The sequence below is a fragment of the Pinus tabuliformis genome, chromosome X (assembly GCF_031772625.1).
Source record: "Pinus tabuliformis cultivar Carrire ecotype Pingquan chromosome X, CPIR1, whole genome shotgun sequence".
In the NCBI taxonomy this organism is placed as follows: domain Eukaryota; kingdom Viridiplantae; phylum Streptophyta; class Pinopsida; order Pinales; family Pinaceae; genus Pinus; species Pinus tabuliformis.
In genome coordinates, this window is record NC_142308.1 from 274,611,442 (window position 1) to 274,683,530 (window position 72,089).

General features: G+C 38.5%; 1 pseudogene; it reads right to left on the reverse strand.

Moving 5' to 3' along the window:
• Positions 1–14,842: 14,842 nt before the first annotated feature.
• LOC149139458 (3-ketoacyl-CoA synthase 4 pseudogene) lies at positions 14,843–16,127 on the reverse strand (annotated as a pseudogene).
• Positions 16,128–72,089: the final 55,962 nt, after the last annotated feature.

Sequence of the window (72,089 nt, forward strand, 5' to 3'; positions counted from 1 at the left end):
AGTTGGGTGTTAGAAAAGAAAAAGACTTAGCTGAACTCCAAGCAGAATATCTAAAGTGGGGCTCAAAGATCCTTGCACCTCACATTAAAATTTTTTTCAACAACATCATACAACAAGGGTTCCCCACATATTGGACAACTAGTCTGGCAATACCTCTTTTCAAGAGCAGTGATGTAAATAATCCCTCCAATTATAGGATCATCATGATAATCCCTTTGTTCGCAAAGTTATTTGGAAGCATGCTAGAAAATAAAATTAGCAAGTGGGCAGAAGAAAGAGATAAGCGTGCTAAAGGGCAAGCAAGTTTTAGACCTAAAAATTCCATAGTTGATCATTGTATAACTTTAAGGCACATCATTGAAAAGTTTTGGGAGAAAAAGGAAGAAGTCTTTTGTTGATTTGTTGATTTCAGGAAAGTGTTTGACATGGTTCCTAGGAATAATCTTTGGCATAGAATAGAGGAACTTGGGGTTCCTAAACATTTGAGAGTAGTTGTGCATAGCTTGTATGAAGAGGTGAAAGTCAAAATTAGAACTTCAACAAGAATTTCTGAAAGTTTTAGAAGTTATATCGGGGTCAAGCCATTATCTCCTATCCTTTTTTGTTTATATATTGACAAGCTTGAGGAGTGGTTAAATTCACAAGGGGGTGATGGTATCTATTTGGGAATGTTTGTTATAAGGCTTCTTTTGTATGCAGATGACCTTATTTTGATTGCTAAATCGGCTCTTGGTTTGCAAGAGCACTTACTATCCATTGAGCATTTTTGTAGAAGTGTGGGGATGCAAGTTAGTATCAACAAAATGAAAGTAGTGGTTTTCTCTAAAAAAAGAAAACATAACCAACATAAGTTCTACTTTGAAGGCAACATTCTGGAAGAAGTTTCGGATTACAAATACCTCGAAATTGACTTCAACAAAAATCTAAGCTAGGATGGATTTAGAAAGAAAAGAACTTTGGGGGGTTGGAAGGCATTTTATGATTTTCAAAATAAGTGTAGAGAGGCAGAGTTATGGGACTGAAAAACCGCTCAAACTCTTTTTGGTATTCTAGTGATTCCGGTGATTCTCTATGGTTGTGAACTATGGGCCAGCAGTACATCTGACATGTGGTGGAAACAAGTTGAGAAAATTTAGAAGCGTTTGATTACAAATAAATTCAAGATTAAAAGTGCAGTTTCGTATGCTACCTTGTTAAGTGAAACATGGGTTGCTCCTATTGAAGCAATTTCTATGGTGCAAGTCATAAGGTATTTAAAAAATTTGAGCAAATGGAAGAGGGTAGATGGCCTAAGGTTTTCTTTAATGACAAATTGTGCAACTGAACAAAAAAAAAAAAAAAAAAAAAAAAAAAAAAAAAAAAAAAAAAAAAAAAAACGAACAAACAAACAAACTTGGAAACAAGTTGAGAAAATTTAGAAGCGTTTGATTACAAATAAATTCAACATTAAAAGTGCAGTTCCTTATGCTACCTTGTTAAGTGAAACATGGGTTGCTCCTATTGAAGCAATTTCTATGGTGCAAGTCATAAGGTATTTAAAAAATTTGAGCAAATGAAGGAGGGTAGATGGCCTATGGTTGTCTTTAATGACAAATTGTGCAACTGATAAAAAAAAAAAAAAAAACCTTAGATGCAACAAAATAACAAATGGTTTAGTAAATGGGGTATTTGCTTGAACATGTGTCCCATAAACAACAAAGAGATAAAATATTTTGTTATGGATAAGTTCCACAAGCGTACTTGGGATAAGGAGCTAAGAAGAAAGAAAAAGTAATATATTGAAGTGTTTAATCCCACTCAGTCATCAACCAAAAGCATACATAGAGGCCAATATCTCTGGGAGAGCCAAAATTCTTATCGCTCAGTTAAGGACTAATTCTCATCAACTCCGTTGTGGAACAAGGTGCTGGAAAAGGCCAAAAGAAGTGTGGGAGGAAAGAGTATGCATTTTTTGTTCTTCCGGAAAAGTGGAAACAGAAAATCATTTCATTTTAGAATGTGAGGCCTTCAAAGACAACACGGAAAGTTATGCATCTATGTTGGCAACTAACTCTTGGGATAATATATTTAGCGAGGGGTTTGTCTAGAAGATGGGAGCATATATCATGAGGCTTCACAGAAAAAGGGTCAAATACATCAAGAAAATGAAGAAGCAATTTATCCCATAGGCTATCTTTAACCTCGTGGACATTAAAAGAATTTTCTTTCTTTCTTTCTATATTACAACCCAATGTGGTAAAAATATTTCTTCTCTATGTAATGTGGTAAAAATATTTATTCAATCACTCTTAGTGACAAATAAAATATTTATGACATCCACATGGCGTAGTATAATTCCATATCAACTTTAAGAAGAAATAAAGTAATTAGAAGTAAAAAAATGTGAGAGAAATATGTTTAAACGATATATTTTCAAAAATATTTCAACACGGGATTTAAATAAACTATTTGAAGATCTATGTTAACTAATTTATGTCAATATCAACTTCATATATTGATTCGGATTTAAATAGGAACGCATCAGATTACAAATATAACCATAAATACAGAGATGCAATGGAAATAACACTTCATTTCATTAATAGAAAATACTGAAATATGCTTACAAACAGAATGGAAATAAGACTAGCTTGGGAGATGGTAGCTTATCTATGAGAAGAGATGTGCCGGCTACATGCCTCTAAATTGTGTTACAATGAGGCTTGAGGGCCTATTTATTATTGAGAAGCAATGGAAAACCCAAAACATCCAAAATCCTAACCCCAGGAGATGAAATGCCAAACTATGGGCCCCGTTGGGGTAAATTGGTACATCAACTTCCTAGGGTCGTAATTTTGGCATACGATCTCCATTTGACGTGTATGATACATCGTTAGAAATATCTATCCGAGGAATACAACTACTGAAAACAAATGCTATTTGAGAACTCATATTTCCCAAATGTGATTTTCCCAAAACACATCGTTTAGGGCTTCAAAACGACTCCGGAAGTTCAGGACCCGAAAAATTGCCAAAAATAGTAAATTGTGCTACAATTAAGGAACTGAAAAACTGAAAGAAACAATGGTGGGGGTTGATGGCCGAAAGGGAGGATGGACACCAATATCCACCTGTATCATTCCTCCCCCCTTAGGAAGCAATGGTACCCATTGCGTTGAGTTCCTCCATGAGATGAGGAAACTTCTGCTGAACTTGGTCCCTGGTGAACCACTTTCCCTGGTGAAGGAGTTGGCCTAATTTGACAACTCGATATAGTTTGATTATTTGTTGTCGGGTTTTATTTATCTGCGTGTCCACAATTCGATCAATTGTGTTTTGTTCCATGCAGTCTGGTTTTAACTCTGTAGGTGTGAGTTGTTCTGCAATGTCTGATGTGTCCAGCGATGGTGGGAAGTATGGTCGAAGGCAGTCCACATTGAACACTAGGTGCAGGCAAAGGAATGGAGGAATTCTGAGCTCAAATTCATTGTCTCCCATAGCCTTGGTAATGGTGTAAGGACCATATTGGAGTGGTCTCAGTTTCCAATAGGCTCTGGTAAGGTGTTTCTTCTGCAAATGCAACTAGACTTTGTCACCCACCTGAAAATTTTGTGGCACCCGATGTTGATCATGTGGCTGATTGTACTTGGAATTTGATTTCTCCAAAATGTCATGGACCTGCTAGTGGATGTGTTCAATGGAGTTGTTTGCCTGATCGACTTTAGACTGGACGTGAGCCGCATCTGCGTGAGTAGCTGCAAATGGTATGGACACATCAATGGGACATAGTAGTTGGAATCCCAAGCCCACCTGAAAAGGGTTATGGCGAGTCAAGCTGTGGAGAGCTCAGTTATAGATGTGTTGGACATAAGAAAGGATCTCATCCCATGTGTGTGGATGCTTTGAGTTGTACATGCGTAGAATGTGTACAGTCATCATGTTGACGATGTCTGTTTGGCCATCAGTTTGGGGATGGAAAGTTGTGGACTTAGTGAGCTTGGTGTCTAGCATCGACCAAAGACTGGAACAAAATGTACTAAGGAACCTGCTGTCTTGATATGAGATGATAAGCTGTGGGATCCCAAAGTGTACCCACACTTGTTCAAAGAAGAGTTTAGCAGTGGCTTTTGTTGTGATATTCTTCTTACAGGGTGCCATAATGGCCATCTTCGAGAATATGTCAACGACCACAAGAACGTAGTTGTTTCCATGCTTAGTAGAAGGAAGGCCCGACATGTAATCCATGGAGATGGATTCCCAAGGTTGACTAGGGGTAGGCAGTGGAGTATAGAGGCCTTGCTTCTTGATGGTTGGTTTGAAAATGGTGCAGACAATGGAGGATCTGATGTACTTCCTGACATCCTGTCGAAGATTCAGCCAATAGAAATACTTTTTCAGTACTGCCATCATTTTCTCGACCCCGAAATACCTAGAGGCTCGACTGTAGTGCGCTTCCCAAATTATCTTGGCATGCTCACTTGAAAGAACACAAAGGTGTCCCAAGTGGCATACAGGGCATCTTGGAGGTGAAAATATGGAACTTGTTGACCCTCCAAGAGCGTCTGGTATGTGTGGCCAAATTATGGGTCACTTTTGTAGAGAAGTGGCCAATTAGAAGTCTCATTCCCACAAGAGTTGAGCACGGTGGTTAACGCCATGATCGGTGTGTTGAAAATAGCAACAAGAAATGATAACAATAGAATCCAAAATATTCCAATTTTAATTTGTCCTTAAATTAAAATTCAAATTTATTCTCACCATCTACTTGAAAATTAATTAATTAATTCATTATGGATTAATTAGTTGGAGAAATTCAAGTTAGAAGTCTTTATGAAGTCATGCAACAGTTATCCCTTAAATTAAGGAGATTATCCCTTAATTAAGGAGATAAGGATGAGTTATGATTGAGTTGTAATTAGTTAACTCAGTTAACTGAGTTATTTCCAGTTAAATTAGTTCCAAACTGTTTGAGCAACTAATTGTGAGTTCAGTTAGTTAATGCGTGCATGCATCCAACTAGTGTACTCCAGATAACTGAAGATTCTCTCATCAGTAACTCATGCATGTCTATTTTTAGAAAGACCCAGTTGAGATTAAAGACAGGGACATGTTACTATCAGTTGCATGTGTTTTCCTATAAAGGAAACTCATCCATGCAGTCAAGGTAAGGTTCCTTGAGGATTGCGCAGTTTTATAGGGTGTGAGATTAGTGTGAGTGATCAATGTTACACTTGGTAACAACTGGATCACCTAGGGAAAACTACGCAAGGAAATAGGAGGCTTGGAAGGCTGAAGAGAAGGTTTGTGAGAAGCCTTGATTGCTTGTGAGCATCCAGGAGGATTGAATGAGAGATGGCTAGCTGTGAGAGATAAAGCTTTGTGTAATCTTGAAGCATTTCCACCTTGTGTGATAATACAGATAGTGGGGTTTTTAGCTAAGGCTTTCCCCTGAGTATTTTTTGTGTTTCATGTGCATTGATTCTTCTTCTAGTTATATGTGTTCTGCTTGATCTTGCTCAAATCTATTAAGATTCACAAGTTTGATTGTATAAGTAGATTAAAGTATTTTGCTTTAGTTATATTGCATTATCAGGTTAATCTACGGTCATAATTTCTACATGGTATCAGAGCTAGTTGATCTATAGAGAAATTTCTACATGGTATCAGAGCTGTGAACAATATACTGAGAAGAGAATTCGAAGTTTGAAGTTCAGGGTTTTAGGTGCAAATTGAATTCATCTCATACTTCAAGGTTGGTTAATGGCATTCTATGGCTTGAGACTCGAGTATGCCTTGGAAGGAAACTCGAATTACATAGCATGGAAAGATCGAATGGAGGCTGTATTAGAAGACAACGGCTTGAAGGATTTCATTGATTAAGAAATCCAAAAGCTAGCTTCAACTAATGCACAAGAGTTGGATGAGTGGAAAAAGTGTGTGGCAAGGGTGAGACGGATCATCCTTGAGGGAGTTCAAGACCATATTCTCTCAAGTCTCCATGGGAAGGATACTCCATATTCAATGTGGAAGACACTGAAGGACCTCTACCAGAATAGTAGCGACCAGAGGAAATTAGCGCTCAAGGATAAGCTTTGAAGAATCAAGATGGAGAATGACGATACTATTTCCACATATCTAAACAAGCTCACCACTTGCAAAGATGAGCTTGGAAGTGTGGGAATAACTACTGCTGATGATGATATGGTGAGCCTCTCTCTCCTTGGCCTTCCAAAGAGCTGGAATAACTACCAAGACTCTCTGAATGGAAGGGATAAATTGCTGGATTGGGAACGATTGTGGTCGGATCTCATGCAGAAGGAGATCAGGAGGAGCAAACAAGATGGTTCTTCACCCAAGGACGATGAAGAAAATCTGGCCTTAGCAAGTAAGGAAAGGAAAGGGAAGGGGAAGGAGTCCCATTTCGAATCGAATTCTTCTCATGGAGGGATGAAGGGTGATGAGTCTAAAGTGAGATGCTTTAATTGTCAAGAGATGGGTTATTATGTGACTAATTTCCCATCGAAGAAGTCCAAGAAGGGATCCTCGGAAGGATCGGAAGGTGAGGCATTAGCCTCTCAGTTTGAGATGGAATTTACCCTCATCGCATGCATGGTGTCATCAATGATGGGTTGTGGTTAGTTTCTTGACAGTGGAGCCTCATTCCACATGACCAATGATAAAATTTTATTTAGTACCTTGGAGGAGAAAGACCTCAAGATGCGCATAGAGATGGGTGATGATGAAAGGTATAATGTTTCAGGAGTGGGCACAGTTGTTTTTCAGAGGGAGCATGGAGCTCTTATTACCTTGACAGATGTGGAGTATGTGCCTGGACTAAAGAAGAATTTGGTATCGATCGCTATGTTGGAGGACAAAGGCTACAATGTTGTCTTTAGTAAGGGAAAGGTTTTCCTTAGACAAATCACCATGGGATAGGTGAAACAGATCGGTTCACAAGTTAAGAACCTGTATGCACTTGAGGTTCAAGATGCATTCAAAGCCTTGAGGAAAAAGGCAAATGTTAGAGACTTGGTGGTTGAGAGGGAGAGTAAATTACCTCTCAACATGTAGTCCTAGAAGAAGTTTCAGACAATTGTGGAGGAGCCAAAATTGGAGATGCTGAGAGGAGACTGAGTGGAGGCATCCACTCATGCAGAGACCTCTAGTAGGGTGAAATTTCGAACCAAGTCAGCAGAGGGAGCACATGCAGCCATACCTCCAGGTGTGAGGTGGGGCGATGTGAAGTGATAGTCTCAAGAAGGCTAAATTGGGCAGGGTCCATTGAGAGGTTTTATCTCATGGATCATACCTTGCTACGGGAGCCCAAAGTACATAGTAGCAGGAGGAATCAGTGGGATTGATGCAGTCAGAGATCAAAATGACAGGCTAGAGCAGTCAGATACTGAAGAGCGTAGAGAAGGATTGACAATAGTGCAGAAAGGCTGAGTCAGTGGAAGCGCAAAGTTTTCAGTCAACAGAGGCAATAGTAGTCAGAGACTTTGATGATAGATGCATCATATTGATTCATGTTGGATGTTTTTTGTTTTGTTTATGGAGTTGCAGGAGCAACAACACTAGAGAGAAGTGTTGCATGCAGAACATTCCAAAGGTTTAGGATCGGGACCGAGTTGAATTCCTTTCTTGTTGAGAGGGAGCATTGAAAATAGCAACAAGAAATGATAAAAATAGAATCCATAATATTACAATTTTAATTTGTCCTTGAATTAAAATTCGAATTTAGTCTTACTAGCTGTTTGAAAAATAATTAATTAATTCATTATGGATTAATTAGTTGGAGAAATTCAAGTTAGAATTCTTTTTGAAGTCATGCAATAGTTATTCCTTAAACTAAAGAGATTATCCCTTAATTAAGGAGATAAGGATGAGTTATAATTGAGTTGTAATCAGTTAGCATAGTTAACTGAGTTATGTCTAGTTAAATTAGTTCCAAAACTGTTTGAGGAACTAATTGTGAGTTTAGTCAGTTAATGCATGCATGCATCCAACTAGTGTACTCCAGATAACTGAAGATTCTCTCATCAGTAACTCATGCATGTCTATTTTGAGAAAGACCCAATTGAGATTAAAGACAGGGATAGGTTACTATCAGTTGCATGTGTTTTCCTATAAGGGAAACTCATCCATGCAATCAAGGTAAGGTTCCTTGAGGATTGCTTAGTTTTACAGGGTGTGAGGTCAATGTTTCACTTGGTAACAACTAGATCACCTAGGGAAAACTGTGCAAGGAAATAAGAGGCTTGGAGGGCTGAGGAGAAGGTTTGTGAGAAGCCTTGATTGCCTGTGAGCATCCAGGAGGATTGAATGAGAGCTGGCTAGCTGTGATAGCTAAAGCTTTGTGTAATCTTGATGTATTTCCACCTTGTATGATAATACATATAGTGGGGTTTTTAGCTGAGGCTTTCCCTTGAGTATTTTCTGTGTTTCATGTGCATTGTTTCTTCTTCTGGTTATATGTGTTCTGCTTGATCTTGCTCAAATCTATTAAGCTTCCGCAAGTTTGATTGTAGAAGTAGATTAAAGTATTTTGCTTTAGTTATATTTCATTATCAGGTTAATCTACAGTCATAATTTCTACATGGTATTAGCTAGCTGATCTATAGAGAAATTTCTACACGGTGGTTGGCTAAAGAAGTCTGAAACATTATTGGTGCTACCATTATTGTACTTGATATTCAAATGGAATTATTGTAGGTATGTGTACCACTTCTGATGATGATAATTCTGCAACTTCCCTTGCGTTTGTAAGAACTACAGGGGTCGGTGGTCTGTGTGGATGACCGTTTCCTTCCCCAAAATGTAATTCTTCCATTGTCGCCAGACCTACACAATGGAATACATCTCTTTGTCACAAGTGGGATACTTTCAGACTGTGTATGAAAGTGTCTCACTATGATATGCCACTGGATGCCCTTGTTGAGTAAGGACTACCCCAATAGCATAGTCAGAGGCATCTGTTTCGATCTCAAATGGTTGTTGCAAGTCTAGTAATGTGAGCACTGGTGCAGAGCAGAGGCGATGTTTCAACTCTGCAAATGCCTTCTGTTTAGATTCAGACCAAAAGAAATTTTCTTTCGATCCTCCCTTGGTGACTTGAATTAAGGGTCAAGTGAAATGAGAGAACCCCAACATGAACTTACGGTAGAAATTGGCAAGACCCAGAAAGTTGCGGAGCTCTGTCAGAGTGGTTGGGGCTAGCCAATCCCGAATGACTTGGATCTTGGATGGATCCACATGCACCCCCCATTCATCAATAATGTATCCCATATACTGAACCTCGGTCATGCCAAAAGTGCATTTCTCCAAATTGTCAGATAGCTTGTGCTGTCGTAGTGTTTGGAGAACCAATCGGATGTGGTGGAGGTGCTCTTCCCAACTTTGGCTGAATATTAGGTAGTCATCCAAGTATACCACTACAAATGAGTTGGTAAATGGCCACAATATTTCATCCGTCATCCTCATGAAGGTTAGAGGAGCATTCGCCAGCTCGAAAGGCACAACCAACCATTTGAAAAGGCCCTCCTTGGCTTTGAAGGAAGTCTTCCACACATTGGAGGGTTCAATTGGTACTTGATGATATTTGAACTTCAAGTCGATCTTGCTGAAATATTTTCCCCCCTTGAGTTGGTCTTGAAAGTCATTAATCCATGGGATCAGGTACCTTTTTCGGATAGTGATCTTATTCAGCGCCCTATAGTCAATATAGAGTCTCCAAGTCCCATCCTTCTTCTATACCAACATGATTGGGCTCCCACAGGGCGATGAACTCGGTCGGATGTGACCTTTCTACCGTAGCTCCTAAATCTGCCTCTTGATTTCATCCTTCTCCATAACAGAGCGTTGATAGATTGGTCCATTGGGAAACGACGCACCCAGGGTCAGATCAATGGAGCGCTTGACCTGATAGTGTAGAGGCACCCCTACGGGGGAGGTGAAGATGTCCTCCTACTTCTCCACGGCCTTGTCCATTTGTTGTTATCATGTGGAGGGGCATTTTCTGGAGGTTGTGGCCACCATATTCTTCTTTCCCTGAGGGAGTATCATCAGGAAAACAAATTTCCCAATTTTGGAAATGAGATTACTGCATTGTTTTGCTGTAACCAAAAAGATGGCGATAGGTAGTGCTACCTCTGGTATCATGTATAACTTATTTCCCAATGTAACAATAACAGCGTGAGGCCTTGACTCATACACATCATGTCGCTTCCACAAGTATGGTTGGCCTAATAATACATCACAAACATCAAGGGGACAAACATCACATAATACCTCATCTGTGAAGGGCTTGATGCTGTATGGAAGGTGACACCGCTGGTTCACGCAAAGATCCCATCCTTGGTGAAACCACCCGATGGTGTACGGTTGAGGGTGTGCTGTGGTCAGTAAGACCAACCGCTTCACAACCTCTACTAAAATGATCACGTTATTTTGGCTCCCGTTGTCGACAATGAACTATAGCGGGGAACCCTTTACCCACATCTGGGAGTGGAAGAGGCACTCCTTCTCCTCTGGATCTTTGGGTTCCTCCTTATGGATCTTCGTGGTGGAAAGGATGGCGTTGGGCTCCACATCGATAATATACTTCCCTTTGTGATTCTCCTTGTCAGGTTCTGACTCAGAGTCGAAACATGCATCTAATTATGAAGCCTTTAGCTCGGCCACCAGTGAATTCTTGGCCCGACACTCACTTGTGTTGTGAGTGGAGCTCTTATGGAATTCACACCACTTTCTCGTATCCTTCTTCGGCTTTGCAGTGTTGTTCTTTGCTTGCGACTTTGGTGGGTTGTCCTGGGCCACCCCGCCTTGGCTTTGTCTTTTGTTATGAAGTTTTGGATCACCTTTCCCTTGCTTCAGATTTAAAGTATTGCTTCTTCTATTTAAGCTTCTACTTGATCTTGACGATGGATCGGTATGCCATGCTGAGCGAGGGGATGTTTAGGAACTCCATCTCATGCTTGATGTACCTGTGTATGCACCTACGGTACTTGAGAACCAAATTTTTCTCAGAACCCTTGATACCCAAATTCGTGCGAAGGGTATGAAAAAAATTGGTAAACTCTAACACATCTTGGTCCCTTCCATGCCGCAGCGTGTATTTATCCTCATAGCTCCCAACTGGGTAGTACTGCTCCTTAATAGCATCTTGGAACGAATTCCAAGTGGGTGCGGCTGAAAACAGTGAGGTTGTACTTTCATCCTTCTGCTCACAGTAGGTTTCCCACCAGTCCTTAACATGGGGGGTGAATTTGAGAAGAGCAAAAGTAATCTTTTCTCGGCTGCAAAAATCATGAACAAAAAAATATCCTTCGAGCTAATTTAACCATTTATTTATGACGTCTGCATCTATTTGGCCCTCAAATATGGGAATGTCAAAGTTTACTTGTACCTTAAAAGGAATGGAGCCTCCAGAGTGGCTGCTAGATGTGGATGCGCCGCCGGTGGCAATCGTTTAAGGATCTCAGAAAATTTATCCATCATCGTGTTCCTTTGTTTCTCGAGGGCATCCTCGAGCAATATTTTGATAGGATCTACTACTCCCTTGTATTTCTTTTCTTCCCCCATGGGCAGCCGTCAGGGTTTGCGAGGTTGATCTTACAAAGGTTCAACCAGAGAAATCCCTAACTCCTTATATCTTGACCTCGTTGGGGAAATGCAAAGAAAAACAGAGAAAGAGCAGATCGCTCTAATGCCACTGATCCAGATTTAAACACGACTGAACCAAATTAAAGATATAACCATAAATACATAGATGCAACAGAAATAACACTTCATTTCATTAATAGAAAATACTGAAATATGCTTACAAACATAATGGGAATAAGACTAGCTCAGGCGATGGTATCTTATCTCTAAGAAGAGATCTGGTGGCTACATGCCTCTAAACTACATTATAATGAGGATTGATGGCTTATTTATGATTGAGAAGCAATGAAAACCCCAAACATCCAAAAACCTAACCCTAGGAGATGAAACACCAAACTATGGGCCTCGTTGGGGTAAATTGGCACATCAACTTCTCGAGGTCGTAACTTTGGCATTCGATCTTTGTTTGACGTGTATGATACCTCACTAAAAAAATATATATGAGGACTACAAATGCTAATAACAAATATCGAGTTGAAAACTCATGAATGTTATTTTCCCAAAAAACGTCGTTTAGGGCCTCAAAACAGCTCCGAAAGTTCAAGACTGAAAAACTGCCTAAAATAGTAAACTGTGCTACAATTAAGGAAAATGAAAAACTGAAAGAAACAATGTTGGGGGTCCAAGTGGAATAGGTGGGTGGCCACCAATATCCATTGGGATCATATATATATACATATATAAAGAAAATATTTTAATGTTGTATATAATAAAATATTAAATACCCAAAAAGAATGTAACTGAAAGTTAAAAAGTAAAATAAAAAATATAAGTACTTCCTAATAAGAATAATAATAGAGAGATGTAAGATTCATTCATTTCTTAAAATAAAATTAATATGTGAATTTTAAAAATATTCATAATAATAAAAAATTTAATGTGTTCATCAAAATATATATATATATATATATATATATAACAAAATGGATTGCATTTATACTAGCAATTGCACCAAATGTTGCAAGGGAAACGAAATAAGTCGATTGCATAGGAGAAAAGAGCATAGATGAAAAGTGATGTGATATGTTATGCAACCTAAATGTATCCCAATTTGAGTAAAAGAGAAATCTTATTGTTGTCCTGCTTGTGCCTTTTGTCAAAAGAAACATCGTAAGTGGATAAGATATGGAAGATGAGCATAGATGAACACAAACTTATGTATTGGGAATACTTAGGTTTGGTTTCGGAAAACTCAGTACTGGAGCTAGATTCAATATCAACTTGTTCAATCTCATTCTCTGCAACAAATTTGATATCCAAGAGTGCACAATAGGCTTTATGTTTTCCAAAATTGATTTCACTTGCTTGTGATATCATATTAAGCATAATGGAATTATTTGAACAATTTAAATAAAAAAATTACTATTTCAAAATATAGTATCCATCACATAACTTGAAATGGAAGAGGTAAAGTATAATAAGTTAAGAAGCAAGCCCACAGATCCCTGAAAATACACCCATTATATGCTTGTTGGGGTTTAAAGCTGCTAAGTTGATTCAGTTAAATGAGCTCTAAGACAATTATCAGAATTGAGTTTTGTCTAATTCATAAGAAAATTAAAGATAGCCATAAACCCCATGAGGTCCATGCTACAAGTTATTTTAATTTATTGACCATTAAGGCGATCCATTAAACCAAATGGTACTGAAATTTTGTAGAGCATTTTTCCAACTTCATTTTCATGGGGATCCCACAATAATCCAAGAGTTGTAGGGGTTTGGGACCAAATTGTAAATGAAGCCAAAGAATTCATGGAGGCTTACATGAAACTATAGAAAATAAATGTTAGTATTAATGAATCTATGGCACAAGAAGTTGTGGATGTTGAGCATTTGAATGTGGGTTAAGAAGATTGAATTTTGGAGCCTAGTTTCCCACCCTTATCCAAAAATAACTTCACACATATAAAAAAAACATGGTTTGATGACTAAGCTAACAAGAGATGAAAATATATGATATATACTAAAAGAATTAAGAGACATCAATCATGGATATTTTGATGAAATGCTATACAGGAATTCAAATAGGTGCAAATTAACAAGAGATGAAAATATATGATATATTTCAAGAACAAGAAGAGAGGGAGAAGTTTCAAAGCCATTCCTTGAGTTCATCTTATCCAATGTGATCATTAAACTGATGCAACATCCACAGAAGATATACCTATATTGACCTAAATTAGAAATATCCATTTGAATATTATATTGTAATCTAGATAAAGATGACAAATAGGACCAACATGATGACAAGAAAATAAGTAATAGTAATTGAAAGAAAGTGTTTGCATCTAGAGGGTACAAATAATTTTCATAATGAAGTTTTAACAATTATCTTCAACTTTGAGGACAAGGAAAATGTGTCTTAAGAACAAACAGATCAGAGCTACAACAATTGATGAGTGTCATAAATAGATGATTCAAAAGACCTCAACAAATGCACATTAGTAAATTGTTTGCCTCCCTGTTGCATCGTGCCACATTGATCATGAGAACGATTAGTTTTTGTTTGTGAGGACCTATACATCAGATCTATGGTGCCTTGAATATCTTGTGAGATTTAAACCTGAGAGCCTTTGAAACTGCTCCCCTGCCTCCAAAGTTTTCCATTTCACCTACATTGGAAACAAGATGTAAGAGTCTGAAACTCAATATATTTTTGAAGCAGTTGTATAAATATTTTGAAGAATTTTATGGAAAAAAAGGGCTTTCTACACCACTGGTTGTGGCCATCTAGATGTCTCTGATAGCTCTGCTTCCCTTGATCAAAATTATACAACATATGAAACTTGTATACAAGTCCAAGGACTTCATGCAACGAATTCTAGAATATATAACCATCCATGTCAACTAACAACTACTTCTAATATTTAACACAGTAGTCTCATAGAATAATGGAAAAGAAACATTTAACACATCCATAGAAATGTGCTATGGAAAGAGTCGAATCTTAAAAGAGAGTTGCACACATGAATCATCTGCAACAAAAACAAAATTAATGTCCTCACCCATTACAAGAATTTTCCTAATCAAGATAGCAGGAAAAATAGAGGGAAAAGCATGTAATGACCATACTCTTCTCAAATCAATATGTTGATGATGAAAAACTAATCGTCAATGTTATCCAAAACAAAAAAAATTAAGCATTAGAACAAGATTATAAATATCACGTGCACAAGCTATAATGCAATATATTAATAAGAATTTAGATTAGTTGGGTTGTAAATTGAATGACTGCCTTGCCACCGAAATGTATGCAGATGTGACCAAATTCTTGCTTAAAGTTGGGCACATATTATCTTGTAGTCCCTTTCCATACATTCTCATAGAACAAGAACCTATTGGTAAGATACAAAATTTGCTCATAGTAGGGAAGAACCAGAGGACCCAATTGGCGCATATTGGCCTTGAGAGCCTCTACAACAATTTCCATGATGTGTTTGTTGAGATTTACCCCTACTCTTCGTGTTGGATCCTCTTCTTGAAAAGCTGCATGATACACCATGTCGCTCACCCTTACTCTTTGTGTTCTGAAAACATGAAGCAATCTGTATTTTACCCGATTATGATTGGTTCTTTTATTCAACAAAAGCACAACCCCACATCCCATTCTGAACAAAATGTTGGAAACCAACATTGGCGCATAGTTTTTGAAATACCATTTTTTCGTAATATTCTTTGTGCTCAACACGATGCATAAGCTCCCCAGTTTGAAACCCTAAGGCAAGAAGGGGAAATATCTAGAGAAATTAGGTTAGCACTGCAACCCACTCCCCCAAGATTATAGGTCTCGATCTCGTTGTGAATTCCAAATTTATTAACTATGAGTGATGCCCGTGAGGGAATAGGATTAAAAACATTGGAATTCACAACCAAGACACCAATTTCCTTAACATTAACCCTTGTTTTCTCCAGCAGATCCTGCACACATCCAAACATGGCGATCTCTACTTCACGACGAGAAGCCTCATGCAACCTAGGGGGAAATTAGTGCAGAGCAGGAGGGACAATAGCATATTCGGTCATGGTGGCTCTTTCAAGAATATTTTTCTGAAACTCCATGCTCTTTCCTATGAATTTCTATGAAATCATGGCATCTTCTATGAAATTATGAAATGATACCCTCCATTCATGAGGGGGCATGTAACAAGACACCTCCACCATATATATTTGTTTTGCCATGCATAAATAATAAATTAGTATACTCACCATGGCACAAATGAAGGGAAAAATCCATATCATTTCACCCATAACAACTACCATCCCCTATATTGTAAATACAAGTGCAACATTCGCAAGCAATCATGGCCATGATACACTCGTTAACAAACAAAAGTATCCCATATTTATGTTATTAAATTCCCTAATCTCCACAAAATGAGAGGGAAACTTATGAAAAAAATTGCATGGTTATACAAATTTGTATCCATATCTAACCTCCTCTTCTTCACTACTACTGTGAGTGATTTCTTTACATTTGTGCATAGCATTTACACTATTCATCACTATCACGAGTGAATTCTTTGCAGCTATGAGTTACTTTTGTGCAACATTTACAGTCTCAAATAACATTAAAACTTGAGGGAATCTGTTATGAAACCAGCTCAAGAAAAGATAGAAAAGAGAGATCAATGCCTTAGAATTCAGCCTCTTCGAGGGGGCAACCTCCTTTACATTACATAAATGAACAATTCTTGGATGATACAAATGACAAAACCTCCTTTCTATATATAGGAGTCTAAGGAGTCACAATATAATCCAGCCGACCTAACAATTATAATATAAAGCCACAAAAATAACAATAGAGGGATTCTATGGGGCACAAAAATAACAATATGGGGGTAATAGGGGCACAACAATATAAATAAGGGGTATAACTACCATAGTAATGGGGTAATTACTAGTATTATAGGGACCCAACATGCCCCTCTCCTTCAAAAAAGTGTTGTCCTCAACGCTTGAGCAGTTCTGGGTACTTCTGCATAAAATTCTCATCCTCCCATGTGGAATCTTCAGCGGATAAGTTCTTCCACTTGATAAGATACTCTGAAATTGATCGATTTCGTAGCTGTCGATTTCTTGTTTTTGTGACTGCTTCCGGTTCCAATATAATTTTTCCTTCCTCGTCAAGTTCTGGCAATATTGTTTGAACTGGGAGCTTGTCGCCTATGACCTTCTTTAAACATGAAACATGGAAAACTGGGTGCAATCGAGAAGCTGCAGGAAGCTCCAATTTGTATGCCATAGTACCAATCTTTTCCAACACCTTGTATGGACCATAATACTTTGGTGATAATTTATTATCCTTCTTAGCTTGCTTTAGGGACATTTGCTTATAAGGTTGTAGCCGTAGGAATACCCAATCACCTACATCAAAACTTCTTTCACTGCGATGTTGATCTGCCTGTTGTTTCATTCTATTTTGTGCCAACACGAGGTTATCCTTTAAGAGTTGGAGGACTTGTTGTTGATGTTCGATGTGATGTTCCACTGCCTGAACCTTAGAATTTTCTCTTAAATATGATGTGATTGATGGTGGTTGGTACCCATAAAGTGCCATAAATGGGGTCATTTTTGTTGCTGTATGGAAGGAAGTGTTATACCACCATTCAGCCAGAGGCAACCATTTGACCCATTGTGTCTGTTTATCAGATACAAAGCAACGAAGATATCCTTCCAAACATTTGTTTACTATCTCAGTTTGCCCATCAGATTGAGGATGATAAGATGAGCTATGAGCTAACTGAGTACCAAGACAAGAAAATAATTCTGTCCAAAAATTTCCAGTGAAAATGGGATCTCTGTCACTTACAATAATCTTTGGGTTTCAATGTAGCTTTTGAACTGTTTCCATAAATGCAGTAGAAACTGTACTGACTTTAAATGGATGTGATAATGCACAAAAGTGTGCATACTTGGTAAGTCTGTCAACTACCACCATGATGACACTCTTTCCCTCAGACTTGGGTAAACCTGTGATAAAATCCATTGAAACCTCCTCCCAACGTTGGCTTGGAATGGATAAAGGTTGTAATAGACCCGGTGTCTTAATTGTTTCAACTTTATTTTGTTGGCAAACCAAACATTCCGCCACAAAATTTTGAATATCTGATTTAAGGCCATCCCAAAAAAATTCCTTCTTAACCCTGTGGTAAGTTTTTAAAAATCCTGAGTGCCCTCCTAAGGGAGAAGTGTGCAATTCCATAAGAATCTTTTGTTTTAGCTGGGAATTCTTACAGAGGTATAAGCGATCTTTGTACCATAACGAATCATTTTTCCAGCTAAATGTATCAGAAGTACTGGAATCTTGTTGTAGCTTTCGAATAAGTGCCCACACTTCTTCGTCATTCTTCCATTCCTCCTTTGCTTCGTTTATCCAATCTGGTTGGATAATAGAAATGGCACACAACAATGCTTCCATATCCTCATCCTTTCTTGAGAGTGCATCTGCCACCACATTTTGCTTCCCTTTTTTGTAGATGATTTCAAAGTCATAACCCAACATCTTTGTGACCCACTTTTGTTGCTCTTTAGAGGATAATCTTTGTTCTAAAAAGTATTTAAGGCTATCATGATCCGTTTTTACCTTGAAGTGTCTTCCCATTAGGTAGGGTCGCCATTTCTTAAGTGCATGGAGTATTGCCAACATTTCCTTCTCATAAATAGCTTTGCTTAAAAACTTTCCCTTGATTGGACGACTTTCAAAAGCAATGGGTCTTTCATCTTGCATTAGAACAGCACCAATTCCATTTCCTGAAGCATCACATTCCACAATAAAGGTTTTTGTGAAGTCCGGTGTAGCTAAGACCGGTGCTTGGCACATTGCCTCTTTAAGATGTTTAAAGGCCTTTGTTGCTTCCAGAGTCCATGAAAATGAATCTTTCTTCAATAATGTTGTTAGAGGTGCTGCTATTCTCCCATAATTCTTAACGAACTTGCGATAATACCCTGTCAACCCAAGAAATCCTCGCAGATGCTTTATGGATGTGGGGATTTTCCATTCCTTAATGGCTTTAATTTTGCTAGGGTCTACCTTAACTCCTTCATGAGATACAATATGACCCAAATATTCCACCTCCTGGACTCCAAAGAAACATTTGGATCTTTTTGCATATAATTGTTTCTCCTCCAATAGTTGTAGCACCTTGTCAACATGTTCAACATGATCCTTCCAAGACTTGTTGTAGATTAGTATATCATCAAAAAATACTAACACAAATTTTCTAAGGAATGGTTTGAAAATTGAATTCATCAAACCTTGAAATGTTGAAGGTGCATTGGTAAGGCCAAAAGGCATGACCAAAAATTCATAATGACCCTCATGAGTTCTAAATGCCGTTTTCGGAATGTCTTCAATCTTCATTCTGATTTGATGATATCCCGAACGAAGATCCAACTTGGTGAAGTAAATTGATCCATGCAATTCATCCAGTAATTCATCAATGACAGGAATGGGGAACTTATCTTTAATAGTGAGCTTGTTGAGCTCCCTATAATCTGGACACATGCGCCATGATCCATCCTTCTTGTGCACCAATACTACTGGAGCTGAGAAAGAACTTTGACTCGGTTGAATTATACCAGCCTCTAGCATTTCTGCAACCATACGTTCAATTTCACTTTTTTGGACATATGGATATCTGTATGGCCTGATGTTTGGAGGAACACTTCCTGGAATCAGATGAATAGCATGATCATGATCACGCATAGGTGGGAGACCTTTGGGAGTCTCAAATACCTTGGAATGATTGTCCAGGACTTTTTGGAGATCTGGAGAAATAGATGATTCCAATGTGGAAACATCTAGCGAACATAATTGTGCAATTACACCTCTTTGCTCCTTTTTTAGAAGCTTTGTCATGCCATTAGAGCTGATTATCTTTCCTGGTTTCCCTGCAATACCCCTTAATTCAACTTCCTTTCCTTCCACAGAAAATTTCATGAAAAGTTCTTGAAAATTAAAAGCTATTGTACCCAAGGATTGTAGCCATTGGACTCCTAGTACAACATCAACACCTCCCATTGGAATGGAAAGCATTGGGCTAGTCAATACATATTCTCCCATGGATAGCTTGATATTATGGCACTTTCTAGAACAATTTATTGTTCCTCCATTTGCAATCATCACTTGACACTCTGGTGCTGGATATAGGAAGCAATTCAATTCTTTTGCTACCCTACAATGAATAAAATTGTGGGTGCTTCCTGAATCAATCAACACTATTACCTTTTTCTTCTTGATTTGTCCTTCTATCTTGATGGTTTGAGGAGTGGTAATTCCCGCCAATGCATTACAAGATATGGTCGGATTTATTTGTTCTTCATCTAGGCTTTGTTCCTGGAATATATCCTCTTCTTTTGACCTTTCTTGCTCCTTTTCTTCTTCCTCTTCACAATCTATGTAGAATAATTTCTTCTCACCACACTTATGACCCTTTGTGTATTTGCTATCACAATTGTAACAAAGCCCTTTTGCTCTTTTTTCTTCCAATTGTTGTGGTGTCAACCTTGTAGGTTGTGGAAGACTATGGGCAACAACACTTCCATCTTTATAGTTGTGAATGGTATGCTTCCTAGTTGCCATAATTTTGCTTTCCATTTTTCTTGCTAACCTGAATGCCTTCTCTAATGAATCAGGTTCCCAAAGGCGCACATCATGTTGGATATTATCCTTTAAAGACCCTATGAACACATCAATCCTATGCTCCTCTGGAATATCTTTTACCCTTATGTTAAATTTTTGGAACTCCTCAATGTGCTCCATTATTGAACCCTTTTGTTTGAGACTTATCAATTGGCTAAAAAAAGTGTTGCTTTTTGTATCCTCATAATGTGCTATCAATTCTTCCGTAAAAATTGCCCAAGTGATAAATTGTTTACGAGAACAAAGCCATTGATACCATACAAACTGATTTGGTTCCAAATATAAAGTTTCCATACGTACCTTTTGTGTGTTTTGCACATTATTGAGATCGAAGAATTGCTCTATCTGTAATATCCATGTGGCGGGATCCTTGCCATAAAACTTCCTCATATCGATTTTTGGAACATGGTGAGTCGTCGATCCAACATTAGAGTCTATGGAATCATGATTAACATTTATTTTGTTCTCATCATGAGTTTCCTTTAGTACTCTTTCACCCTTAGTGACCATTTCTTGTAGCGACTTATTCATATTTATCTTCAATTCTTCCATCTTATCATCCATGCCATCAATTTTAGCGTCCATGCCATTCACCTGGGATTCCATGCCCTTTATCTTAGATTCCACGCCATTTATCTTAGCATCTGTTAGCTTTTGTGAGCGTGACATTTGTTGCACTTGTTCTTGTAATTTTGATATATCATGTAGCATTTCTTCCTCTTCTTCATGAGTCATGCTAGAGCTTTCAGGTTCCTTATTAGGTGTTTGCATTTTCTTTCCTCGGGGCATTAGTTACCGATAATAATGCTTTACTATGCCCTTTGAATTCCTTCAAACCAAGCTTATGCAAAAATTAAAAAAAAACTACACACCTTTTTTTTACTTTGTAGAAGCATGATATTGAATCTGATGTATCTCTGTAATTTGAATCATCCAATTCTGAAATTCTGACCTGTAGTAGCCTTCTATGTCCTCTTTCCAATGCCACTAGTATGATCCAAATTGGATTCTCCAAGAAAGAGTTATGCACAATCTCCCGCAGTGACCTGATTATAGACTAGTTCCGTAGAGTGAACTTGTATGAAGTGCCACGTGTCACTGTTTCAACCTTTGACTCTTAAAAATATATAAAAGAAAACTGCAGTCCGTCCTCTTTCTGTACCTTCTTACTAAATTTCAATCCGATGCTCAGAAAGAAAGTTATGATGATTTTCCCCAGGTCACCTGTTTTGAGTGTAATTCAGGAGTCTGCAAAAAGACCAACTTCCTCAGATCATATCTCCGCAAATATCGCGCGAAAGGCTCTGAAATTCGGACCCAAGGTTCAGCGCGATTTCTTCTCAAATGGGTTTTTTTTGCGACTTCTGAAATGTCACAGAAAAAAAGTTATAGCGAAAATGGCACGATGACCTGTTTGGAGCAGCGAAACCCTAGAATCCAAAGCTCTGATACCAAATGTTATGAAACCAGCTCAAGAAAAGATAGAAAAGAGAGATCAACGCCTTAGAATTCAGCCTCTTCGAGGGGGCAACCTCCTTTACATTACATAAATGAACAATTCTTGGATGATACAAATGACAAAACCTCCTTTCTATATATAGGAGTCTAAGGAGTCACAATATAATCCAGCCGACCTAACAATTATAATATAAAGCCACAAAAATAACAATAGAGGGATTCTATGGGGCACAGAAATAACAATATGGGGGTAATAGGGGCACAACAATATAAATAAGGGGTATAACTACCATAGTAATGAGGTAATTACTAGTATTATAGGGACCCAACAGAATCTAATGAGTTAGTTAGTTAGTTAAGGAGTTGGGTAACAGTTGACAGGGTGTATCCAAGGGTGAAAAACATTTGAATCATCTAACATCAGATCAGACGAGCATAAGGAAGACATGTAAGAAAGGAGGTAAGTTCCTCCTAGATTGAATGCCTTTCGGGGTAATTGTAACAGCCATATATCACCCAAATACATGGCTAGAACCATTTACATGCTTCAAATATTTCATAGGCTTGCAGATTTGAGATTAAGAACAGAAGCTCAATCCAAACCCTCAAGCAAGTTCCCCGTGATAAAAAAAATCCAGTCCCTTTCCAACTAAATTTTTTCCAAAAAACCCCCAATATCTAGACTCATTTACGTTCCATTTTCACTATTTTTTATTTAATTTAGTTTGACTTCTTTTTTTCCTTGGTGATTTTTTTTCCCTTTCTTCCCAACATGTATCTAACCTATATTTTCTACAAATTTTGACGGGTTGTTCTTCAGCAAATGCACGTCGCTATTCTTGAATCTTCCTCATCCACCTAATCTGACCAATAAATTTCCTTTTCAATGTTATTCCTTGTGTATTCCATAGAGGATGCAATTTCCATGAGGGTTTGCTACTTTTCCACTTTCATTGCATCTGGAGAATCCTTTCTAGCGTTTGCAAGGTCCTTATTAGCATGCATTTTTTCCTTTTTTTTTTTTTTTGCAAATGAATTTTCTTTGGTCGTATATGCTTCCTTCTTCTCTTCTGGTTCTTTCGTATCCTGAAGTTATGCCTCCTTTTATGCCATATAATGATCACCCTACGCATCCTCCCATCATTTTGGCCTTTGAGGTTTTTTGTCGTCTTTGATATTTTGTAAATGTTTGGGGAATTTTTTAATTGCATGCTCCATTTCATAGCATACTCTACACCGACATGAAATATTCTCATAGTTGAGCTTCTGGACCCAAACATAGTTTGGATCTGTCAAATTAATCTTCATGGGAAAACCCCTGTTAAATTTCATCTCCACACATATTTTGGCATAAATAGTATTGTGAACAAAATTTAGTTTCAACACAACGAAAATAAAACTTTCCCAATGCATTCTCAATAGAGGATATCAATGGAAGATTCCAAAAATGTAAGGGAAGATTCAGGATCCTTACCCAAACTGGGACACTAGGTATTAATGTCATTACTGAATCAAAAGTGGGAGCCCACAGCTGCATGAAGAGAGCAACACTACCCCAAAACCACGACCCAACTTTGCAAACAACCTTCTTTTCCTCTATATTATCAAAAACCACAACAAAAAAACCTCAATCCATAGGGTAAATGTTTAGTTCATCTTGCAAAAGTGACTTCTATGTCTCAAAGATCAATTTGTACAAATCAGTTAGTCGCGGCCAGTACCCATTAAACCTGCAACCCAATCCATGCTCCGAAAAAAAAAAAGCTTCTTCTTCCATCGAAAAATTGAGGGGAGGAATTTCTTGGACCACCGAAAGACCAAATCTAAATTTCAACATGGAACTATACGAAATCGAAGAAGAGCTAACTTGATCGACAACCATACCTACAAAAGAAAATATATTTTCGTCAAATCACGGGGATTCACCATTGAATGAATCTGCAGAAGAGATCCATAGAACAATCATGCAAACTAAGCAAAGATTGGTCGGATAGGACGAAACCCTAGTTGCCACAAGGGTTTACATAGCTCATTCCATTGTTGTGTATACTTAAAAATATATTAATAACAAAAAGGAAAAACAAATATTAATGTAGACAATGTAGTACATAGATAAAATGTCTTAATGCACATCTTATGTAAAATATTTTAATGTCAACTATGTATATATTATATATTAGCCCCAAGGGTTAGCTCAAGTGGTTTAGAGCCAGATGTGAATTTATTTGATATTGTTGCTAGTTGTTGCAAGTCACGGGTTCAACTCTCTTTGTTTCCCTTAGTGCGAGGCCCTGTAATCAAGGCCGACAGTTTACCTATTTACCATCCATGAAATGTAGAAAATTACTCTAGGGTTTTTTGTGCTTTCATTCCAAGTTTTATGTATATATATATATATATATATATATATATATATAGATATATAGATATATATATATATATATATAGATATATATATATATATATATATATATATATCAATTGAAAAAAATAAGCTTTTATGGTTAAAATGTTTGAAGTAGTCTCATTATTTTACATTTTGGTATTATTTTAGATATAAATGTTTTGCCAATTTTCCCTAAAATCCAACAAAGATTTTATGGACTTACAATTCTATGTCAAATATTGTTAATAGCATTCAAAAATACAATTTAAACAATGAAAAATTACACTTAGAGATAGAGAGAACCAATACATATTTATTAGTATCTATCAAAGGATGAGAGGGTTGCAAATTTTTCTTTTCAAATTTTCATTCCAAAAGAGGTTTGAAAATGAAGATATTTGATCACTTTCGAGACATGCTAGATCAGTGCTTAAGATGGATCTATACCGGTATATATAGAGAGAAAGAGAGAACTACTACAAATTCATTGAGATCTATCAAGGGATGAGAAGGATGCAACTTTTTTCTTCAAATTTTGCACTCTAAAAGAGGTTTGCACCTGAAGAGATTTGATCCATCTGGGCACATGTTATATCTATGTTAAAAATGGATCTATATTAGTTTATTATAATCTCTTTGGATGCAACCGCATATTTCACCACTACCTCAAGGTGCCCCCATGGCTTCAAATTAGGTCATCATAAGAATTGAACCTCTCTCTCTCTCTCTCTTTGTGTATATATATATATATATACACACATACACACACACATACAGAGAGAGAGAGAGAGAGAGAGAGAGAGAGAGAGAGAGAGAGAGAGAGATTATTCCCTTAATAATTACTCTCTAATTCAAGGTATAAGGAAATATTTTATAATTCCTCTAATGTTTAATATGCACTTGCCATGTAAAAAAAGAAAAAAGAAAAAAGAAAAAACAAACAAACAAAACAAAACAAAAAAAACAAAACAAAAAAAACAAAAAAAACAAAAAAACAAACAAAACAAAACAAAAAAACAAACAAACAAACAAAACAAAACAAAACAAAACAATTCAATTTGTTTTATTGTAATTTTTCTTTTCTTAAAAAATTACAAACATTTCTTTCTAAAATTCAGTTTGTTCTATTGTAATTTTTCTTTTTTTAATAAAATTACATACATTTTTTTGCAAAAAAAAAAATCATAATATGCATATCACATTAAAAAAGTTTAAATAATATTGATCCATATTAATAACCATGATATTTCAAAACATGTGTGTGTGAATTAGAAGAACATTTCATTAAAGAGAGAAAAAATAACATGTAGCTTGGTTTTTCAAAGTCTAGAAACTTTAGTTTATCATAAAAGGCCTACAAATCTTGGCCTATCAAGCAAAGATACTAGGAAATCCACTAATCAACAATAAGTTATCAAATATTGATAATAACAATAATGAAAACAATGAACATAATTATTCTCTAAAGATTCAAGGTGAAAACTACAATGTACTTTGGGTTAAGAAGAAGGAAATGCCTCTGATATTGGCATGACCTTCCCTGAGTTAACCAATTTTTCTCCATCTTCTTGGACCAAAGTCTTAATTCTCTTGTTCCCCTTTTTATATCATCCTTGAACATGTTGAGGGGATCTTTGAAATATGGTGTATGAACTCTTAAATGGGGATTTGAAGAACTTGAACCAGAGTAAGTGTTATTTGTTTAATGGTATTACATAGATTATGGATATTTATCGAGGTAGGCCTTTTCCAAATAAATTATGCATGGAAGATCCAAATCCATGTCTTCTAGGAGGTCATCAGTTGACATCCGCTTCCATTACTGATCTAATTGGGTCCTTTGATAGAGAATTTTGTAGATTACCTTCTAGATTATTTTTCTCAGACTCTATTGTGGACCACAGACACTTGGGAATACCTCCAATAGCTGACTAGGGGACTAATTGATTAATTTCTTGCATTAGGGTCTTATTAAGAGAAGAGAGAGAGAAGCAAACCTATTTTTAGATGTAAGGTTATAACTGGAATTTGTGGCTACGTTTGGTCTCAAATACCTTGTCCTTTGGGGGGGTTTTCCAAAACCTTCTTACTCTTTATGAGTTGATTGATCTGCTAATAAATCCTTTGAAATTAGAGAAGAATATCTTAAGCGGTGCCCATTTTCATGACAATGCTTGCATTTAAATGGGACATTTTCATAATCCAATGTTTGTTTCCAAAGATTATCCTCATAATAAATTTTTAATGAAGTTGGAAGAGGTTGTGAAATATGCATATAGACACATATCCTTGAATAGGATATGTATCTCCCTCTTTTAGTTGACTCGGAAAACTTAGACAAAGCTATTGATGGCATTGTCAATGCCTTCAAATATTTCTTCCTCCCAATATTCCTTTGGAAGATAAAAGAGTCAAACCCATACTAGGGTAGCAAGGAAATGTTCCTTCTCAAGATTGTACCACTCTTTCCAAAATTGCATGAAGATCCCAACATTATTAAAAAAGTAAGGCCCTCTTTCAAAAACCATAATTCTATCTTCTAAGATGGAAAAAATTAATATAAAGAACCCTTTTTCTCCTAGCTCCAAATCTATTTTTCCTTGAGGTTCCATTTATTATAAATCCAACCAAATCAAGGACTTGTTTGAGGGCCATAATCTCATGAACTTTCATATTATAGCATGATCGTGCATATATTGGACATATTCTAGAATATTTTTAGATCTAACCTCATATTTTGGATCTTGCACTACTTCGGCAAGAAACACCTTTGAATTTTATTTTGTCAAAATGCTCCAAGAAATGATTTTTTTTCTAAGTGACTAAAATCTCCCTTACCTCCAATTGAGCTTTGAAAAGTATGTGAATGATGAGGAATTTGGGAGGGATTGTTGGTATTTACAATATTCCTATGAACACTTGAGATAATTTGACTGAAGGATGGGGTCGATCCCCCTCCCACAGAACTACCCTTGGACAACTATATAGAAGAAATTTTAGTCAAAAACTGTAAAATATCCCAGCACACATTTTCCCACCTTCGTGTATAATAATTACATGTAAATAATAGTCTATAATATATAATTAATAAACACATAAAAAAAAATACTTACACTAATTTTTTTATTTTTTATTTTTTATTTTCCATATATATATATATATATATATATATAGAGAGAGAGAGAGAGAGAGAGAGAGAGAGAGAGAGAGAGAATTTAAAAAGTATAAAACATATCAAAGGAAAATGCCAAGTGCATACATACGTAATTATATGTATTATTAGGATTTGAATAAAATTAAAAATAAGAATATTTCTATGTATAGAGGTGTCAAATTTATATAAATATAAATATTATTATTAAGAATCAACATAGATCCATCTTAACTCCAAATCTACGTAGCAATCAGAGGAATCAAATCTCTCGAGGTGCAAACATTTCTCCAAAATTTAGGCTCCAAAATAAGTTTTCATCTTGAGAGATTTGTCCCTATTGGACCTTCATAGATTTGTAGTTAAGATTAATCTATGCTAGTGGTTAAAACATCAAGATGAAGGAGATGTGTAATTCCATTTATGCTCATCATGGAATTCACACATGGGTAGTCATGAGTACAATACTATATATATATATATATATATATATATATATATATATATATATATATATATATATATATATATATATATATATATATATGTATGACCTACATAGATCCATGTTAATCTTGGATCTTTCAAGTATCTAGAGGGATCAAATCTGTAGAGGTGCAAATATTTTTTCAATTTTTATGCTTTCAAAGAGGTTTGCAACTTAAGAACTTTGATCCCTCTTTGCGCTTGAAAGATCCAAGATTAATACAGGTCTACTCTTTGTGCTTGATAGATGTGGGGTTAACATGTGTCTACTTCCTATGCTTGATAGATCTAAGGTTAAAATGGATCTGTGTTGGTCATTAATTATTTCCATTGATATGTATAGATAATGCCATAACATAGCTAATAGTTATTACAATACAACACCAACATTGTTTTCATACGTAACCATATTTTATCTTTATTCTCTGGATTTTATAAAATATTGAAAATTATCTATGTAATTTTTTAAAAGTTTGATGATAGTAAGGGTTGATGGGAATTATAGTATATGTTGGAATATGTATATATGTAAATTTATTTTAATTTTAGATGTACTAAAAATGATAAATATAAAAATTAATTGAGGTGTAAATTTTAAACATGTTTAAATGATTTTGAATTAAGATGAATTTATGTTGGGGGTGTGTGTTTTAATGCTTTGTGTCGCGTAGCTCACTATTAATATTGTGGGTTGAGAAAAAATAGTTAGGATTTGTGTCAAGTAGAATTGATTGTGTTTCTACATTTTTAATAGTTGACATGATTTCATATGTGTGTCAGTGTGTGCTAAGCATGCACGTAATTATTATTTATCCTTATTATCACTATAATTTAATTTTTGCATAACATAATATGTTGGCCCAACAAATGTTAGCATTAATGTTAGAAACAATGTGATGGAAGTTAGAATCTTTTCGATATTGGGTTTCAAAAAGCACATCACTTTTCTTTCTATAGTAAATTTTGACAAGCATAGGTTTCCCTAAACCAATTTGTCAAGAGAATTATAAAATGCAATGATTGTTATAAACCTAAGAATTGGGCTTTAGTAAATGATTTTTTCATGTAAAGTTCACTTAAAAACAAAATATTTCATAAAAGTTTACCACAAAGTAAGATATTTTAGGAGAAAAGAAGGAAAAAACAACAAACTCAAGTGTTGGAAATACTTCGAGATTAACTCTAACAGAATTATTCCAAATATGAAGTAGGGCAATAAAATACTTAAGCATTAGGATTATTCCTATCCTTGTCTCTTTCCAGAAGAAGTGATGTAGATATAGATCTAGTCATGTTAAAACAATAAATTTGTCCTTTTTAGAATTTCATGTTTGAAAACCCATAAGGAAATAAAGGTCGAAAGCATCAGTGAATGTCCTTATTTTTTCTTGTCTATATGGGAAGTGATGTAGATATATATATAATCATGTCAAAAGAATAAACATGTCCTTTATAGAATTTTGCGTCTGGAAACCCCTGAGGAATATCAAAATGCAACATGAAACTATTAATTTAGACCAGGAAAAGGAATAAACCCTTATAATCCTAAGGATTGTAATTAACATTACTAGAATATCTAATGCGCTATGTAACCAAATCAAAAAGTAGAAGAAAATATAGATCAACAACTTGAAAATAAGCCTCTTCGAGGGGGCGACCTCTTTTTACATCACATAAATGAACAATTCTTGGATGATAGAAATGACAATACCTCCTTGGTATATATAGGAGTCTAAACGGTCACAATATAATTAGTGCCTACATAACAATAATAATGTAAGGGAACAAGAATAACAATATGGGGGCTACACCAGTATTATAGGGACCTAACATGCCCCTCTCCTTCAAAAAAGTGTTGTCCTCAATGCTTGAGTAGTTTTGTATGCTTCTGTATAAAATACTCATCCTCCCATGTGGAATCTTTAGTGGGTAAGTTCTTCCACTTAATGATGTACTCTGAAATTGATCGATTTAGTAGCTACCATGTTCTTGTTTCCATGATTGCTTCAGGCTCCAATATGATTTTTCCTTCTTAGTCAAGTTATAACAATATTGTTTGAACTTGAAGCTTGTCACCTATAACCTTCTTTAAGCATTAAACATGGAAAACTGGGTGTACTCGAAATGATGCAAGAAACTCCAATTTGTTTACTATAGTACCAATATTTTGCAACACCTTGTAAGGACCATAGTACTTGGGTTATAATTTATTATCCTTCTTAGCTTTCTTCAGGTACATTTGTTTGTATGGTTGTAGCCGTAAAAATACCCAATAGCCTATGTCAAAACATATTTCACTGTGATATTGATCTTCTTGTTGTTTCATTCAATTATGTGCCATAGTCAGGTTATCCTTTAAGAGTTGGAGAACTTATTATTGATGCTCGATGTGATCTTCCACTACTTTAACCTTAATTTTTCACTTAAAGATGATGTGATGGACATTGGATGATATCCATAAAGTGCCATAAATGGGGTAATTTTTGTTGCGGTATGGAAAGAAGTGTTATACCACCATTTTTCCAAAGGTAACCACTTGACCCATTCTATTTGTTTATCATATACAAAGAAATGAATATATCCTTCCAAACATTGTTCACTATCTCTGTTTTCCTGTTAGATTGAGGATGATAAGATGAGTTATGAGCTAATTGAATACCAAGACAAGAAACTAATTGTGTCCAAAAATTTCTAGTAAAAATTGGATCTTTGCCGCTTACAATAATCTTTGGGTTTCCATGTAGCTTTTGAACTATTTCTATAAATGTAGTAGTGATTGTATTGGCTTTGAAAGGATGAGATAGTGCACAAAGGTGTGTATACTTGGTAAGTCTATCAACTACCACTATGATGACACTCTTTCCTTCAGACTTTGGTAAACCTATGATAAAATCCATTGGGACCTCCTCCCAATGTTGAATTGGAATGGCTAAATGTTGTAATAGAACATGGGTTTTAATTGTCTCAACTTTATTTTGTTAGAAAACCAAACATTTTTCCACAAACTTCTGAATATCATGTTTAAGTCCATCCCAAAAAAATTTCCTTCTTTACCCTATGGTAAGTTTTTAAAAATCCTGAGTGCCCTCCTAAAGGAGAGGTGTGCAATTCCAAAAGAATATTTTTTTTGAGTTGGGAGTTCTTACATATATATAAGCAATCTTTGTACCATAATGAATCATTTTTTCATATAAATGTATCAAATGTATTGGAATCTTGTTGTGACTTTTGAATGAGTGTCCACACCTCTTCATCATTCTTCCATTCATACCTTGCTTTAGTTATCCAATCAGGTTTGATATTAGAAATGGCACAAAACAATACTTCCACATCCTCATCCCTTCTTGAGAGTGCATCTTCAACAACATTTTGCTTCCCTTTTTTGTAGATGATTTCAAAGTCATAATCCAACATATTTGTGACCCATTTTTGTTGTTATTTTGAAGATAATATTTGTTCCAAAAATTATTTATGAATATCATGATTTGTTTTTACCTTGAAGTGTCTTTCCATTAGGTAATAGTGCCATTCCTTCGGGGCATGTAGTATTTCCAACATTTCCTCCTCGTAAATAGGTTTTCTGTAAATACTTTCCCTTGATTGGATGCCTTTTAAAAGAAATGGGTCTTCCTTCTTGCATTAAAAAAGCACCATTTCCATTTCCTGAGGCATAAATTCCACAATAAAGGTTTTTGTGAAGTCTGGTGTAGCTAAGACCGTAGCTTGGCACATTACCTCTTTCAGATGCTCAAAGGCCTTAGTTGCTTCTGGAGTCCAAAAAATTGCATCTTTCTTTAGTAATGTTGTTAGAGGTGTTTCTATTCTCTCATAATTCCTAACAAACTTGTGATAATGCCCTGTCAACCCGAGAATCCTCGAAGATGCTTTAGTGTTGTGGGGATTTTCCATTCCTCGTTGGTTTTGATTTTGTTAGGGTCCACCTTAACACCATCATGAGATACAATATGACCTGAATTTTCCACCTCTTGTACCACAAAGAAACATTTCAAGGGTTTTTCATACAATTATTTCTCCTCCAATAGTTTAAGCACCCTATCAACATGTTGAACATGATGTTTCCTATATTTGTTGTAGATTAGTATACCATCAAAAAATACTAACACAAATTTTCTAAGAAAGGGTTTGAAAGTGAAATTCATCAAACCTTGAAATGTGGAAGGTGCATTAGTAAGGCCAAAAGGCATGACCAAAAATTCATAATGACCTTCATGAGTTTTAAATGTTGTTTTTGGAATATCTTATGTCTTCATTCTAATTTGGTGATATCAGGAACAAAGATCCAACTTGGTGAAGTAAATTTCTCAATGTAATTCATCCAACAATTCATTAATGATAAGAATGGGAAATTTGTCTTTAATAGTGAACTTATTGAGCTCTCTATAATCTAGAAACATACACCATGATCCATCCTTCTTATGAACCAATACTATTAGGTAAGATAAAGAAATTTGGCTAGGTTGAATTATACCTACCTATAGCATTTTTATAACCATATGTTCAATTTCACTATTTTGGGCATAGGGAGATCTGTAAGGTCTGATGTTTGGTGGAACACTTCCTAGAATCAAGTGAATAGCGTGATCATGATCACAAATAGGTGGGATACCTTTGGTAGTCTCAAATACCTTGGAATGATTGTCCAGGACTCTTTGGAGATCTAGAGAAATCGATGATTTTGATGTTTGAACATTGAGTGAGCATAATTGTGCAATTACGCCTTGTTATCTTTTCTTCAAAAGATTTTACATGCCATTAGAGTTGATTATATTCCATGATTTCCTTATGATACCCCTTAATTTAATTTCCTTCCCTTCTAGAAAAATTTCAAGAAAAATTCTTGAAAATTAAAAGCTATTGTACCCAAATATTGTAACCATTGGACTCCAAATACAACATCAACACCATCGATTGGAAAGGAAAGCATTGGGATATTCAATATATATTCCCCCATGATTAGCTTGATATTATGGAACTTCCCTGAGCAATTCATAATTCCTCGATATGAAACCATCACCTGACACTCTGGTGTTGGATATAGAAAGCAATTCAATTCCTTGGCTATCTTAAAATGAATAAAATTATGGGTACTACCTAAATCAATCAACACTATTACCTTTTTCTTAATGGTATATCCTTCTATCTTGAGATATTGAGGAGTGGTAATTCTCGCCAATGCATTATAATATATTGTTAGATTCATTTCTTCTTTCTCTGGGGTTGTTTATTGGTGTATGTCCTCTTCTTTTGATGTTTCTTATTCCTTTTCTTCCTCCTCTTCAGAATCTATGTAAAATAATCTCTTCTCAGCAAAATCTATGCAACATAGCTCTTTTTCTCTTTTTTCCTCCAGTGGTTGTGGTGTCAACCTTATAGGTTATGGGAGGTCATGAGAAACAACACTTCCATCTTTAAAGTTGTGAGTGGTAGACCTCCTTGTTGCCATAATTTTGCTTTCAACTTTTCTTTCCACCCTGAATGCATTATCCAATGAATTAGGTTCCCAAAGGAAAACCTCATGTTGAATGTTATCCTTTAAAGTCCCTATGAAGACATCAATTATATGCTCCTCTGGAATATTAGTTACCTTGATATTCAATCTTTGGAAGTCCTTAATGTGCTTCGCTATTGAACCCTTTTGTTTGAGATTTATCAATTGGTTAAGGAAGGTATTTATCTTCGTATCATTATAATGTACTATCAATTCCTTCATAAAAATTGTCCAAGTGAAAATTGATTTATGAGAACAAATCCATCGATACCAAACAAATGGATTGGGTTTTAAATATAAATATGCAATGCGTACCTTTTGTGTGTGTGGCACATCATGTAGATTAAAGAATTGTTCCATCTGTAGTATCCATGTTACTGGATCCTTGCCATCAAACTTCTTCATATTGATTTTTTGAATATCTTTGATCTTCATCCCTGAGTTATAGTCTCTAAAATTATGACTCACATTCTTTTCATTCTCATCATGAGTTTCATGGACTACCTTGTCACCATTAGGCATACTTTCTTGTAGAAAATTTGTCGAATCTTCCTTAAAACCTTTCATTTCTACTTTTAAATCATACTTCCAACCTTCCATATATGATTTTAAAATTTCCCTATCCCATTAAAAAAAATCCATTTCCCCTTTTAGTTCATCTGTAGTTTCTCTTTGTGAAAGTGAAATTTGTTGCACTTGGTCTTGTAATTTTCATTTATCATGTTGTATTTGTTCTTTTTCATGCATCATAGTAGAGCTTTAAGATGGCTTAATGGCTGTAGAATTTTATTTTATTTTTATTTTTATTTTTTTATTTTTTTATTTTATTTTTTATTTTTTATTTTGGGGGAATTTTGGAACCAATTAATGATACATATGTTTCATTATGCCCTTTGAATCACTTCAAACTTATTTTTCAAACAAAATTTATGCAAATTTAAAAATACACTCCTTTTAGAGCTTGATTTAGAGGTTGTCGAAAAGGCTGAAATTGAAATTGTTGTATCTAAATGATTTTAGACTCCCAAGGTCTGAAATTTTGTACTGTGGTATCCATCTATGTCTTGTTTAAAACCTCGCCTGTGAGACTGAGATTGGATTCTTCAAGATAAAGTTATGCCATGTCTCCCACAATGGCCTGATTATGGATTGATTCAGTAGAGAAAACTTGTATGGGATGCCATGTGTCAATGTTTTAACCTTTGTCTCTGAAAATGATAAACAAGAAACTAAATCCTGTTAAGTTTTAGTCACTTTTTATGAAATGCAAATCTGATGCATGAAGCAAAAGTTATGACAATTTTCCTCAGAACACCTGTTTGAGATAGAATTCTGGAGCATGCATAAACCTTAACTTCGTTGGACCATATCTCAAAAAATATAGCAAACCAAGCTCTAAATTTTTTACAAGAAGTTCATCAATATCTTGAATCCATGAAGTTGAAATTCTAGCTTTTGAAGCCTCGTAGATAAAATATAAAAATAAATAATAAATAAAAAATAAAAAATAAAAAAGTTTTTGTGGAAATTCCAAGATGACTTTTTTGAAGAAGTGAAACCCTAAGATCCAAAGCTCTGATACCAAATGTTATCTAACCAAATCACAAAATACAATAAAATTGAAAATAAGCCACTTCGAGGGGACCCTATCCTAACATGCCACCAACACAATTTCGTGACTCGTCCTCAAGTCACTCGGCTGGCACTTCGATCTTCGCTTGGAGTTCGTGGAAATCCAACTTCAAAACCTATAGATCAGTTGTTCCCTACGTAGCAGCCTGTTGTACTTCCTTGACCAATATTTTGGTAGTTGGGTCGTCCACCGTGAGGCCCATCTTTCTCTGAGTCTGCTGCATGCTCTTAATTTTACTATGGTTTTAGAGAGTCAGCTGGCTGGCCTCCTCTATCCATGACTTTGTTTAGGAAGCAATTAATTTCTTCCTTGTGGCGGATCTCATCAATCTCAGTTTGCAACAACTTTCCTTATTGCAACCTCATGAACTGTTGTACTGGTGCTAGTGTTCATGTAGTCGATCATATTTGTCGAACTACCTCTGTTTTTCAATGATATCCGCGCCAATATTCTGGAGAGTCGAGTCCTCCTGCAGTGAAGTCCATAACTCCATGGCCCACTTGAAGAGTTTGGTGGAGCCCTTGAATGTGTTTTCTAAATTGGCCATGCCCTCTTTGATAACACTCCATGTTGCTCCTGAACCTATGGAGGAGTCGTAGGCTGCAGCTTTGCTTGCACCTCGAAGATCTATAACTATAATTCAAACTGGAGTCAGCCAATTTTGTCCTTCGACTCATTTACTGCCGTGACCAGATTTTGTATCTTCTTTGTGGAAGCAGCTTCAACTGAAATGTTGAACTCTGGTAGCTCATTGCAAACCTTTATAATGGTCGCTTCTAATTGTTGACTTCGTGTGATGATTTCCTCCTTCTCCTTGAGTTCATGTGCCTTTTCTGCAAATATTTGTTGCTTGTTTGTTTTTACTTCACTGATAACCAACAACGTGTGCTTCTACCTAATCCGTAACTCATCAGAGACCCCCTGGTGAAGCTCATGCAAGGTATGGATAGGGAGTGTCACGAGGTTTAGGCTCGGATTTTCAATCTGCAGTACTTGGGTCGTTGCTTCATCTATCTTAGCGAGTAGGGCTCCCTGTAACAACTAAACTATATGGAGATCCAACATCTTGTCTTTATCCAGAACTGATGTGCTCGCTTACACCTTGCTCGCTTATCCCACGCTCGCCTCTACTTGACCTGTTTGGAATTGCAACTCATGCAGATCTTGCTAAACCTTTCCCAGTGCCTGTTGGTATTGTTCCTTGAAGTGGCCCCAAGGTTCTGAGGTTATGTCGCGAAACACATCACTAATTTCATCTAAGTCCCCGTTAGTGAGGACTAACAGGGTCACCCTAGCTGAGCGGTCAGACTTTTGTTTCTTCCACGACCCCGTGGATGTTTGCTTCTGTCGTTTTTTTACCAACAAGGGGGTTCCCTGCTCTGTGCCCCCTCCTTCTTCCTCTTTTGTTTCCTCTCAGTCCGGTGTTCACTGTGTATCAAAATCTTCAACATCGATGGTGGTCTATGATGTTGTTGTTGTGCAGGCTACTTTTGCCTTATCTGTCACTTCCTTTTCTCTAGCAGCAACCTCTTTCCGCTGCGAATCTTTCTCTGAGGCAACAAGCTTCTGAGCTTCCTTTCATTTCACTATTGTTGTTGTCTGTGCAGTGGTATCCTCCACAACCTTTCTTGTACCTACGCCTGCATTTAATGGTGTTGGCCATTTAGGTGGCCATTTGGCCACGGTCTCTGTGACATCTTCCTTAGCCACCAAGTAAGGTAGCTTGTACCATATCTTCATGGGATATCTCCTTGTGCGAACATGGAAGTTGTGGAAGTTCGCTTTGAAATCAGTGAGGGACTCTTACTGGATGTACAGTGTGGGTGACAGACTCGACCTTTGGCTAATCATCGTCCGCAGATCCATCTCAAACAGGACCCAAACTATTTTTGCCTCCATGACTCGCATAGGGTCCTTGGTAGACCAGAGTGAAGCGAACTTCGCTGCCTCTAGAAGGTGCATCTCCTGCTGAGGAAATTGATTTTCCTCAAGTGTTTTCCATGCCACCAAAGTAATCAGTAACAGTAACCAGGCATAATGAAATGCCTCGCCCTCCTCCTAGGCCTCCTGACAGTTCTCCAAAAATTAGTTACACGAGGACTAAGCCCAGTTATACTAGACTCCCTTGGTGCACTGCACAACTAAAGAGATGAGTGGCATCAAAAATTTGTTTACGCGAAACTTAAACATTATTTTGCACGCCAATATATGTGTGGCAAATTACACCGTGGGATCCATGATAAAGCAGATAGAATATCCATGCGACTTCTTGATCAACCCAAACTCACTCTTCATCTGGTCTGCGAATTTATTCTCCCATGTCTTTCCAGCAAATGCTTCTGCTGGATCCACGCCTTGATATGGCAGCAAGGTGATTCGGTGGATCAGCATGTCGGTAATTGGGATGGGTTCTCCCAGCCAAGGACACCCATCATGCAATAATGTGATTAATTGTCGTACACAAATGATATTTATATTTTTGTGACTGAAATGTAATGCCCATAGCATATTCAAGAGCCTTGCGTCGCCAACACCAGCGACCCACTTCATTGGCTCCAACTGCGTAATGTCTAATGCCTCATAATATATCTTGGAAAGATATTTGGCTAGTGCCAATTGAGGGAAATTCTCGTGATCCCCTAAGTCCCAGTCCTCCATTTTTAGGGTCGATATGCAGGCCAACAACACACCCTCAAACACCACTTTCTCCGGCAAAAGTGGCGTAGTCACCATGAATTTTGCATTGTCGGGGTCTTTAGGAACCTTAGTTGTGGCCTTGCGTAGTGGGATATACTTTGGTAGCCGAGTCATCGGCTCACCCTCCTCAGCATCAATCTCCTCGATGCCTTTGCGTAGTTCTTCTTCACTCAAATCCCCCAGCTCGGTCAAATTTTGTAACTGATCCATCTTCCACTTCTAGCAGACTTCTATAGGGTTTTTTCATGGTGACTGCCTCATCAGGAGCTGCTGAGGTTTCTTCTACTTCTTATAGGTCGCCTTGGATGCAGAAGGTTTCAATATAGAAGGCTTAGGTCGAGGAGACCTAGGCATCGTAGTTTGAAATCTTGCATGGACAAATGGCTCTGCTTCCATCTTAGGGGGAGTTGCAGTTATTCTAGCCACAAAACATTCTTGGAGAAAGTGAGTTACGTCAGCCAACCTTGGTTGTGAAAAGGGCTCCTCCCAATTTGGCTCAGACATGCAGTTCATCTCTTAGCACAAAATAAGGTGAAGCATCTCAATATCAACTCTTAGGAAGAAAAGTGTTCAAATGCTGGGCAACATGCCACATTTATAGATGATTTTGAATTTGAATCCAACCGTTCCCTCCAAAATTCGATCATTAATGCATATTTGGCGGTAGATTTCCAAAAATATGCGAAATAAATGCATCTTCCCCACTCCTTTTAACGGAAAATTTTCCATCCAATCATCTACAATGTTTTCAATGGTAATTTATCGGCTAGGCCATGTGGCACCCATCATCGTGGCGCATCTCCCCTCTATGCCTTACTTCCATCCATCGTGCAACCCTTGTGCTTTGACTTTCCCTCTATTAGGCAGTGTAGTTTAGAGTCTCATACTTCCTTACAACTTCCTAAAGCACTAAGACTATCCTACCATCATATATTCATTACGTAGGTGCAGGATCATCCCTGTACAACTTCAATCAATTGCCATTTACTTTTCCTAGAAATAATTCCTTGTCTAGTTTCGCGAACTGAACTGCACCACCGTCTGTAATGTATTTGACGACATAAGGTCCTAGCCAGTGCATTTGAAACTTCCCCAGGAATTTTGTGAATTTGTTGTCATATAGAAATACCAGATTGTTAATTTGGAAGGTGCGTTGTTTTATATGGTGATCATGCCATGCCTTTTCGTGATCCTTTTGAAATTGTTGATGAAATCCTATTAGAAAATGAACTTCTTCCAATTCTACCAGTTTTGCGAGATGCTCCTCCATAGTATCGTGAGCATCCATATCTGTCAATACTGCAATCCACAGACTCGACGCGATGTATTCCATGGGCATTACAGCCTCCAACCCATATACTAGTCAGAAAGGGGTTTGGCTTGTCAACCTTTTACAAGTGGTCCTATACGCCCACAGGAATGATGGTATGCACACATCCCAGTTATTCTATTTTGCGTTGAAAACCTTGGTCAACGCATTCTCCAAGATTTTGTTGAAGGCTTCTACCATACCATTAGCTTGAGGGTGATATGGCATACTCTTCTGATGATATATCTGTAGGTTTTAACCTCGTACAGAAATTACATGCATACAAATTCTAAAATACAGAAAATAAACAATGTGAGAGCATAACACATAAAACACATATACAAGGAGATTTTCCCCTGGATCCCAAAACCGAAACTACCAGCTTGATTTTTCGTTATGTTCCTTTCAATGTTACAATACATATATATACATGCCAAAGCATCCAATAACATGGACCGAAAACCATCACGCCCTAAACCACGTGCGAAAATCATGCACAAAACCATCGGTAGTTCCGCCCACCTAATATAGGGTCCAATTTTTTTTTTCCTCGGGGCACTGCCCTGGACCTCATAGAGGGGGGCCACCCCCCCCCCCCCCCCCCTCCCCCTCCCTGCTATGTAGTCGACACAACAAAGGGGGGGCTCCGTCCCCCCTCTAACCCCTGGTTAACTAGGGGAGCTAGTCATGGAAAGAATATAACACAACCCAACATTCTCCCACTTGTTGTTTTCTTTCCACAAGAGATCTTAGTCATTTATCCAGCCCTGCTGGTGAGCTCCAGTATTGTAGCAATAATGCTACAACTCCTGGGGCTTCCTGTCTCTCATTTTATCAACTCGGCAGTTTGTACAAACTTGGAAGCGACGGTGCTGTATGCACAAGTACTAGCTCTTGTCGCAGCTGTCACTTGGTCAGCTGGCACAAGTCCGCTAGGGCTCAAGCCAACTTCTATAGGCTCTCAGAAGAAGCTTGCTAATTGATGGACGAAAGCTATTCTCAAAGGGAAGCTACTTTACTTGACAAAAAAATGAACTGAAAGCAAATCAAAGCATGTAATCCTAGGAAACCCTAATCTAACTAGTCTAACCTCTATAATGCAAAGAATGTGAATGAAACTTCTACCAATGCTGCTGTTACCTCTAATAAGTGAAAATGCATGGATCTAAGCTGCTTGCATCATAAAAGACATGTTTTTGTATTTTTCCTTTAAGTGTATGGAATGATTGTGATTGTGTGCTAATTAGGGTTTGGTTGTGCAGATGGGATGGAGAAGGAAGGAAAGCGTGGGACAGGTTGGGGAGGCTAGGAGAGGTCCCTAGGGATCCTTAGCATCCATCCACAGAGGTTCCTCACATTCAGAAGCTCAGCAACCGAGTGAGTGGCCTCCTACAGGATGTCTGCAGGGGATCCTACAGGATACGCAGAGATTTCTACAGGATGTCTACAAATTGCTACAGGATGACCTACCGTGAGTGTTTGAAGTAATGGAGGAGTGATGGAATGGTAGGGGGAGATGTGTAAGGTAGGGATAAGGCTGGTGATGGCTCAGAAGTGGAAGAATAGGATAGGGAGTGAGTGTAGGGAGTAGGTTGGAAGATAGAGGACTAGGTCAACGAAAGGGCTAGGGAATGAAGTTACGTGAGGAGTGGAAGACTTTGGGAGATAACAGAGCGGAACAGAGGTCAAAGATGTGTTTGCATGCGTGATCAAGATGGAGGAGAAGGTAATGGAACGAGAGAGAGCAGTGTAAATGAAACAAATGCTTATGATTGTCACCAAACCGAAAATGCATTAACCTAAACTACCTGTGCTTGTAAATTCAATGAACAGCAACCCAAAACGCGAAGGAGAATGTGCATGAAGCTGCGGTAAAGGAGTGTGGTGTAGGTGTGAATCATGTGGAAGCATCTAACATAACGTGACTGTGTTTGCAGCAATCATGAAATAAAGAAATGCGTATTTTTGGTGGTTAGTCATGGACTGCACCCCAATCCCAAATGAGATGGCAGTGAAGACTTCCTCAACCTTTTTTGCTGGAGCTCCAATGTATTATCAACCTGCTAATCTAACTAAACAACCGAAAGCAATTCAACCATAAACTAGTCCTATCTATGCTCATGAAAAAGACTAATTCAACAACCTGTAATTCAAATTGCATGTGAAAATGAAAACTCAGAGTGCTGAAACGAAATGCAAACAACACTACAGCAGAGGGGATCTATGGCTCTTAGGTTGGGCCCTAACCTGAGAGCTATAGTCTCCTTAAGAAAACTCAGAACTAGATCAGAATCTGCCTTCTTTATTCATAATCTGATGTCATGCCAAAACTGGCTTACAACAAGAACTAACACCGAGCTGTGCTCCAAAATTACAATAGTAATGCGAAAGTTTCAACAACCTATCAAAGGCTATGACCTCTATACTTATGCAAAACAGTGATCCAACAAGTGTCCTTGATTTTAGGAGCTCGGCTGTCCAACTAGAGTTTAACTGCTGATCCTGTAGGACAATCATAAGTGCTGTTCCTGTAGAACAGTTGTAACTGTTGTTCCTGTAGAACAGCTGGCTGCTTCTAAGCTCGGAGGGGAGATGGATTGGAGCTCGGAGTTCTTGGTGGGAATCACGAGGAATGTCCCCAAGACCGTGGACATCCTCTCCTAAAAACCAGCAGTGCCACCTCGTTGTCTCCTTGTCTCCTTTTTCGTTGTCTTTTGCTCCCTTTTGATGCCAAAACCTGGAATCATAATGCATTAGTCACGTAGATAGAGTGCCTACCCTTCTTCCTACAAACAACATGAACAAACTAAGAAATGCATGCATAAGCAATAAAATATGAATGGTTTGAGCAAGTAGAATAGGCCAAAATGAGCCCGAATTGTACCAAAGTTGGGGCTCATCATCACCCCCCAGCTGAACCATTTGCTCATCCTTGAGCAACCTTGCTCCTGCTCCTTGTCCTTGGCCGAGGACTCGGGACCGGAACAGGCTCTTTCTTTTCTGCTTTTGATGGCCCTGCCTTCTCTGCCCCTGGTGGTGACGAGGGTGGAACTTCTTCCCTCTTTCCTGTTTCTTTGAGCCGGGCTTCGGAAGGCGATTGGCCTATCTTTCGTGTCCAGGAGGTGACCTTTGGGCTTCCTTTCTCGGGGGTGGCCGGTGTCTTAGAGGGAGTTTGCTTACTGGGTGAAGTAGGAACACTCCCTAAAGTGGTTGTGCTGCTGGGAGGAGGCTGCGACTTGTCTGTCTTCATTCTCTGACTTCTCCTGGTCTCGGAAGGTAGAGGGATCTCCCTCTCCCTCTTTTCTTTTGGTTTTGCAGGTGTGCTGAGGGCGGCCAGCGCAGCTGCCGCCTCCTTCTTGAGAGGATCAGCCTTCTCTCCCGTGCCTTTTACTTTCCCGGTGCTCCTTGTGGAAGGCCCTTCCCTTTCTATTTTCGGGCTTCCTGTAGAAGACCCTGCTTTGTCCACTTTCGGCCCTCCTGTAGAAGACTCTTTCTTTACGCTCTGTGGGCTTCTTGTAGAAGACCCCTTCTCTGTTTTTGGGCTTCCTGTAGAAGCCTTCGTCTGCTTTCCTGTAGGCGTTGTTCTTGGGCTTCCTGTAGAAGCCTGCGTTTGTTTTCCTGTAGAGGTTGCTTCCGGGCTTCCTGTAGAAGCCTGTTTTCGCGTTCCTGCAGATGCAATTGTCACCACCTTTTCTTGCTTGGCTGCATGGATTTTGCTTTTGGCTTTGACTGCAGGAGCTGACGAGGTGCTTGGGCTGACAAGGACCACCTCAGTTTTGACTGCTCTACTTTTCAACCTCTTTTCCCTTGCTGACAGGATGGGGGTGTCCTCTTTTGCTCTGTCATCTTTTCCCTCCTCCATCTCCTTTCGTTCTTTCTTCTGTGTTGGAGTCGGGATCTTTTGGATTTTCCCTTTCTTACTCTCGGCTACTGGCTCTTCTTCTTCACCGCTAGAGGACCCCGTTTCTTCGAGCAACATCTTTATGTCCCCTTCCCTTGTTAAATTCCTAAATGATTCCCATGCGAGGGGGACTTTATATGAGTGGAGAGCATCCTCCACAAGAAGTTTGACTAACCCATGGTGGGCTACCTGATCCGGAATGCCGTCCTTGAGCTTTGTGGAGCACTCCATCAAGGACTGTAGTAAAAAGTAAGGAATGCTCAGCCTCTGTTTTGCAGGAAGATCAATCCGGTGTCTTAGTTCATTGAGCAGCCTGAAGTGATATGCATCTACGATGCTGTAACGACCCTCACAGGTGATATATTTCATAATTTGCAAACTGACTTCGTTCCATGGTGGCAACAGGCTTGTCCTTCTCACCCCATTTTTGTCCTCTGTGAATGATTCTTCAGGTGGGAAGAAATCCTTCTTGGCTTGCTGGCTTAGCTTTCGTTCTTCTTTATCCCACGGGAGACCCATAGGAAGCTCAGTGATTCTACTGATAGACTGCGGGGTGATCTTGAGGCTTAGGCCTCTGAAATTGACTATGGCCAGCACCTTGGATTTTGGCCTCAGGGCCTGCAAGAATTCCTTGGCCACTTCCTCATCGTACCCCTGCAACTTATCACAAAAAGGCATCCATTGTGCTCTGGTGAAGAGCTCTACCACTGCCTGATTTCTTCTTAGTGTATTTGAATCAGTGGGCTCTCGCCTGATAAATCCACCCGGCATGATGGCACAATTTTCTTAACCGGAGGTGGTGATGGTGGAAGAGAGTTTAGTTTCGGTGACAGAGTGCAGAACAATGCGTATAACCCACAAAAATTTTACAACACAGTCTAACCACGCAACAATCCTGTAGAATTGCAGTATGGGCACACAGACAACAATTTGTCTACTTTCTCATTTACCCAGACAGTAACTGACAATCCTACCACCTTAAATGAGCAATTGCATGAGGAGTCCAGGGTTACCTCGTTACTCGGCCACCTTTTTTTACGTGAACACCCGCGTTCCTGTAGAAGACAGCGTTCCTGTAGAGATTGTTTCCTGTAGGACTGCGTTCCTGTAGAAACTGTTCCTGTAGGAGCAGTATGCAAACTTCGGGGAGGACTGCAATTGGACTGCGGTTGAGGTGCGCTTCACCGGTGTTCTGGTAGCCGAAAGCTTGGCGTATCAACGTGCCGAGGAAATCAGAAAAGCCTCTCAAGTTTTGAAGTGGAGGTTGATGAATACATGCGCATAAGCTAGCCGATTAGATTTTGAATCGGCGCAGCTCGTGGCGCGGGGGGTGAGCTGTCCCCGCCGGACCGTTGGGCGACGTCACCCATCATTCGCCTGCATATTCACTCGCTGCCGCATTCATTCCCACAGATCTGCCGCCGCCCTTTTCGGTTAAACTCGTTTCTTGGTTGACGGGACTATCTTCACGTGCGTGCTGCGTGTTTTCTTTGTCGTGGCTGCCACCCGATCATCCGACTACACCATAACTAGCCGACGTGGCCAGTCAACTGGCCATACGGCTGCTCAACCATTCACTCTTACGCCATGCAAACAAATCAAAGTAATATTCATGCGATTTGATGGAGAGAAGGTTGAGACACTTACCTGCGCGCGTCAGTTTTTGGACGGCGGATCTACCTGCTGCACGCGGCTTACACAGACCCGGAGGCTCATGGTTACAGGTTGCTGACGCTGGAGTGGATGGTTTTGCTTTCATGCGCCCGCGTTTCATCTCGGATGGCGGTGCTGTGGAGGGTATTCACTCGAGCAGGTTGAACTGTTACAGGATCCCCACGAGGGGTCTCGTCACAGTCCTTTCTCCTTGGGTGCATGCTACACGCTGGCGGTTCTGGCTTCTCGATCACGATCCCAGCGCTCTTGATGCATATGGTATGAGATCTCGTCAATTGTTACCTTTGGAAATGGCTTGCCCGCGAGAACTCATCGATTTTCTTTGTGGGTGCAGGGACTTGGCCGCATGTCGACACGGGTGGTGGAGCAAGGTAACAGCGCCGTGCATGGGCCCAAAAGAGGCTTGCCTGCGTCCACACCAACCCGTAGTCATCAGATCTGCTCCTGAAACGCATTCTGGGCCGTTCTGAGCTTCTACAGGAAGTTTCTTGTAGAAATACAGAGCTTCCTGTAGACAGGCAGCTCTTCCTGTAGAAATTTGCACCTTCCTGTAGAAACTGGCACCTTCCTGTAGAAAATCTGTGTCTTCCTGTAGGAGACTCAATCTATAATGAAAGTGCATATACCTTGAAGAACATAAGCATTCTTGGAGGAGGTGCTGGTGAGGTGTCCTGGCTGCATGATAAGGACCTTTGACCTTGAGTTGAGAGGCTTCCTCTCCTCCATAGAACACCTGCAATCTGCATGCAAATAACTTATGGATCTTGTTTTTTCTTTCTTTTTTTTTTGAAAGATAGCAGGGGCGCCTCAAGGAGGTTTTCACCCGTGCCATCTGCCCTGAGCGCCTCAGAGAGGTTTTCGCTCAAGGATCTTTTTCAACTTTTTCCCTTTTTTTTTTAAACAAAAGCAATAGGAGCGCCTCAATGAGGTTTTCACCCCTACTACCTGCCTTGGGCGCCTCGGAGAGGTTTTCACCCAAGGATCTTTATTTCTTTTTTCCCTTTTTTTTTTTTTTTTTTTTTTTTTTTTTTTCAGATCTTCTTTCAGGGTGTGCCAGAGGTAGAAGCAGAACCCTTCTCTATGACCAATACAGATTTCTCCACAGTTTTGATAAACTCTTGTCTTGAGAGAGGTCTCCTGTAGATCTTCAATCGATGCCCATTGACAAGCATGGGAACGGCTTCCTCATCAATGGTTCGAATGAGGACAGATCCATTGTCATGGCATTTCTCCACTGTATATGGTCCTAGCCATTTGGTTCTCAACTTCCCCTTGAAATCTTTGTATCTGGAATCATACAACAGAGCCCAATCTCCCGGCTGAAATTGCTTGTCATGGAGATGTTGGTCATGCCACACCTTCCTCTGAAGTTGAACCACTTCTGAGTGAAGGAGGGCCTGCATGCGGTGCTCATCCAGTCCATTTAGCTGCAATAACCTTTCTTGTTGTGCATGGCTGAGATCTAGGTCCAGCTGAGCTGCCATCCTCAAAGTGTTATACTCAAACTCAATGGACAACAAAGCTTTCTTCCCATAGACCAGCTCATAAGGTGTGAAGCCGGTGGTGGTCTTCCAAGTGGTGTTGTAAGCCCATGTGGCTTCAACCAGGCGATCTGTCCAGTATTTTCTGCTGCTGCTCACCACTTTGGTCAAGATCCCTTCTAATGCTCTATTGGTGACTTCCACCTGCCCATTTGCTTGAGGATGATAGGGGGTGGAAGTCCTATGCTTGATCTTGCGATGAGCTAGGAGATCTTCAACCAAGTTGGATGTGAACTGGCTCCCTTGATCGGTCACCAGCTCTCTGGGGTAGCCAAACTTGTAGAAGATGTTCTCTCTTAGGAACTCGACCACCTTCTCTTCTGTTGCTGCTTTGATTGCTTTAGTCTCTGCCCACTTTGTCAAGTAGTCAGTACACACAATGATGTAGGATCTCTGCCTCGAAGAGGGATTGATTGGACCCACAAAGTCCATGCCCCACTTCTCAAATGGCTCAAGAGTCACTTGAGGTTGGAGAGGCATCTCATCCCTTTGGGTCTGTTTCCCCATTCTTTGGCATTGGTCACACTGGCTGACATATCTTCTGACATCTTGATGAAGTGTGGGCCAATAGTAGCCTGCCTGCAGGATCTTGAAGGCAGTTCTCTTTGCTGCAAAATGTCCTCCACAAGGCCCATCATGACAGGTGAGGAGGATGTCAAAGAATTCCTCTTCCCTTACACAACGCCTTAAGATCTGATCGGGGCCAAGCTTGAACAGGTTGCCCCCGATCCAAGTAAATGAGGCACTTTTTCTGATGATTCTGCTCTTCTCTTTCGAAGAGAGGTGCGGAGGGAACTGAGCTGAAACAAGGTAGTTTGCTATATCAGCAAACCATGGAGAGAGTACTGAGATAGCAAACAGATGCTCATCAGGCATCTGGTCATCCACCGTCCCATCTTCATCTGTAGACAAATCCAATCTAGATAAAAAGTCAGCAACAACATTTTCTCTACCTGGTTTATCAACAATGGTTAAATCAAACTGCTGCAATAAAAGTAACCATCTAATAATACGAGCATTCACATCTGGTTTATTCATCAAATATCTAATAGCAGCATGGTCAGTATGTACAAATGTTTGATATCCAGTGATATAATGACGGAACTTGTTTAGTGCATGGACTATAGCTAAGAACTCTTTCTCGGTTACAGTGTAGTTCAGCTCTGCTTTGGACAAGTTTTTGCTAACGAAGTAAATGGCATATGGAAGCTTTTGCTCAACTTGTCCTAAGGCTGCACCTATGGCTTTGTTCGAGGCATCAGTGTGGATGTGGAAAGGTAGGGCCCAGTTTGGACCTCTCAGGATTGGTGCTGACACCAACTTGTCCTTTAACTCATTCAAACTCTTCTGACACTCGTCAGTCCACCTAAACTCCACATCTTTTTCCAATAGGCCAAACAATGGTGAGGCTAACTTTCTGAAGTCCTTAATGAATCTCCTGTAGTATCCCGCTAATCCCAAGAAACTCCTAACATCCCTGACCTTTTGGGGAGGTGGAACCTTCTTGATTAGAGCAATTTTGTTGGGATCCACCTGTAACCCTTGGCAAGAGATGGTATGGCCTAGCACGGTCCCTTCAGTCATCAGGAATTCACATTTTTCAGGGCTAAGGGACAAGTTCATCTCGATGCACTTGGTGAGGACTTTTCCCAAGTTGGACAATGCTTCCTGGAAGTTAGCCCCGTAAGGAGTAAAGTCATCCATATAGATTTCTACTGCATCATGGAACAACTCTGAGAAGATGCTCAAGACAGCTCTCTGAAAGGTAGCAGGAGCATTGCATAGTCCAAAGGGAAGGACTCGGTAGGCAAAGGTACCCCAAGGACAAGTGAAGGTGGTCTTATCTTGGTCTTCCGGGCTGATTTGGATTTGATTGTACCCGCTAAAACCATCCAGGAAAGAGAAGAACTTCTTTCTTGCCAGTCCATCCAACACTTGATCTATGAAAGGTAGAGGGAAATGGTCTTTCTTGGTAGCTTTGTTCAGCTCACGGTAATCCACACAGATTTTCCACTTCCCATTCTTTTTGGGAACCAACACTAGAGGGGACACCCATTCACTATCTGAGATGGGGTAGATGAATCCGGCATCCAACAGTTTCTGCAATTCTTCCTTGACAATGTCTTTAAGTGCTGGATTCATTCTCCTCTGAGGTTGCCTAACCGGTTTACAATCCTCTTTGATGTATATATGATGGGTACAGACCGAGGGATGGACTCCTTTCATCTCTTTATAGCTCCAAGCAAAAGCATCTAGGTGGTTGGCCAACAGACTACACAGCTCCTTTTCCTGGGAAGGAGATAGGGAGGAGCTGATTTTCAATGCTTTCTCAGGGCCGAACTCCACATTCTTAACTCTGGGAGTGACAGGGTTGGTTGTACAAAGATCCACTAAGGTGCTAGCTTGGGCATCCTCCACCAATTTTTCTAAAGGTAGTGCACTGGTAGGTGGGTTTTGGATCAGAGTCTCAATCAAGTCATCCTCGGTTGGGGGGTTTCTTTTAGTGGTATCTAGGGTACACAGAGGTGCTGAATACACCTCGTCTTCTTCTCCTTCCTCCAACCAGAGTGGTAAATCATGCTCTAAAGAAGGTTGGGTAGGAGGGTATAGGACTAGCTGCTTGGACATGGGACCATTTTTTATGGTCATGTTTCCTGCCCGACAACTTATGTAAGCATCTGCAGTAGCTAACCAAGGCCTTCCCAAGATGAGAGGATATCCAGTAAGCTTGGCCTTTGGTTGCAGAACCAGGAAGTCTGCGGGGTATTCCCAAGAATCGATGGAGACCATGACATACTCCACAATCCCTTCGGGAGTCACGGTGGAGAGATCTGCTAATTGCAGTACTGTCGAGGTCTTCCTCAAGGAACCCTGAAGATTGAGTTTAAGCATGGTATCCTTGGTCATCACATTGATGGCCGCCCCCAGATCAATCAAGGTGTGGGGGATAATGGTGCCATTGATGTGAACATCTACTACAAGACTTCCAGGATCTAGGTACTTTGGGCAGATGACTTGTCCTAGCATAAGGTCAGACAGTTGTCCTATGACATTGATAGTTGAGGCATCTTTCTTCCGTCTGCCTGGGTGTTTGAAACACTTCTCCTTAACCAATTTGTTGTAAATGGGCACATCCTTGATAGCTTGGAGAAGGGGTATCTTCACACACAACTGCTTGAGCTCTCCCAGAAGCTCATCCTCCTCTGGGTTTGGTTGTGTGGTGGCTGTTAGTCTCTCAGGAAAGGGTGGAATAGGCTTTGGTTCACTCTCCTGATGGTCTTCCTCATCCTCTGGGGGAGGAGGTTGGCGATCTGGAAGAGTCTTTCCAGATCTAAGATTGATCTCCTGGATTTCCACAGCATAGGTAGGGCATGAGGTCTCCCCAGTATATACCTGCTGAGCCTGTCTATTGTTGGGGTTCGGGTTCGGTTGAGCAGGCATCTGAGGTTGCCTTGGAGGAGCAGGAGGTAAAGGCTGAGGTTGAACTGGTGGTGGAGGCAAAATGGCAGGAGGAGTGTTGTATTGGGGCCTCCACCCCGGCTGAGGTGCACTCCATTGAGGCTGTGACTGGGCATGTGAATGATAGGAATGAGAAGTAGGTTGAGTAGGGTACTGAGGTGGATAAGACCATGGAGGAGGCATGGACCAAGAAGGATGAGCAGGGGGACCCCAAGAAGGCATAGGAGTTGACTGGTTGGGGTTGTAATAAGCTTGAGATGCCCCTTGCATCCCCTGCTGATAAGGTCTAGATCCTTGTGGCCTCCTTTGGTTGAGGTAATAGAGAGGCTCTGTGGGAGCTTCGGTCCCTTGGTACATGGCTTTAAACCCAGGTAAGGTTGGACACTGATTTGTTGGGTGGTCCTCCTCACAAACGAAACACACTTCAACCGAATGCAATGGGCATTCGTTCTTAGGGTGTCTTCTGGTGCACCTAGGACAGAAGACAGCCAAGGCTCTCTCAGCTTCTTCTTTCTTCTGCTGGATCCTGAATGTGTCCAGCTGCATGGCAATGGTCTATCTCACCTCACTCTTAAGATCTTCTAATTGGTTTGTAAACTCATGTTTGGAGAAAGGGACACCAGTGGAGAGGAGATTTCCTCTACCTCGTTTCCTAGCTGCCCTGGAATGATTTCTAAACACAGTTTTGATGTCCTCATAAGGCAGTTGGTAAATGTCCCCCCCAGCTAACATGTGAAGGGTGTCTAAGAGATCTTCAGGGACTCCTCGGAGTAGAACCAACTTGAGGGATTCAGGGTCAAGTGTGCACCTGGCCCGCTTATAGCTAAGTTGGAACCTCTCCTCATAATCCTCTAAAGACTCATCACTCCCCATGGTCATCCGAAAGATCTCTCCCTTGGTTTCCTTAGACCTACAGTAATCCCTATACTTGGTATTGAAGGCTTGCTGCATCTGAGCCCAAGTAGCGATGCTATTCCCAGGTAGTCCCATGAACCAGCGTAGTGCTGCATCCTTAAGGGTTGAAGGGAAAAGCTTCAGCTTTTGCTCATCTTCAGTATAGTCATAGGTTCTACAAAGGACAACAAACTCAAACAAAAAGGTATCAGGATCCTCAGTGGTCAGTCCATGGAAGTGAGGCAAGGCGGAGGGGCTAATGTTCTTCATTTTCATCTCTCCATTGGTCTCTCGGATGGGGAAAGCTCCTTCTATTCTCTCATCTTCTCTTCTATTATCAGCCATGGCTTCAGATGGAGTGGTCTCTAACTCTTCTTCTTCTATAGGGTCTTGGTATATCTCAGGATGTTCACCTATAGGTTCCTCTGGGTCACTGTCACCAAAGAAGAGAGAAGGGTGACTTAGTGATGTGGTGGGGGTGTTTGGTAGGAATTTTCCTGATCTATCTCGGTTCCTACGAGGCATGAAATGGAAAGGAATTTTTTTTTTTTTTTTGTGCTTTTGCTTTTTCTTTGGTACCTGCAAAACTGAAACAGAGTGATCTACACTAACTATATTGCTCAAATGAAATTTGCGGAATTGGAAAGCTAATTCTAGGAAAGCAGGAAATATTAATCTAGGAAAGCAGGAAATGCTAATCTATGAAAGCAGGAAATACTAAGCTAGGAAAGCAAGAAATATTAATCTAGGAAAGCAGGAAATGCTAATCTATGAAAGCAGGAAATACTAAGCTAGGAAAGCAAGAAATACTAAGCTACTTTTGCAGAATGGAAATGAAATAAACTACTGAGCAGAAGTAAGAGTACGAAAGTAGAAGAAAAGCAACAATTACTAATACTCTGACGCTTCCCCGGCAACGGCGCCAAAAAGATGGTGAGCTCCAGTATTGTAGCAATAATGCTACAACTCCTGGGGCTTCCTGTCTCTCATTTTATCAACCCGGTAGTTCGTACAAACTTGGAAGCGACGGTGCTGTATGCACAAGTACTAGCTCTTGTCGCAGCTGTCACTTGGTCAGCTGGCACAAGTCCGCTAGGGCTCAAGCCAACTTCTATAGGCTCTCAGAAGAAGCTTGCTAATTGATGGACGAAAGCTATTCTCAAAGGGAAGCTACTTTACTTGACAAAAAAATGAACTGAAAGCAAATCAAAGCATGTAATCCTAGGAAACCCTAATTTAACTAGTCTAACCTCTATAATGCAAAGAATGTGAATGAAACTTCTACCAATGCTGTTGTTACCTCTAATAAGTGAAAATGCATGGATCTAAGCTGCTTGCATCATAAAAGACATGTTTTTGTATTTTTCCTTTAAGTGTATGGAATGATTGTGATTGTGTGCTAATTAGGGTTTGGTTGTGCAGATGGGATGGAGAAGGAAGGAAAGCGTGGGACAGGTTGGGGAGGCTAGGAGAGGTCCCTAGGGATCCTTAGCATCCATCCACAGAGGTTCCTCACATTCAGAAGCTCAGCAACCGAGTGAGTGGCCTCCTACAGGATGTCTGCAGGGGATCCTACAGGATACGCAGAGATTTCTACAAGATGTCTACAAATTGCTACAGGATGACCTACCGTGAGTGTTTGAAGTGATGGAGGAGTGATGGAATGGTAGGGGGAGATGTGTAAGGTAGGGATAAGGCTGGTGATGGCTCAGAAGTGGAAGAATAGGATAGGGAGTGAGTGTAGGGAGTAAGTTGGAAGATAGAGGACTAGGTCAACGAAAGGGCTAGGGAATGAAGTTACGTGAGGAGTGGAAGACTTTGGGAGATAACAGAGCGGAACAGAGGTCAAAGATGTGTTTGCATGCGTGATCAAGATGGAGGAGAAGGTAATGGAACGAGAGAGAGCAGTGTAAATGAAACAAATGCTTATGATTGTCACCAAACCGAAAATGCATTAACCTAAACTACCTGTGCTTGTAAATTCAATGAACAGCAACCCAAAACGCGAAGGAGAATGTGCATGAAGCTGTGGTAAAGGAGTGTGGTGCAGGTGTGAATCATGTGGAAGCATCTAACATAACGTGACTGTGTTTGCAGCAATCATGAAATAAAGAAATGCGTATTTTTGGTGGTTAGTCATGGACTGCACCCCAATCCCAAATGAGATGGCAGTGAAGACTTCCTCAACCTTTTTTGCTGGAGCTCCAATGTATTATCAACCTGCTAATCTAACTAAACAACCGAAAGCAATTCAACCATAAACTAGTCCTATCTATGCTCATGAAAAAGACTAATTCAACAACCTGTAATTCAAATTGCATGTGAAAATGAAAACTCAGAGTGCTGAAACGAAATGCAAACAACACTACAGCAGAGGGGATCTATGGCTCTCAGGTTGGGCCCTAACCTGAGAGCTATAGTCTCCTTAAGAAAACTCAGAACTAGATCAGAATCTGCCTTCTTTATTCATAATCTGATGTCATGCCAAAACTGGCTTACAACAAGAACTAACACCGAGTTGTGCTCCAAAATTACAATAGTAATGCGAAAGTTTCAACAACCTATCAAAGGCTACGGCCTCTATACTTATGCAAAACAGTGATCCAACAAGTGTCCTTGATTTTAGGAGCTCGGCTGTCCAACTAGAGTTTAACTGCTGATCCTGTAGGACAGTCATAAGTGCTGTTCCTGTAGAACAGTTGTAACTGTTGTTCCTGTAGAACAACTGGCTACTTCTAAGCTCGGAGGGGAGATGGATTGGAGCTCGGAGTTCTTGGTGGGAATCACGAGGAATGTCCCCAAGACCGTGGACATCCTCTCCTAAAAACCAGCAGTGCCACCTCGTTGTCTCCTTGTCTCCTTTTTCGTTGTCTTTTGCTCCCTTTTAATGCCAAAACCTGGAATCATAATGCATTAGTCACGTAGATAGAGTGCCTACCCTTCTTCCTACAAACAACATGAACAAACTAAGAAATGCATGCATAAGCAATAAAATATGAATGGTTTGAGCAAGTAGAATAGGCCAAAATGAGCCCAAATTGTACCAAAATTGGGGCTCATCACCTGCAATGCCCATTGTTTCTCTACACCAAGAGAAGTTCTCAGCACTCACGGATTTTTTCAAAGAATCTACAGTATTCTTCAAAGTGTCCACATTTACTAGCAATACCCTTTTGTCTTCTATCATATCCGTCACAAAGTGATATTGAACATCAATGTGCTTTCTCTTTGAATGGTAAGCAGGGTTCTTTGCCAAGAAAATTGCACTTTGGTTATCACAGTCTATTGTTATAGCTCCCTGTACTAACCCCATACTTGAACACAATCTCTGCAACCAAACTGCTTCCTTGCTTGCATGAGTGGCTGCCATGTATTCTGCCTCTATAGTTGATAGTGCCACTATAGATTGTTTCTTACTCATCCAACTGAATGCACCTCCAAATAGGTTAAACACATACCCACTTATAGATCTTCTTTGTTCCAGATCTCCAACCCAGTCTGCATCAACAAAGCTAGTCATGGAAAGAATATAGCACAACCCAACAATATCTGGAATTCTTGAAGCATCACAACAATTGTTTCATTTAGGAAGTGTGTGCCCCTATCAATCATCAAGATCTTAGGGAAGCCAAACCTGGAAAAAATAAACTCAAAGATGAACTTCGCAGTGGTAGTTGCGCTATAATATTTACCGGGTGTGCCTCTGCCCATCGTGTCAAGTATTCAATTGTTGTAATAATGTATCGCGCCCTAGTCTTTTTCCTTGGTGGCCAAATGGGACCCACAAAGTTGACCACCCATTTATCGAACACCTATAATGTTATTTGTAGATTTAATGGCAACTCATGCCTTCACACTCCCTACAATACATCTTTGAGTCCTTGTGTATTGTTGGCCACCAAAGTCCTGCGCACAGGATCTTTTGTGCAGTCGCTATGCCTGCATAATGTCCTCCCGCTACTCCTGCATGCACTTCTGCTAGAATGCTTAGCCATTCGTAATCTAGGACATACCTATGCAATATCTCATCTGAGCCCATTTTGTATAAGTGTCCAACGATCACAAGGAAGTCAGCCATGTGGACCACCAATTCCTTCTTCTGCCGTGTCGAATATCCTTCTAGGGTTGTTCTTATAGACAAAAATTGAATTATATCAGGAAAGTGGTCGTCTATGACACGAACATCAAAGAGTTGCGCATCAGCCAACCCTTTTTCCAAACTTGTAGTCTCATGACTAGTCTCAATCCTGGATAGGTGATTAGGACCAACATTCAAGCGTCTTGGCTTCACAATCACCTCAAAATAATATTCCTAGAATAGCAGCAAGCATCTACAAATATTCTCCCCCAACATAGGTTTATTGACCACACATTTTAGAGCATAATGTTTGTATACATTTTGAAGTGTGCGCCTAACAGATAGTGTCGAAATTTCTGTAGCGCATACACCATCGATATTCCTTCACGCTTTGTAGTCGAGTAGTTCTCCTATGCCTTTAACAATTTCCTACTCACAAATGCTATAGGGTGATCAATGTCTCATTCACCTGGTTGAGTCAGCACCACACCTAGTGCAATACAGGATGCATCCACATGAACATGAAACTTCTTTTTCCAATTTCGAAACACCAGAATGGATGCGGTGACCATTTTTCCTTCAAAATGTTTAAACTGGTCTGGCAATCTTCGTCCCAGTAGAATTTTATGTCCTTATTCAACAATTTCTCCATTGGCACAATTATTTGCATGTATACCTTGATAAACTTCCTATAATACCCTGTATGTCCCAACATTGCGCGCAACTATTTTATGTTTTTCGGTGCTTCCAAATTAACAATGACAACTATCTTGGCAGGGTCTACCATCAATCCCTACTTACAAACCACATGACCCAACAAGATTCCATATGGTACGAACAAGATACACTTTTTTCAGATTAAGGGCAATATGATGTCTTCGAAATGTATCCAGCATGAGGCGCAAACTAGCAACACGACACTTGACCAACCCAAACATAGCCCAATTATCAAAGTAGACTTCTACAAATTTGTGGATAATTTATTTAAAAACTGAAATTACCACTCTAGAAAAGATTATAGGGGAATTCTTCAGCCCAAAAGACATTACCATATATTGAAAACACCCCCATTCCATCGCAAAGGTGGTCTTACTTTGATCCTCTGGAGCGATCTTGATCTGATGGTACCCCAAGAACCCATTAGTGAACGAGTAGGCTTCCTAACCTCCAACATTCTCCAACACTTCATCTATAAATGGCGTAGGGAATGGGTCATGGACACATGCATCATTCAACTTCCTCATATCTATGTATATCCAAATTTCATCCTGTGGCTTCTTATCTTGGACTACCAAGGGACTTACCCAGTCTGATTCCTCCACAGGTTCAATAATCCCAGCTTCCGGCATCTTATCCAACTCTTTGTGCACCTTTTCCTTATATTTGGGATTTAATCGGTAGGGGTGTTGCTTTACAAGCTTCGCATCTAGCTTCAAATTAATCTTCATGACACCCAAATCTCCTACTATCCCTTTTAGATCAGAAAACTTGGTGGGAAACAAGTCTTGATATTCACGTAGCAGCTTTGCGACCTTATCAACCGTATCTTCATCCCAATAGTAACCTATATTAGCAAACTTGAGTTGTGCGTATGATCCAATATTTACCTGCTTAGTCTCTAAAGGCTCTGATATGTCAGGGGTTACTGCTTTGGGTCCCTCAACCTCCCGCTGTCCTTCAGACTTAGGAATATTGATGTTCCTAGGGTCATCTTTGCCTTATTCTGTAGTTACATTATAACATTCCAACAAATGGCGCAGCTGGGTATTCCAATTTGGCTGAACCCATGCTACCGTTCCTCAAGGATTTTAAATATCGCAATTTTGATTTCTTGGAGCACCTCATCAATACATTCAAATCCATCTTCAAAGTTGAATGTCAACAAGAAAATTTCCTTCAGGATATCCCATTTTGTTGTCCCATTGTCGCAACTCAGTTTCCAGATACTAGTTCATTGGAATGGATCCAAAGTATGACAAAAGATGTGAACCCATTCTGATTGCGGTTCCTCTCCCCATGCTTTAGTTCATCGCACCAAATTCTCGGGCAGATCCTCCTTTCCTGTGTATTTCTTTGTCATACGGGTATTATCATACCCAAACCCCAGCTTCATCATTTGCATGTATTCTTTCCAATTGGCGAAGCTATCCTTATGTGTACCCTACCACAGAGAAGGCGTAGCATGAAGGGCTGAGTCTAGCGCTTGTAACCAATGCTCTTTTGGCATGTCCCTCTCAAATTTGTCCAAAAATAGATTAACATCTTCTAAACCATCATAATAAGGTAAATTCCTTACCTTAGTGGATATGCATTGGATCGATTTCATCAACATGTTACAATGCAATGAGGAGACTTTGTGTAATCGGTTATGCCAATGCTCAAGCACTTCATCAACATCTGAAGTCCAAGAACTATCCATATCTTAGGAAATCCGTCCATCTGCCGTAGGGTTAATCCACTCCTCATTGCGTGTAGTGATTTTATAAATCTGGTTAAGATCATCCTCATCCCCATAATCATGGACAGGCTCAATATATCACGCACCTTTAGATGGATCTAATGGAACAAAGACTCGGGGCTCATTTCTTTTGAATGTCATTCTACACTTTTTGAGATTAATAATGCGTCCATATCAAAGGCCCAATCAATGCCTAGTAGTGTAGGGTAAGGGTTAATATCATCAACTATCTCGATCACTTCAAAGTCGACTAGGGCACTTTCTCCTTCAATATCCACCGTGACCCCATACAGGCGCCCCATAGGAATGATCTTTTGCTGGTTTTCCATGCGTAGCTGGATATGAGACCATTGTAGCGCAGGCCTCCCCATTCTTTCCCATGTTTTCTTCGGAAAAACATTCACATCAGGTCCTAGATTGAGAATTACCTAGTCCATCTCATACTCCCATATCTGTGCAGTTAGTCGCATCTCATGACCTATTCGCTTCTTTCTTTTGCCCACTTTGCATATTGTGCACTGTTCTGGAGGAATTTTAATCTTACCTATACAATTATTAATCAGCTCCTGTAGCCCTTCTACCGCCCTTCTATCCCGTAGGAGCTTCATACAAGTCTTCAAAAATGTAGCTAACAATGAAGGGTATACATCTTGTGCACTATTGTTTCCACTAGACTTCTCCTTACTTCCTGATGTATAGGCTTTTGTGAAGCTCTTTTTAGCTTCCATGAAGGTTTCCTTTACGCGGCTTAGTTCGAAACCAACTTCCTTCTGAGCAACCTTGTGTACCCATGTTTCAGCCTCTAGCTGCTTTCCCTTATCTTCTCCTGTGACTATACCACTTCATGTCATGATATTGATGTTAGGCTCCTCTTTGGGAGGCTCCACTCTCATCATTTGGATATTTTGCGTAGGTGTTTGAGCTTTCTTTTCCTACATCTTTGCTATAAGTACATGACAATCTTCTATGACATGGTCAAGCAGACAACAATACTGACAAGATGGGTGCATCAGATTCTGAGAGTTGCGTGAAAAATGACCTGCCTGTTATGAAACCATCTCACAAAAAGATAGAAAAGATAGTTGAACGCCTTAGAATTCAGCCTCTTTGAGGGGACAACCTCCTTTAACTTACACAAAAGAACAATTCTTGGATGATTCAAATGACAAAACCTCCTTTCTATATATGGGAGTCTAAGGGGTATCAATATAACCAAGCTGACCTAACAATAATATTATAAAGGCACAAAAATAACAATAGAGGGATTCTATGGGGCACAAAAATAACAATATGGGGACAATAGGGGCACAACAATATTAATAAGGGATACAACTACAATATTAATGGGGGCATCATTAGTATTATAGGGACCTAACATGGCCCTCTCCTTCAAAAAAGTGCTGTCCTCAATGCTTGAGTAGTTTTGGATGCTTCTATATAAAATTCTCATCCTCCCATGTGGAATCTTCAGCGGATAAGTTCTTCCACTTGATGAGATACTCTGAAATGGATCGATTTCATAGTTGTCGAGTTCTTTTTTCTATGATTGCTTTCGGTTCCAATATAATTTTTCCTTCCTCGTCAAGTTCTGGCAATATTGTTTGAACTGGGAGCTTGTCACCTATAACCTTCTTTAAACATGAAACATGGAAAACTAGGTGCACTTGAGAAGCTGCAGGAAGCTCCAATTTGTATGCCATAGTACCAATCTTTTGCAACACCTTGTATGGACCATAATACTTTGGTGACAATTTGTTATCCTTCTTAGCTTTCTTGAGGGACATTTGTTTATATGGTTGTAGCCGTAGGAATACCCAATCACCTACATCAAAACTTCTTTCACTGCGATGTTGATTTGCCTGTTGTTTCATTCTATTCTGCGCCAACACAAGGTTATCCTTTAAGAGTTGGAGAACTTCTTGTTGATGCTCGATGTGATGTTCCACTGCTTGAACCTTAGAATTTTCTCTTAAATATGATGTGATGGATGGTGGTTGATATCCATAAAGTTCCATAAATGGGGTCATTTTTGTTGCAGTATGGAAGGAAGTGTTATACCAACAGTCAGCTAGAGGCAACCATTTGAACCATTGTGTCTGTTTATCAGATACAAAGCAATGAAGATATCCTTCTAAACATTTGTTTACTATCTCCGTTTTCCCATCAGATTAAGGATGATAAGATGAGCTATGAGCTAACTGAGTACCAAGACAAGAAAATAATTCTGTCCAAAAATTTCCTGTAAAAATGGGATCTCTGTCACTTACAATAATCTTTGGGTTTCCATGTAGCTTTTGAATTGTTTCCATAAATGCAGTAGAAACTGTATTGGCTTTAAATGGACGTGATAGTGCACAAAAGTGTGCATACTTGGTAAGTCTGTCAACTACCACCATGATGACACTCTTTCCCTCAAACTTGGGTAAACCTGTGATAAAATCCATTGAAACCTCCTCCCAACATTGGCTTGGAATGGATAAAGGTTGTAATAGACCTGGTGTCTTAATTGTTTCAGCTTTATTTTGTTGGCATACCAAACATTCTGCCACAAACTTTTGAATATCCGATTTAAGGCCATCCCAAAAAAATTCCTTCTTAACCCTGTGGTAAGTTTTTAAAAATCCTGAGTGCCCTCCTAAGGGAGAAGCGTGCAATTCCAAAAGAATCTTTTGTTTGAGTTGGGAATTCTTACAAAGTATAAGCGATCTTTGTACCATAACGAATCATTTTTCCAGCTAAATGTATCAGAGGTACTAGAATCTTCTTGTAACTTTCGAATAAGTTCCCACACTTCTTCGTCATTCTTCCATTCCTCCCTTGCTTCGTTTATCTAATTTGGTTAGATAATAGAAATGGCACACAACAATGCTTCCACATCCTCATCCTTTCTTGAGAGTGCATCCGCCACAACATTTTGGTTCCCTTTTTTGTATATGATTTCAAAGTCATAACCCAACATCTTTGTGACCCATTTTTGTTGTTCTTTATATGATAATCTTTGTTGTAAAAAGTATTTAAGGCTATCATGATCCGTTTTTACCTTGAAGTGTCTTCCCATTAGGTAGGGTCACCATTTCTTAAGTGCATGTAGTATTGCCAACATTTCCTTCTCATAGATACCTTTGTGTAAATACTTTCCCTTGATTGGACGACTTTCGAAAGCAATGGGTCTTTCATCTTGCATTAAAACTGCACCAATTCCATTTCTGGAAGCATCACATTCCACAATAATTTTTGTGAAGTCTGGTGTAGCTAAGATCGGTGCTTGGCACATTGCCTCTTTAAGATATTCGAAGGCCTTTTTTGCTTATGGAGTCCATGAAAATGCATCTTTCTTCAATAATGTTGTTAGGGGTACTGCTATTTTCCCATAATTCTTAACAAACTTGCGATAATACCCTGTCAACCCAAGAATTCCTCGCAAATGCTTTATGGATGTGGGGATTTCCCATTCCTTTATGGCTTTAATTTTTCTAGGGTCTACTTTAACTCCTTCATGAGATACAATATGACCCAGATATTCCACCTCTTATACTCCAAAGAAACATTTGGATCTTTTTGCATATAATTGTTTCTCCTCCAATAGTTGTAGCACCCTGTCAACGTGTTCAACATGATCCTTCCAAGACTTGCTGTAGATTAGTATATCATCAAAAAATACTAACACAAATTTTCTAAGGAAGGGTTTGAAAATGGAATTCATCAAACCTTGAAATGTAGAAGGTGCATTGGTAAGGCCAAAATGCATGACCAAAAACTCATAGTGACCCTCATGAGTTCTAAATGTTGTTTTCGGAATGTCTTGAGTCTCCATTCTGATTTGATGATATCTTGAATGAATATCTAACTTGGTGAAGTAAATTGATCCATGCAATTCATCCAATAATTCATCAATGACAGGAATGGGAAACTTATCTTTAATAGTGAGCTTGTTGAGCTCCCTATAATCCGGACACATGCGCCATGATCCATCCTTCTTGTGCACCAATACCACTGGAGCAGAGAAAGAACTTTGGCTAGTTTGAATTATACCAGCCTCAAGCATTTCTGCAACCATATGTTCAATTTCACTCTTTTGGGCATAGGGATATCTATATGGCCTGACGTTTGGAGGAACACTTCCTGGAATCAAATGAATAACATGATCATGATCATGAATAGGTGGGAGACCTTTGGGAGTCTCAAATACCTTGGAATGATTGTCCAAGACTTTTTGGAGATCTAGAGAAATAGATGATTTTGATGTGGAAACATCTAGCGAACATAATTGTGCAATTACACCTCGTTGTTCCTTTTTTAGAAGCTTTGTCATACCGTTAGAGCTTATTATCTTTCCCTGTTTCCCTTCAATACCCCTTAATTCAACTTCCTTTCCTCCTGCATAAAATTTCATGAAAAGTTCTTGAAAGTTAAAAGGTATTGTACCCAAGGATTGTAGCCATTGGACTCCTAGTACAATATCAACACCTCCCATTGGAATGGAAAGCATTGGGCTTTTCAATACATATTATCCCATGGATAGCTTGATATTATGGCACTTTCCAGAGTAATTTATCATTCCTCCATTTGCAACCATCATGTGACACTCTGGTGCTGGATATGGGAAGCAATTCAATTTTTTTGCTATCTTATAATGAATAAAATTGTGGGTACTTCCTGAATCAATCAACACTATTACCTTTTTCTTCTTGATTTGTCCTTCAATCTTGATGGTTTGAGGAGTGGTAATTCCAGCCAATGCATTACAAGATATGGTCGGATTCATTTCTTCTTTATCTAGGCTTTGTTCCTGGAGTATATCCTCTTCTTTTGACCTTTCTTGCTCCTTTTCTTCTTCCTCTTCACAATCTATGTAGAATAATTTCTTGTCAGCACATTTATGACCTGTTGAATTGAGACTTCTGTGATCCATAATAGTTATAAGAAGAGCTTCGGCATAATTCACATAATGAAAGACTTTTGTCGACGCGTTTCGAGCCAGCAAGTGTGGCACATCGTCCTGACGATGAGACACACTTGCTGGCTCGAAACGCGTCGACAAAAGTCTTTCATTATGTGAATTACACCGAAGCTCTTCTTATAACATTTATGACCTTTAGTGTATTTGCTATCACAACTGTAACAAAGCCCTTTTGCTCTTTTTTCTTCCAATTGTTGTGGTGTCAACCTTATAGGTTGTGGAAGGCTAGGGGCAACAACACTTCCATCTTTATAGTTGTGAGTGGTATGCTTCTTGGTTGCCATAATTTTACTTTCCATTTTTCTTGCTAACCTGAATGCCTTCTCTAATGAATTAGGTTCCCAAAGGCGAACATCATGTTGGATATTATCTTTTAAAGTCCCTATGAACACATCAATCCTATGCTCCTTTGGAATATTTTTTACCCTTATGTTCAATTTTTGGAACTCCTCAATGTGCTCCATTATTGAACCCTTTTGTTTGAGACTTATCAATTGGATAAAAAATGTGTTTCTTTTTGTATCCTCATAATTTGCTGTCGATTCTTCCATAAAAATTTCCCAAGTGATAATTTGTTTACGAGAACAAAGCCATTGATAGCATACAAATTGATTTGGTTCTAAATATGTTACAATACATACCTTTTGTGTGTTTTGCACGTTATTGAGATCAAAAAATTGCTCCATTTGTAATAACCATGTTGCGGGATCCTTGCCATCAAACTTCCTCATATCGATTTTTGGAATATGGTGGGTCTTCGATCCAACATTAGAGTCTATGGAATCATGATTAACATTTCTTTTGTTCTCATCATGAGTTTCCTTTACTACCCTTTCACCATTAGTGACTATTTGTTGTAGAAACTTATTCAAATTTATCTTCAATTCTTCCATCTTATCATCCATGCCATCCATTTTAGCGTCCATGCCATTCATCTTAGCATCCATGCCATTCATCTTAGCTTCCATGCGATCCATCTTAGCTTCTACGCCTTTCTTTAAACAATCCATCTTAGCTTCTACACCTTTCTTTAAACCATCCATCTTAGCTTCTACATTTTTCTTTAAACCATCCATCTTAGATTTTGTTACTATTTGTGCAAGTGACACTTGTTGCACTTGGTCTCGTAATTTTGATATATCATGTTGCATTTCTTCCTCTTCTTCATGAGTCATGCTAGAGATTTCAGGTTGCTTACTAGGTGTTTTCACTTTCTTTCCTCAGGCATCAATTACCGATAATAATGCTTTACTATGCCTTTTGAATTCCTTCAGACTAATTTTTCAAACCAAGCTTATGCAAAAATTAAAAAAAAACTACACACCTTTTTTCACTTTGTAGGAGCTTGATAATGAATCTGATGTATCTCTGTAATTTTGGATCATCCAGTTCTGAAATTGTGATCTGTAGTAGCCCTCTGCATCCTCTTTCCAATGCCACAAGTCTGATCCAAATTGGATTTTCCAAGGAAGAGTTATGCAAAATCTCCCAAGATGACCTGATTATAGACCTTTCGAAAAGAGCGAACTTGTATGAAGTGCCATGTGTCACTGTTTCGACCTTTGGCTCTGAAAAATATAAATAGGAAACTACAGTCTGTCCTCTTTCTATACCTTACAAAATTTCAATCCGATGCTTAGAGAGAGTTATGACGATTTTCCCTAGGTCACCTGTTTGGAATGTAATTCAGGAGTTTGCAAAAAGACCAACTTCCTTAGATCATATCTCCGCAAATATAGTGCGAAAATCTCTGAAATTCGGACCCGAGGTTTAGTGCGATTTCATCTCAAATGGTTTTTTTTTTGCTTCTGAAACATGGCAGAAAAAAAGTTATAGCGAAAATGCCACGATGACCTATTTGGAGCAGCGAAACCCTAGAATGCAAAGCTCTGAAACCAAATGCTATGAAACTAGCTCACAAAAAGATAGAAAAGATAATTGAATGCCTTAGAATTCAGCCTCTTCGACTGGGCAACCTCCTTTACATTTCACAAAAGAACAATTCTTGGATGATTCAAATGAAAAAACCTCCTTTCTATATATAGGTGTCTAAGGGGTATCAATACAACCAAGCCGACCTAACAATAATAATATAAAGGCACAAAAATAACAATAGAGGGATTCTATGGGGCACATAAATAACAATATGGGGACAATAGGGGCACAACAATATTAATAAGGGATACAAGTACAATATTAATGGGGGCATCATTAGTATTATAGGGACCTAACACTGCCTCTCCACATTTGTAACAAATAACTTGTCTGTGACCCATTCTATCTCCTCCTCCTCATCCTTGGAACCCTCTGCATGCTGCACCTGCGCCTTGATCCTAAGGCCAATTTTCCACCTGCATCCCATATGTAGGGGTCTACTCCATCATCAATTCATAGCTTCGACAAATGCGCTCATCATGCTCAACCGATTTGTAGAAAGTGCAAAACAACTGTTGCGGAGTTTGCACAAATTTCTACAAGGGATGACAATTATCCGTCGCATGTTTCGCAGAGATTTGATAGACAACGCACCATAAGGCTGCTCCTATAATCATCCTAGTGATGTTTTCTAGTTTCAAGGGGACAGGACCTTCCCCTTGGGCTAAACTTCCTTTCCCTTCTTAAGACTTTGTAACTCCATGTGCAGCTTGGCTAGTTGTGACTAAATCTATTGTACCCCCAGGTTCGTATCTTCCATAGGTAAAGCCTCCAATCTCATGGCAATCTCCAAGGCTTCAACTTGCGTTCCTATTTTCTTCTATGACAGTGGTAATCTTTGGTGAGGTAGGAGCGAAGCAATGTGCCAGTATCTATGTTGATCATCTGTGATTATCATGTTAGCCTGCTAAATTAGATACTTCAGTATTTGATCAAAATCCCATGCAGATTCGTTCATCCTTTGCTGAATCTCTTTAAATTATGTTACTGGTTGGGCCTATGATTTGGGTTTCTTAAACTCATTGTTCAATGCTTTTTGGGTTTCTAGCATAATCGCGTTGGGTTTACCTAAGAAAAACTTGATATACCAACTCAGTGCTTTGTCCTATAACGATGTGACTAGCTGTGCTTTCTTCATATTGTCATCAGTAATCTATTGTTCCTTCCATACAACATCTGCAACAAACCAAAATTGCTCAGGGTCTTCAGTCCCCAAAACGTTAAATACATTCATCTTCATCGTGTTTGTGATGTTAAATGATGGAGGTGGAGGTGGAGGCAAAGGTGTAGGTGTGTGGGGTGGAGGTGGAGGTGGAGGTGGAGTCGAAGTTGTAGGTGTGTGGGGTAGAAGTGGAGGTGGAGGTGGAGTGGATGGATGAGGTATCCATGTGAAACCTTGGCTTACGATCTGTAACGCGCTTCGTAGTGTCCTTAGAATATTACCTTTGTCATCACTATTAGACGATCCTAACAATGAACTATATTCATAGACTGAATCTTCGGTCCTTCTGAATTCTCTCCCACTTCACGCAATCCCAAGCATCAATTTAAAGGCATAACCCACTTGTCACACAATAACATCTTAATTCAGGTCTTCAGGGATTTCAGGTAATTACCTCTTAGTCCCTTGAAAAACCTGTGCTCTACTTCACTATAACTAGTGGACGTATCTATCACGAACTCGGTAATTAATCCTACCATAATACTATCGATCCAGTGGTCGACATCCCACGTGAATATATATATATATATATCTATATATATATATATATATATATATATATATATATATATATATATATATATATATATATATATATATATATATATATATATATATATATATATATATATATATGTATATATATATATATATGTATATATACATATATACATATATACATATATACATATATACATATATACATATATACATATATATATATATATATATATATATATATATATATTTGAAGCCTCCAAGCGCTTCACTAGTTCTGGTGTCAACACAATAGGGTCGTCAAGCTTCGACGTACCCTAACTATCTGCCAATTTGGATAGCCACTCATGCAATTCATAGGGGAATAAGCAGAAGAATATCTCATGTTCATTCGTAAATAGGTACCTATTGAGCCACTCTTCCTTCGACAGGCGCGGATACATGTTCTCTTGAGCTGCAAGCGTGTGTAGTTTCCGATATATCCACTTTTCAATTACTTTCTTAGTGGGGAACCACTTATCACACATTCCTCAGATAGATCTTGGTCCCAATAATAGAACCATTTGTTGGCTTGATGGGCCCTGGCCTAGGTTCAAAGTTAGTTGCACCAACCAACAAAACCCTAAACTGCTGTCCCTTTCAGCAACAACCCATGTAGTGTAGGTTGCAGTCTCACCCAAATCTGTGGGATGATAGAACCAGGTTTCTGCATCTAGAGGTCTGTGTGATGGGTTCCTGCAGCTTCTAGGGCTTAGCTCTGTCTTCGCGAACCCTAACCCTTCTGAAACAGTAAATTACAGTAATTCACCTAAACATCACCTATATCATCAGAAGAAATTTCGGCGTAAATCACATTCAGAAAATCATTGCCGACGCGTTTCGAACCAACCAGTGTGGTTCATCGTCAGGACGAGTTGAAGAAAACAGATCTAGCTTTGCATGTTAAATAGTCTGTGCAGAGCCTCCAACGACTAACTTGACCAACGGCTAATTTTGACCTAGGGATCAAAGTCAAAACACTATTTTAATAATTTAAAGGAAGTTAGTTAATTCGGTGACCATACCTTTAAGATATACCAAAAATATATATAAAAATAATTTAATCGGTGTTTAAGTTAGTTAAAAGGTAACATTTAAAATTAAAAATTATAAGTTAATGGGATTTAGTTATACGGAAGAAATTTAATATAATAGTTACTTAGACTAAATAAATAGGGAACAAAAATAATAGAGATTAAATTAAATAAATAAAATGCACGTAAATATAAACAATAAATAAATAGATAAATAAATAAATTAATAAATTAATAATAATAATAATAAGAATAATAAAAATAAATAAATAAATAATAATAATAATAAATAAATAAATTTAATTTAATTAAAAAATTAAATAATAATAATAATAATAAATAAATAAATAAGGAATAAATAAATAAATAAATAAGGACTAAATAAATAAGAATAAGAATAAGAATAAGAATAAGAATAAACAAATAAAAATAATATAAAATAAATATAAAATAAAATGAATAAATAAATAAATAAATAAATAAATAAATTAAAAATAAATAAATGAATAAATAAAAATAAAATAAAAATGAAAAATAAAAGATAAAAATAAAAAGAATAATGAAATAATAATAATAATAATAATAAAATAAAATAAATAAAAATAAAAAAAAAATAAATATTAAATAAAAATAAAATAAACATGAAAAAAAAAGGATAAAAAAAAAAAAAAAAAAACCACACAAATTGAAAAGACGGAGAAGGATAGGTAAAAGACCATTAGAGACTAGAGAGTAAAAAATAATGAGAGGTCGAAAGGAATGAAAGGGGGGGGGGGGGGAGAGGGGGAAAACGTAAAATAAAGACTAGGAAGAAAGGGCAGGGATCCAATAGCTACTGATCTTCCAGCCATCATCTCTATTGAGATTGTTAGGCCTTATTTCAATCTCAATAGCTTCCCTGAATTTATGATGATGAAAATGAGCAACTTTGGCAATAACCTTGGCCTCCTCTATACACACCTGATGCTTGGTCTTTTCCGCATGCTCTGCTAACGCGGAAGACTTGGTTCTCTCATGTCTTAGGTCCACTGCATGTTCGCTGATCCTCTGATGGATGGAGCGCCCTGTTTCCCCGATATAGGGGGTCCCGCACGAACAAGGGATCAAGTAGACACCCTTCATGTCCTTAGGGTCAACGGGATCTTTCACCGATCGGAGGGATTTACGAATGGTGTTGAGGGGCCTAAAGGTTGAAGGAATATCATACCTCCTAAGGATCCGAGCAATCTTGTCCGTGGTTCCCTGGACATAGGGAAGATTGACCCCTAGACGCCGCTCCTTCAGATCTTTTTTAATAGACACATTTTTAGAGGCTTTAAGGAAAGCCTTCTGACCAAGGTGCCTACTATAGCCATTCTCAACAAAGACATTAAGGAGATGGGATTTTTCTTTATCAAAGCTCTCATGATCAGAAATCCTAAGGGCCCGAGTAGCGAGGGTGTTAAGAACACCCAACTTTTGAGCAGGGAAATGATGGGAATCAGCATGAAGATACTGCTCAGTATGGGTTTTCTTCTGGAACACCGAGTGGGAGAGAGAGCCATCCTTATTCTTAGATAAAAGAATATCCAGGAAAGGGAGGCAACCATTCACCTCTTTTTCCATGGTGAACTTAATGGCAGAGGACTGACAGTTGAGGTGATTGAAGAAGAGATCCAGTTCCTTTTGGCCATGGGACCAGATGACATTAGTGTCATCTACATATCTTTTCCATAGCTTGGGAAGGAGACGAGCCGAGGCTAAAGCTTTGGCTTCGAAATCTTCCATAAAAAGATTCGCAACAATAGGGGAGAGGGGGGAGCCCATGGCAACACCGCAGGTCTGCTCAAAGAACTCACCCTCGAAACAGAAGAAAGTGGAAGTGAGACAGATCTCAACTAGATACGCGGTATCAGGATCTGTTAGACGATAGATCACTTTTAAGGCCTCCTTTATAGGGATGCAAGTATAAAGGGAGACCACATCAAAGCTGACGAGAATGTCCTCAGAATCCAGCTTAATGTCCTTAAGCTCATTAATGAAGGATGTAGAGTCTTTCACAAAGGACTCCGTACAGCCAACTAGGGGTTTATGCTTAAGGGCAAGGAACTTAGCAAGAAGGTAGGTCGGACCACCAATGGTGTTGACGATAGGCCTCAGAGGGACCCCTTCTTTGTGAATTTTCGGCAACCCATAGATCCTAGGAGTAATAGGACTGCTCTCAATGAGTTTATGGCAAAGGGAACTCACCGAGCTGCTGGACTTGATAGCACGAGCCACTGTCCTAGAAACCTTCTTAAGAGGGTTCTTGGGCAGTTTTTTATAACTGCCACTATTGAGATTGAAAGAAGGCCTAACAATCTCAATAGAGATGATGGCTGGAAGATCAGTAGCTGTTGGATCCCTGCCCTTTCTTCATAGTCTTTATTTTACGTTTCCCCCTTCCCCCCCCCCTTCATTCCTTTCGACCTCTCATTATTTTTTACTCTCTAGTCTCTAATGGTCTTTTACCTATCCTTCTCCGTCTTTTCAATTTGTGTGGTTTTTTTTCATGTTTATTTTATTTATTATTTATTATTTATTTTTATTTTATTTATATATTTATTTTATTATTATTATTATTATTATTATTAATTTTTTTTTTCATTATTCTTTTTTTTTTATCTTTTATTTTTCATTTTTATTTTATTTTTATTTATTTATTTATTTATTTTTAATTAATTAATTAATTAATTAGTTTATTCATTCATTTATTCATTTTATTTTATATTTATTTTATATTATTTTTATTTGTTTATTCTTATTCTTATTTATTTAATCCTTATTTATTTATTTATTTATTATTATTATTATTATTTAATTTTTTAATTAAATTAAATTTATTTATTTATTATTATTATTATTTATTTATTTATTTATTAATTATTATTCTTATTATTATTATTATTATTTTATTAATTTATTTATTTATCTATTTATTTATTGTTTTTATTTACGTGCATTTTATTTATTTAATTTAATCTCTATTATTTTTGTTCCCTATTTATTTAGTCTAACTAACTATTATATTAAATTTCTTCCGTATAACTAAATCCCATTAACTTATAATTTTTAATTTTAAATGTTACCTTTTAACTAACTTAAACACTGATTAAATTATTTATATATATATTTTTGGTATATCTTAAAGGTATGGTCACCGAATTAACTAACTTCCTTTAAATTATTAAAATAGTGTTTTGACTTTGATCCCTAGGTCAAAATTAGCCGTTGGTCAAGTTAGCCGTTGGAGGCTCTGCACAGACTATTTAACATGCAAAGCTAGATCTGTTTTCTTCAACTCGTCCTGACGATGAACCACACTGGTTGGTTCGAAACGCGTCGGCAATGATTTTCTGAATGTGATTTACGTCGAAATTTCTTTTGATAATTGTTATGGATCACAGAAGCCTCAATTCAACCATCACCTATATCTTCGCGAAGGTCATTACATATTCATAACATCAACAAATACTATGAAACTACCACTTTCATGCATAAGATAAGAATTCATTCATATAATTTGCAATACAGAGCAAAAATACAAAAAATTGCAGAAGTAAAAATAGATGCACAATCAATGGATCAAAACTGGCTTTATTAGATGTATTCTTTCAAGTACAGACTCTTTTCCTTGTGCACTCAGCTACAGGTGCCTGCACGCTCAGCTTGGGGACTTACCAAGGTCTCTGCGCACTCAGCTGCAGGAGCCTTCCCGTTCGCCTAAGTACAGGAAACAATCTTTCTTGCCTTAACTTACTTTCCCAAAACAATGATCTTCTAGTATGACTTATATTCTAGACTCGCTATGACCCTTCTATATATATTCTTTGCTTTTACAATACCATGGTCTATGGACCATGGGTGGGTCTCAAAATTTCTTATCTCCTAACAACCTAAGGGACTAAATCCCCTTTGACTCTTATTATCTTCGCGCTATGCTTCGTCAAATCGTGAAGACTTTACATTTGCACAAAAATTAAGTACCAAAACTGACCCAGGGGACCCTATCCCAACACCTTGCCCTCTGCATCAAAGTTTGATTCTACAAATATTTTATTAGTACATAACTTCTTTGAGAGCTACCATCATTTATAAACCTACTCTTCTTACTAGAATCAAATTGTATGGTCTTATCAATTGTTTTCTCACTCAAATCCATCATTCCGACAAAAGGGTGGTTAATGTTGAAATAATATAAACATCACAATAGTTAAATAAATAAAAGAGCTAAATAAGAATAGCATTTGATATCTTTACCATCCCATTTAATGCTTACATACTTGTTCTTCAAAGTAACATGCATCCTTCATTTCATCCAAATGCAACCCTACCACCCTATAGAAGGGATTGGCTTTCTAAGAAATTAATTAAAAGGAGTAACACAATGAAGTTAAAATATGTTTTTGTTCAAATATAATTTGTTTATATTTAAATTAAAGCTTGAAAATTATATATATATTCTAATAAAATATGGTTTTGATTGATTAAATCTTTTTTTTAAGCTAACTAAAAATATATTTATATTTCATAAAAGTTGTGCTTGAGGGCACAATTGTACAACCTTTGCAAGTATTTCTTACTAGTTTAGACTAATCAACATTATAGTAGGCAACAAAATTCAAACTAATGGCACAAAAATACGCCTTGGAGTAGGCACAAGGGCATTATAGTGTTCTAAAAATGATAGCTTGTAGATCCTCCAAAAAATACCAACTAAAAACTAACATTAAAAAAAAATGGTTTGCAGACGGGCATAAGGAACTATGGTTAAGCTTAGAACCCCATCTACGTTAAGGTTTCCTTTTGTTTGATTGACTCCCTCATTCTCGAGGAGGTCCTCCTTCTTGTTGTTATGCCAATAAACATGAATAAATGATTTGGATTGAAATTTTCCCAGCATATGATAGATCTTTTTTATAATAGCTTGGAGTTTAATGTTAGACGAAAAAATCCATTTATGAGGTGGAGCAAAAGAATGGTAGTCACCAATGATAATGAGATTTTGAATGTTTCTCTTCATAGCCAAAGAGAGACCTAACAAAAGAAAGTAGGCTTCTACTTGGTTGTTTGTGGTGATTCCTAGACCCTAGAAGAAGGGGTGTTCCCATTGTTCCTCGGGATGATAAATGAACCCCCACCCCAAAGCTCCTACCACCCCTATTTTTTAAACATTTGATCTAAAATTTGAAAATTAAATATCTAAATGAAAGTCAATAATCCAACATCAAAATTGAATATATATATATATATATATATCTGATTTTTTTATTATTTTTAATTATTATTATCTTAACTAATTTATTAATGATTTATTTATTTATAGAAGATTAAATTGCAACTATGATACTATCTAATTTCATACATGGGATTAATGTTAAATGTTATTTAAAAAAATATGACCTCATTGTCATAATACAACATGTTAGTTTTCTTGCAAATACTTTTTAGGCTAAAACCATATTTAT